The following is a 68,154-nucleotide window of genomic DNA, read 5'->3' as shown; positions in this document are numbered from 1 at the left end:
GAAAACAACTTGCGTTTTCCTGGCAGAAGTGGTTCAGTTATGTTGTCTAGAAGGGAAAAGGGAAGGGGACGGAGGGAAGAATTTAGCAGAAAATCATAATTAAGTGAAATGTAACTTTACAACAGAGTAAGCAGTATAAACGTTGACATCTGTAGAGTGACTGTTTGAAGCTGTATTTAAGCTATGGTTCTAGTTTCTTAAATTCCAGCAAGTTTAATTTTAAAGATGATGTGTTTGTCACAAGTTCTCTTCTTCCCTCTTGGTTGTCTGGGAGGCGTCAGAGTGAGCACCGGGGTGCGTGGTGTATTGCAGGATACACATTCTCTAGCCGCCCGCCCATCGCCCCTCGGAGAGCTGCTACGGGGGCGGGGCAGGGGGCGGGGCACGCACATTTGGTGTTGGCCCCCTTAGCCTGTGACCTCAGCGCCCGGAATGCAGTCCTTTCAGTTTTTGGGCAGCTGCCATGCTTTCAGGGTGTGTTCCATAAATGTGCGCACTCAGGACTTCAGTAACATCCAGGTAGCTGGGTTTCGTTTTTAGTATTTCTCAGCTAAAATTAGTTGGTTTTGGTTTGAAACAACATTTTTTATAGAAATATTTGCATAGTCTCCACTCTGTGTGCACACACAACATAATGTGTACATGGTTGAAATCATCACTTGTTTTGTTGCAGGACGGTCAATGTTTCTGTTCCAAAGAAAACCAGGAACAACGGGACGCTGTATGCCTACGTCTTTGTCCATCACGCCGGCATCCTGCCCTGGCACGACGGGAAGCAGGTGCACCTGGTGAGCCCGCTGACCACCTACATGGTCCCCAAACCGGAAGAGGTCAACCTGCTCACTGGGGAATCTGCTGCACAGGTGAGTGGTGCCGGCTGAAGGAAACCTGCTGACCCCCTTGTAGTTCACACACACGTGTCTGCACGTACAGTTTGCATCTGGCGCTAGACTGCTGGGAAGTGAAGCGATCAGGTGTTATTGTCACATACATTTTCAGCTCAGTAACTTCTCATGGGTTTGCAGATAAATTTATGTCAAATTAGTGACGTGCAGTTTAAGTAGTTCAGTGATTTTTGTTTTTTATTTTTTCTGGCTGTTCCGTGTGGCATGTGGGATCTTAGTTCCCCAACCAGGGGTCGAACCTGTGCCCCTTGTAGTGGAAGCGTGGAGTCTTAACCACTGGATCGCCAGGGAAGCCGTTCAATGACTTTCTTTACCCAGATTCCTTCTCAGGCCACAGGACCTCTCAGCCCCCAGGGAGCGTGTGTGCACCCCAGTGGGTCCAGGGCAGCCCCTTCTGCAGAGCTCAGCTGCAGTCAGAACTTAGAGTTGGGAGACACTGCACTGTGTGTAGGACAGGACAACGCTTGAATATTTATTCTAAGGATATAACTCAAAATTATGAAAAAGGTGTGAGTGCAAATTGTATCTTGTCCACCCGTAGAAAGCTGTACGTACAGGGAAAGGCTGGAGATCGCACACGCGGTCGTTACCGCAGTGGAGGGTGGGACGGACGGATCCTGGTATTCGGGTCCGCGTCGAATGCAAGGGGAGTCACCCATGCCAGGGGCGGCAGCTGTCTCGTGTGTGTCCTTGGAAAGACCCCTCACTTCTGTTTCCCTGGGGACCGCACGACGCTGCCTCATGGGCCTTTCTGGGGTGCCCGGCGGTGGTGTGAAGGGTGGAAGGAGTCTCTGGGAACTTACAGGTGCTGAATCAACGTTCGCTATCGCTACTCCTTGGAAGGCTGTTTTTAGTGTAACTGTTAGTGCTAAATTGTAGCTTTAGGGAGGAGATAAATATTAATAGAATGACACAGTTACAGAGCTTCTCAGATCTGAATTCAAGATTTCCTTGCCGGGCAGAGTTTGTTTCTGAGTTCAGTAGCTTTAGGCTTGTTCCCTAGACATGGACATGCCCTTTTCCAGACAGCAGGGTGGAGCTGGTTTAGAAGCGTCTCCCTTCAGCCTCCTTGCAGAGGGCGGGGCTCTCAGCTCCAGCACCTCCCGCAAATGTGCCGGAGGCTCGTCCTTCTCGGGATCCCTGCTCCGGACAAGGGCCCGAAACAGGAGGCAGTGAGATCCAGGACCCCATGGTGCGGAACAGCACACCCTTTGGCTTCTGTTGCGAGAAGGCAGCGCGGGTTTGAGAGTCGGGGAGCCGGCAGCCGTGGGTCCTCCCACGCTCCGCTGGCCCTGCTCACGGTTGTGCTCGTGGGCTGTGCCCAGATGCAAGTGCCAGCAGCTTGCTGCCTCAGACCCTGCCGGGCCCCTCCCGCCCCAGCCTTGGTCTTTTCCTGCTAAGTCAGTCCTTACGTGTAGCAGCAGATCGAGGCTGAGAAGAGGCCAACAAGTGCCCTGGACGAACCCGTGTCTCACTGGAGACCAAGGCTGACCCTGAACGTGATGGTGGATGACTTCGTCTTTGACGGGGCCTTCCTGCCCGCTGATGTGCATCGGTACATGAAGATGTAAGTGCTGTGGTCTGGCCGCTGAGCTGAGGCCCAGACAGTGGGAAGGCCACTGTAGTTCACGTTCACCTGCCCAGCTTTGCACATCGCTCATTCACTCCCTGAGCGGACAAGGGGTGACCCGGTGGGTGGGGGGTGGAGGGATCGTGGCCGGCCAGAACCCTAAAGCAGATGGGCCGTACCCACATTCCTGAGCCTTCTCTGTGACGAGGGGCCTGGGGTGCTTCCTGGAGCACCCCAGCCTGTCCCTCCTCCCTGGGGGTCTTGCTGATCACGGCTGCCGCCAGGATATGGAAGGGAAACGATGACGCGACAGGCAGTCATCTTGCCCTTTGCTCTTGGCAAAAGCTAGAAGGGAAAGTGGAGCGCCTTGATGAGACCCTATCCCTCTGCACCCTGCGCAGGAGGTTTTGTCCTGTCTGCGTCCTGTTAGCTCTGACTCGGTTACCTTTGCTTAAAAATGGATTGTTAGGTTGTTTTGTTCCCATCACTTGCTGTCGTAAGCATGACTGTTAAAATTGACTGACCTAGATGATCCCGTGTCTCTACACTTCAGGGAGCCCCCCTGTGAGATCACAGCCTGTCACTGGGTCGTCACATAGCACCTAGAAATGGCTCTGCTGAGAATTGTTTCCTTCTTCAGTTTCCAGTGGGTCCTGTGGTGGTGTCATGAGGTTTTGCCTTTTGTAAAACTAAAATCTAATTTCTGAACGCGTGATCCATTCACACGGTTGAGAGTGTGAAAGGCACAGAAGGGTCATGGGGTGAAAGCCAGACGTGGAGGGTAGTTGGGTACTGGCTTCTCACCGCGCCGCGGGCTGCCCCGTGTCGGCGCACACGCGGCCCCTCGCTTCCCCTCGCGTCCTGAGTGGTGTCCCACTGCACGCCTGGTCCCCACCTCCTCCTGGTGGCAGCTGTGCAGGGGACGAACGTAGCTCACGGCGCCCCTGCTGCCCTGGGGAGGCGTGTCCTGGGGCTCCTGCGACCAGAAGCCACTGAAGACGCGGGGGGGTGAGCCCTGCGAGGTAACCCAGCGTCTTGGGGCCGCCTTCAGTCCTGGGGGCCCGGGAGCTCGCTGCGGCCTTGAAACGGCTCCAATCCCCCAGGATCCAGCTGGGGAAGACGGTGCACTACCTGCCCATCCTGTTCATCGATCAGCTCAGCAGCCGGGTCAAGGACCTCACGGTGAGTAGCCAGGGCTCCGTCGGGCCTGTGCGCGGCTCGGCCGCTCGGGTGGGCCCCCAGCTCCTGCCCAGGAGGCGCCAGCGCCCGGGGCTGTGGTCGCGAGAGACACGCAGGGCCCGGGTGGTGGGCGGGAGGTCAGGGTGCCAGGGCTTCCTGTGGGAGGCGCCCTGCCGGGGCCGCGAGGACAGCTGGGGCCCCACAGGAGGAGAGGGCAGGGGAGACGTGGCCTTGGGTCCGGGCAGAGCAGCGCGCGTGGGGCGGGGCTGTCACGGCGCCCTCCCCGCAGGTCATCAACCGCTCCACCACCGAGCTGCCCCTCACCGTGTCCTACGACAAGATCTCACTGGGGCGGCTGCGCTTCTGGATCCACATGCAGGACGCCGTGTTCTCGCTGCAGCAGTTCGGTGAGGCCGCTGGGCGGGCGCCCCGGGTTCAGGGGGTCAGTCCAGCCCGGGAGCCCCGGAGCCCGGCTTCCATTCCGCCTGTGAGATCGTCCCCCTTGAAAGGGCACGTTTGGCCCGCGGAGCTCTTCCTGCTGATGAGGTGTAGCCCGGCCAGGGCTCTGGTGGGGGGTTGGCGTCGTCCGTTCACGCAGGGTCTGGTCTTTTGCAGGGTTTTCAGAGAAGGACGCTGACGAAGTGAAAGGGATTTTCGTCGACACCAACTTGTACTTCTTAGCGCTGACCTTCTTTGTGGCCGCGTTCCACGTGAGTGCTCCTGGCCCTCAGCAGGGCCTGCCCCCCGCCCCGCTCAGGAGAGGGTCTGCACCTCGGGCACTGACCAGCTGAAGGACCTGGGGCTTCGTCTGCTGCCTTTGGAAGCTGTTTTGAAAACAAATCCAAAACCAGTGATATCAACGAATGACTTTGCAAAATAAGCATTTCCTTGTGGGAGGTATGGCGCGGCAGTTCAGAGAATGACGCATCAGCCCTGCCGGCGGAATCCCTGTTAGACACGGCGGCTGGCGGCTGCCAGGGAAAGCCAGCCCGGGGGCGGGGGGCGGGGGCGAGGCCGCAAGGCACGGGCACCCAGCTGCAGCTGGTTCCCAGGGCCTGGGAACTGGCCGCCAGTGAAGCCAGATCTCGCCAGAGCTGTGCCGGGAGACACGGGTGTTACTGAGAGGCCGGCATCTGAGGTCGAGCCCGGGATCGTCTGCACAGCTTGAGGGGCGCATCACTGTCCTGTTTTCTTTCCAGCTGCTTTTTGATTTCCTAGCGTTTAAAAATGACATCAGTTTCTGGAAGAAAAAGAAGAGCATGATCGGAATGTCCACCAAAGCAGGTAGGCGCTCTCAGAACGTGCCCCCGTCCTCAGACCTCTCCCACCGCTGGCTGATGCAGGCAGGGGATAGAGCTCGTTTTGAAACCTACAGCTTGCGATCACCCGTGGCCAACATGGCTCTTGTTCGGGAGGGGCTTTTCGATCCCCTGTGGTAGCACCCCGGGAGGGTGCCGTCTCCGCAGTCGTGGCGAGCGTCACGGAAGCCTGGGACCGTGGAGGGCAGGTGACATGGATGCTGGTTCATAGTGCCCGTCTGTGTCGGCTCACAGTCTTGCTCGGTTCCCAAGCTGGGTCTCCAGCAAGAGACAGTTCTTTTCCTCCTGCGGAAGTGACACCCAAGTGGGTGGTCTGGGATGCTGGGGCGGCCCCCGAGTCCAGAGTCCATGTCTCGGGGTTTTCTGTCGTGACCTCTGGCTTCCTTGGAGGGGCGGGTCCCCCACTGAGCCCTCCTGCCCCCTCCCCTGGCCTTTTCAGCCTGTGGCATGAGCGGGGCTTGTGGGTCCCGGGGCCTGAGCTCCTGGCGGGGAGCACCCTACAGGGAGTGTTTCCACGGCTGTGGCATCTCCTAAAGCACAACCCGAAAGGACAAAGTGCAGCTTTTAAAGGACAGATGCAGGCTCCACAGGGCCAGTGTGAAAGCAGGAAAGCCTGAGATTAGAGTGCAGGATCCCTGTCAGGAACCAGTTTTCTTAGCACACCTCGTGTGCCTTTTGTGTCTGTAAGTGTAACTTACGCATGTTCACCTGCTGAGGTTGCCTTCTGTTGGGTCCGTAGCCTTTTGTAATCATTTCGCATTTCCCGTCGCCGCCTGTGGTCCGCAGGTCCTTTTTAGTGGACAAAGGGGCAGAAGCGGTTAGGGTGCTGGTGCGTGGGGGGGCCGTTCCCCAGGCCTCAGCACAGCCCGTTTCTCCCCAGTGCTCTGGCGCTGCTTCAGCACCGTGGTCATCTTCCTGTTCCTGCTGGACGAGCGGACGAGCCTGCTGGTGCTGGTTCCTGCGGGCATCGGAGCTGCCATCGAGGTGAGCTGCCCGCTGGGGCGCTGGTCGGAGCGCCGTGCCTGTGGTTCCGGGGCCCAAGCGCTCGGCGCGGTCGGGACCCGCGTCACTGCCGAAGGAGTGGCCACCGGCGCTGCAGCAGGGCGAGGGCGCGGCTTCTCGGGCGGAGCTGCCGACGCCTCCGCGTTTCTCGTGGCCCAGAAGCTTCAGCTTGTCCCCTCCGTCCGTGGGATGTGTTGACCCGGTGGCTGAAGCCTGTGCAGCTCTCGCTGCGCTGGATGCCGTGCGAAGCAGAACGTGTGATGCAGGGGCAGTGGAGGGGCGGCAGGCCTCTGGCACCACCCTGACCGGGACCCTCAGCTGTGGTCGTATTCCAGGGCCCCCGCCAGTGGGCACTGGCTCACACGGCTGTCGGGTTGGGGGCTGCGCTGGCACCGCCTATCAAGGAAGTGCTGGCGGCAACCCCCCTTATGGGCACCAGTCACCATGCGGAACCGACCTCACGGCCGTGGTGCCGGTCCCACCTTAAGGAGGGTCCTGGAGAGACCCAGCCACAGCAGGGCGTGGGGCTTGGGGTCCCCCGGGGAGCAGAAAGAAGGTGCCAGGGTGAATCTGGGGACAGGCGGGGTGGGGCATCAGTGCAGGTGGGCTGGGCGGGGGGACGGCCCGACCGGCGCCACCTCGGTGGTCCCAGGGAGGGGGTCGGGTCCACGTAGGCGCACAGGCTGGGTGGGTGTGGGCAGGAGACTGGGGGCCGTCCCGGGGTGTCCCCGCCGGCAAGGCGAGGAACAGCGGGGAGCTGAAGGGTCGGGCTGGGCTGGGGCGCGCGGGGCCTGAGCGGCCGGTGCCCTGGTCAGTGGCCGTCCGAGGAGCGGGTCCTGGCTTTTTCCTGGTCCTGGAGCCTGAAGTGTGGACTTTTCAACTTCTCAGCTGTGGAAAGTGAAAAAGGCCTTGAAGATGACCGTCACCTGGAGAGGCCTCAGGCCCGCATTTCAGGTAGGGACCCAACCACACCCTCCCGGGGATCCGTCACTTCCTCCGGCCTCTCCCAGCCCACCTTCTTCGTGTTTCGGCCGGTCTGCTCGTGCAGGCTGACTGCTGATGTGTTTCCTAGCTGCGTCCCGGTGAGATGCAGGTCACCGTGAGGGCAGGTGATCGTCACGTGGTCACATTGCTGACCTTCCGACCCCAAGAGCAGCTTGTCACCTGCAGACCAGCAGGGAGATGCAGGGGCGTCTCGGGGCGAGTGGGCGGGTCACCGCACCTCTGCAGCTCTCCCCACGAGCCTCCGGGGCTCTGATGCACCCGGGGTCCCCAGCCGTGGACCCAGCACCGAGCACACTGAGCAGCACCTCCGCCTCCGTGAGCAGACAGGATGCTGGTCGGCCAGGCTCAGGGCTGGTACCCCCCACTCCCGCGGGGTGTGATGCCACCACACGACAGCACAGCCCCTCGCTTCCCAAAGAGCTGCCCTTTGGTGTGGAGTCTCCTGGGCAGATTCGGGCGGGGGCCTGGGCGTCAGTGTGAGCTGCATGGTCGGGCAGCTCGCTCTGCTTTCCGGGCCTTGGGATTTATGACACTCCAGGTTTCCAGGTCAAGGGCAGGTCACTTGGAGACGGGACGCAGCTTCTCTTGATCTAAGTCAGCCCAGTGAATCCACTTTGATTTAAGAGCAGTGTCTTCACTGCAAAACTCAGTGGAACTGGGAGCAGGAAGCAGCGCGGGGAGGGCCGCCCAGGCTCACGGGCTGCTTCCGCCTCGCGTCCCACACACTGTGGCTCGCGGGCTGGGGCCATCGGGTCCGCTGCACCCCCGGCTCTGAAGCGGGGGCGCTGCCACGCCTGGGCTGAGGGTTCCCGCCTCTCAGCCTGCAGCCCTGTCCCTCCTTCCGTGGTAGCCGAGCTGAGCCCAGATGCCTCCCCGGCCCGCAACTTAACGTGGTTGTATTGAATTTCGTTGCAGTTTGGCACTTACAGTGAATCTGAAAGGAAAACGGAGGAGTATGACACTCAGGTGAGCGGTGATCCGGGGCGTGCATGCCTACCTGGAGGTGGTGTCCTGGCTGTGACCGTCCCCATGGAGAAGCTGTGTCCTGGAGCCAAGACCCCCAGGGAGCCTGCCTGCCTGCCTGGGGTTTCTGACCCAGGAGGGAGGCCGGGGGCTCCTGTGTTTCCCAGCCCCTGCGGGCGCCCGTGCTGCGTCCTGTACCACCGGGAGATGTCTTATTCCCGGTGGGCAGCTGTGGGACTGCGAGCTGAGCCTCTGTCCCTGAGACGTGGTGACCCCACAGGCTCTGCGTCCTAGGCCATCGGACTCCCCCTGCCGAGGGGAGCCGTGGTTTTCAGTTTGATTTAATACATGTTTCCCAAGCAGGGATGATTTTATTTTCTGGTTTAATGGGCATCGACTGCATCCCAGTTTTTATTGGGTTTTTGACAAAGTTCAAGTCAGAATTAAGGGTGATAACGCTGCGTTGGTTGGAAGGCAGCCCTGCACCCGGGGTTCTGGGAGCGTTTCTGCAGGGTTCTTTCCGAGACATTTAGTCATTTCTCTGCCATGCGTCGGTCTGTCAGTTTGGCTGTTTTTCACGGGCCGGTATTGTTGCTGTTCTCTCTGCTGTGCGGTCTTCATGGTGGACGTTCTGTGGGGTTTGCACAAATGCCCACTGACACGCGTCCTCCACACAAACTAGCTTCGCTGCCCTAAACGTCCTGGGTGTTTTCCCCTTTTTGTTTATGGGTTCCATCAAGAAAGTTTCCGCAGGTTTGATGGTGGACTCTCACTGGACGTTTTCTGTTCCCCGTAGGCCATGAAGTACTTGTCGTATCTCCTTTACCCTCTATGCATCGGGGGCGCCGTCTATTCTCTGCTGAATGTCAGATATAAGAGGTAGGACGTCACCTTTGCTACTCTTCAGCCGGAGACCACGGTCACTGACTGGGCCAGCAGCGGGGCTGGCACTGGGACGCCCCTTGGCCGCAGTCCTGGGCCTGCCCGCCGCTGCTGGCTCTGCGCGGCCCTCTCTGGTCCTCGCGGGGTCGGGGACGCTCACGGGAGCCGGCCTCGGGCTGGAACACACTGCCCGGAGCCAGAGGGGCCGAGGCATCCACAGGCCTCCATGGTTTCCCATCTCACTGGAAGTCGTGAAGGAAAGTCCGTAGGTGCCGAGTCTCTGTCCTCACCTCGGTGAGGGCTCCGGGGAAGCCGCTCCCCGTGCAGGTCGCCCCCGGCCAGCCCACAGGGTCCTGGGGCTGGAGAGCAGCGCCCAGCCCTGGTGCTGGCGCTGCAGAGCGTGAGGGCGTGTGTGGGGCTTGGCGGTTAGCAGAGACGAGCGCCGGGGCCCACGGCCTCCGCCATCACCCGCCCCTCCCTTCCAGCTGGTACTCCTGGTTGGTCAGCAGCTTCGTCAACGGTGAGTCCTGGTCTCCCGTCTCAGAGACACAGCGTTTACGGCGGGTCACTTTGTCCCGCTGCTGTGGGGCCCGGAGTGGTGAGAGGTCCCTGCCAGGCCCCGCCCTGCCCTGCCCCATGTTCTCCTCACTGGGCCCTGTGTTGCCTGCTGGGCCTGCGGGACTGGCCATGGGCGGTGTGCTCTCCATGGAATGGCTGGGTGTGGGCAGTGAACCCCTGTCTTAGGGCACGCCGGAGCCCCGGCCCCCAGCCCTGTGTCCTGGGAGCATTGCCCACCCACTAGGCTCGTCCTGACCGCGGGCCTCCGCGTTCCCCGGGTGTAGGCAGGGGGGCCGTCTCACAGCCCCGCGGGCGGAAGGTGGGGGGTTCAGCCCAGGACCGTGCTGTCGGGCGTGGGGGGTCAGGTGGTCCTGAAGCCTGGGGGGCGGCCGCAGGCCCGAGCGCGGCCCGTCTCCACGCGCGTCCGTCTCCTCAGGTGTCTACGCCTTTGGCTTCCTCTTCATGTTGCCCCAGCTCTTCGTGAACTACAAGGTAAGACGCGTCCCCGCGTCCCTGCACCGCCCCCCTGCGTCTCTGTGCCGCGCCCCGCGTCCCTGTGCCGCCCCTGACATGCTCCGTCTCCCTGTCCGCAGATGAAGTCGGTGGCTCACCTGCCCTGGAAGGCCTTCACCTACAAGGTCAGTGCCTCGCCTGCACAGGGCCCTCAGGGACTTGCCGTCAGGCTGGGCCATGCATCAGGCGGCCCTTCTGTGGAAGAGCGTCAGGGGCTCCTTTAGACACAGGGTGCCCTGCGGCGACTCTGAAAGGCCAAGCTTGCCTGTCACAGCGGCACCAGGTGTTCTCCGAGTTAGAGCCGTGCTGCTTCTCGCCAACGTGAATCAAAGAGCAGGCAGATGCCCTTGACCCGGTGGCCAGGGTCTAGGGTGCTGGGTCCGTGTCCACCCAGACGGCGCGTCCAGTTTCCTGGGGCCGGGCTGGCCGGGGGCTGTCTTGGTGCATCATGGCCTGTCCCACACACACAGGCGGGGACCACGCAGCCCTCCGGTGCTGTTGGCTGTGAACTAGCGCGAGCGGCATTGGGGTGGGGGAATGATTAGAACATCCTTCTGTCTTCGAAACCGGTTGGCCGTTCTCGGGCAGGCCGGCACCGTGATAGCCAGGCTCCCAGGTGGTGCTCCTGGGTCCCACGTGCGGAGAGCAGGTGGGACGCTGGGCCTTGGGGTCTGTGCAAGGGGGGTACCCTGGGCGTCAGCCCCCCCGCCCCCCCAGCTGGCTCCTGCTTCGTGGGGTGGCCCTGAGGTCACTGGGCGGCGCGAGTGCAGGGACGTGACCGCGTGCCTGGGTGGTCCGGGTCCCACGGCCTCGCCCGCCCGCAGGCCTTCAACACATTCATCGACGACGTGTTCGCCTTCGTCATCACCATGCCCACCTCCCACCGGCTGGCCTGCTTCAGGGACGACGTGGTGTTCCTCGTGTACCTTTACCAGCGATGGTGAGTGCCGGCCGGAGGCGCTCCTGCCCCAGTGGACTCGCTCGGGCCGCAGACCCGCGCCTGGTCCTGCGGGGAGAGATTGGCGGGTGGTGCCTGGCGCCTGGGTGCCGGAGCGCTGCTTTCTGTCTGATTTGATCGCCCCTCGAGCACACGGCTCTCCTGCGGCGTGAGGGTCGCTCGCAGCTGCTGTTTAGCGGAGCCTGACGGAGGAGCTGCCTCAGCCCCTGTGCTGCACAGCGGGGGCCCGGGGTCAGGTCCCCTGTGGACGTGTCCCAGCCCTGCCTCTCCTTGGGCATCACTGTCCTCGTCCTCTCATCGGCCTCGAGAGCAGACCTCTGGCCTGACCATCACAAGAACGTCGGGAGGGCACGAGGCAAACCCACACGCACATCTCCCGTGGTGAACCGACCGTCCGGGTCTTGGCCGTCGAGCACCCAGGACACGCGCACGCGTCTGTCCAAACCAGGTGGCGTGACGCACACGTGGTCTCGTTGCAGGCTTTATCCCGTGGATAAGAGCAGAGTGAACGAGTTCGGGGAGTCCTACGAGGGGAATCCCCAGCGGAAACCCCACGCAGAATGAGCCCGACCCTGGCTGCTCACAGCCTCGCGGAGGCTTTGGTGGAACTTCCTGACATCACGCCCCCTGCGTTGCCAAAGCCCCGAATGTCCCTCAGGTCCCCGGGTCCCGTCACGCTGTGTCCGACGGGAGCTGGCAACACTGCCGCTGCTGCTCGCGTGGACGTCTGTCCGGTCACCACGGCTGCAGGAGCGTCCGGTGCTGGCGGGGGCTGCACTGTCACTGCCCTGCCCCCACCCGGGGGAGCTCGTCTCGGGGTCCGTGAACAGTCCTTGAGGGGATATCAGACATCTCTTTGAATCCATTCCGTGCAGACTCTGGGATCAAATGGCTTTTCTCCTTTTTGTTTAAAATTTGACTATTTTAAGGCTTAATGTATGTATGTTTCTATTTTAAAATAAATTTCTCTGGCTGTAACACTGTTTTTGATCTGGTATAATATGTAAGGTTTCAGATGCTGGCATTGACCCCATTCCCAGAAATGAACGTGTGATGTGGTTTTTCTCTATGTTTGTTAAAAGGAGCCAATTTAAAGAATCTCTCGGGCCAGGACTGTTCTTAAAATGCCTGCGTCTGGTATTGAAGCCTAAGTCCTCGCAGTCCTGAGGGGTCAGGTGGATGGGGTTTTGTTAGAGAAACGCCCTGGGTAGCGCAGAGGGAGAAACGGGGCAGGAAGGCGTCTTCGCTGACGGGACAGGGAAGGGCGAGATCTGGAGGGTGACGGAGTCGAGTCACGATCAGTGAGGTTAGCTCCGCGGAGCCAGTCCTCACCGTGTGTGGGCACACGAGCACACACGGGAGGCGTGTACGTACGTCAGCGTCTCGGCCCCTGTGCCTGGCTCTGAATCCAGTCGTCCGTCCTCATCGATGGGGTCATTCCTCGGTGATGTCTACACTGGCAGCCTGTGGCCTCCAGAAGTTCATCAAAGGGCCCCTCCCTGGGCAGAACATGGAGCCGAGGCGGCTGGGCACTGGCTGGTGTCTGGAGGCGGCTCTTGGTCAGGGCTGTGTGTCCTTCCCACGAGTCCTCGCAAAGCCAGACTGAGAACTGCATCCAGAGGTCAGCGGCCAGCATGCACCACCCATGTTTTAGAAGAGAAGCTGCTGGCTTAGAATTCTTTACCCACTGAAGGTATGTCTCAGGATACATTTTAAAGTGGGATTTACAGACATCCAAAAGCTGGAAGAATTCATCACAGCAAATCTCTGTGAGAAGTGACAGGGAGTTCTTCCATCAGGGATGAGGGCAGCAGGTACAAATCTGATCTGCACAAAGTAGGGGAAACCCCGGAAACAGCAACCACGTGGGCAAGTGCCGACTTACTTTCTTATTTAAATGATCTAAAAAATAACAAACCACTTAAAGCTAAAACAATAACACTGTTTCGTGAGGTTCATGTCATGTAGCAGTAAAATGTATGACAGCACAAAGGCCCGCAGGGAGGTTCTTGCTCTGGGTGTGAAGATGTGACGGGACTCCAGGTGGGTGGAGGTGGGTTAGAGACAAGTGGCCTCTGAAACAAAACAGCCAATAAGGAAAACAGAGACACTCAGCGCAGGAGAAGGCAGGGCAATGTGGAAAGGAGCGAGAACAGTTGGATGCGTTGAAACCAGTAGCAAAACTACACTTAAACCCAGCTTGTTAATAATCACATTAAATGTAAATGGTTTAGACACCCCAACTAAAAGGCAGAGATTACCAGACCAAATAAAAAAGCAGGACCCAAGAACACAGACAGGTTAAAATCAAACACTGAGAGAAGGTCCACCATGTTAACATCAGGAAAAGTATATTTTAGAGAAATAATATCACCAAGAAATAAAGTCTTTTCATAAAAATAAAGGTATCAGTTCATCAAAAGGACAAAACAATCCTAAGTGTTTATGTACCCAATAACAGAGCTTGAGAATATATTAAGCAAAAATGTTTAGAAATGCAAGGAGAAATAGTGGAGTCCACAGTTATAAGAGATTTCAATGCCATCTCAGTAATTGATAGAACAAGTATTAGGAAATCTCTGTAAGAACAGAGGAGACTTGAACACTTTCACTCTACGTGACCTATTTACAGACACTCCACCCAACTTCAGAAGTGTACACATTCTTCTCAAGAGCATACAGAGCATTTACCAGAAAGAATATTCTGGGCCATAAAACCAGCCTAAACAACATTTAAAATGCTTCAAGTCATACAAATTATGTTCTTTAGCCCCAGTAGAATTAAGTCAGAAATCAATAACAGAAAGATCTGGGAAAATCTCCAAATATTTGGAAATTAAATATCACCACTTTGAAATAAGCCATGAATCAAAGAAGAAACCAAAAGGGAAATAAGAAAGTATTTTGAAGTGAATGAAAATGAAAACACGAAATATCCACATTTGCCGTACTTGATGGGGAGATGGAAGCCCAGCTGAAGCCATGCATAAGAGGGGTTTAGGGCACTAAAAACCTGTAGCAGGAAAAGGTTTCCACAACCTCAGCTTCCACCTCAGGAAACTAAGAGCAGATTAAACCCAAAGGAAGTAGGAGAACATAACATGTATCAGAGCAGAAATCAGTGACACAGGAAAAAGACGATACTGGGACTTCCCCGGCGGTCCAGTGGTTAAGACTTCGCCTTCCAATGCAGGGGGTGCGGGCTCGATCCCTGGTCAGGGATCTAAGATCCCACACGCCTCAGGGCCAAACAATCAAAACATAAAACAGAAGCAATATTGTAACAAATCCAATAAAGACTTTTAAAATGGTCCACATCAAAAAAAATCTTTAGGAAAAGACAATACGGAATATTAATGAGCTCGAAATCTTGTCCTTTGAGAAGATCAATAAAATGAATAAACCTCCAGCCAGACTAATTAGGAGGAAAAGAGGGAAAACGCAATCACAGCATCAGTTATGAGGGAGGTCACATCACCAGATTCTACACATGTTTAAAGAATAGTAAAGAATATCGGGGCAGCTTTGTGCCGATACAGCCAAAAACATGGACAAATGGACAAATCCCTGGAGAGACCCAAACCACCCAAGCTCTCACAGGAAGAAACCTGAAGAGCCCTGTCTCTTCTGAAAATTCAATTTGAAGTTAAACCTTTCCCACAAAGAACCTTAGAACGAGAAGGCTCCTCGGCGCGTCCACCTGACATTTAGGGAAGAAGTGGTGCCAGTGCTATGGTCTTCCAGAAGTCTGAGCAGGATGGGACGCCCCCCGACGCCCAAGCAGCATCACCGCACATCCAGGCCAGACAGGCCTCGCGGGAAGAACGTTTCAGGACGTTTCACTCTGAGCCCACCTCAGGGCCGCTCCCGCGGGGTCCTGGCCGTTTCTCCCCGAGCCTCACGAGTGAAGCCTCCTCCCCTCACATGTGCTCCCATTCCCTGGCCCACGTCTCTTAGACCAGACCTTCCTTCCTGCAGCACATCCTTTAGGAATCCGGCTGCTGGTAAGACCCTTCCAGGTTTCTTCTGCACACAGGGCTTCACTTCACCCTTATCCTGAAAGGTGCTCCCGGTGGATGGCGGTGCTTCTCCCGCTGCCTGCAGTCTTTGCAGAGCCGCTGTGGCCTCTCCCGTCTGAGTCCGCGATGCTCCACCACGTGTGGCATCCTTGCCGTCTCCCTTTCCACGTGTGATGCACTGATTCCAACAGCGTGCTCGAGTCTACCATCGACAGTGGGAGAGCCTCGGCCACTTTTCCCAGAAGCGCCTCCTCCACACGTTTCTTCTCTGCTGAGATCTGTTCTGTCCACCCTCCTTGCTGTCAGCCCCCTTGCTCCTCTGTGCCGAAGGCAGTGTTGTTTCCAGAGAGATCTGTGTTTCCACGGTGCTAATTTTCTCGACTTTGGTACTTAGTTCATTTACTGAATTGTTCATTATTCAGTCATCTGTATGGTTCCGGACGTTCTATTTGATTTTAATTTTACTTATTAAACCTCCTGGTCTGTCTGAAGGGTCTTCTCCTCTGCCTGCTTTCCCACCTCTGGGTTTGGATAGAGGTCGGGTCGGCACTGGGGGTGAATGTCCTCCGGTGGCTGCGGAGTCTGCAGGCCTGATCCTGCTGCTTTGCTTTTGTTGGGGTCCATCTGCCCTCACTCACGGTCCTCCTGTGTGTCCAGGGGTTTTTGGTTCTGAGCTCATATTTGGTTAAGACTGATCTGTGGGAATTCTGAGGCCAAATGTATGGGTGATTCCTTCCAGGAAGCATTAGAGCTCGTGTCCCGTCTGCCAGGTCCCGGGCTCTGTGGGCAGAAACACCTTGAGACTCTCCGAGGCCCTGTGAGCCCAGGGTCCAGGGTGACGCGTCTGGGTTTTATTCCAGGAGCCGTGGAAGGCTCTGGTGGCTGTGATACGCTCTCACTCGGGCTTTTCTGAGATCATTCTGGTGCTTCCTGGAGCGTGGCTGGTGGCCTGGAAGGAGCTAGAACCCAGCCACCCCCTGCCTACACCCCCTCCCCCCCCGAGCTGCACCACTGGCCCCCCCGAGCTGCACCACTGCCCTGCATCCTGACCGGGGGCTCGGTGTGTCTGTGGGGAAGACCCTGCCCACTCCTCTCAGCGAAGCTCGGACCCTGGCCCCTTTTCTCCCACTCCCCCCTCGCTCTTGTGACGGGCGGGGCAGAGTGACCCCATGGCTCACTGCTTCTCAGTGACCCTGGTGAGGACCCCCTCCGCTGCAGGGCTTTGTAGACGCCCCCCGCCCCGGCCCTGGGCCGTGCCCACTGGGGAACTGGGACACGGCTGGGCCGGGAGCGATTAAAGGGCTTAATTCTGTAAGTAAATTCCACCATTCAGCATCCAAGTGGGTAATTTTATCTTACCGCTTCCTTAAATTTAATCAGATAACTTTCAAGCGTGCAGAAAGCCCAAGGTGTGTGTATAACAGGAGCTGAACTGTGTTTGCCAAAGTGCGAGGACAAAATGCCCCATGTAGAAGGATTTTTAGTCCTAAGCACTTTTTATTGGTTTTCATGAGGTGGTTTAAGGTGTGAGAGAAAGTACACAAAGGCGTGGAAGCGGGTCAGACGGATCTGAGGCCAAGCTGCCGCCGGCGGAGATCAAAGGCCTCGTCCACTGAGAAACCGGGGAAAGAGGATTGTATTCCCCGGAGTCGCCCTCCAGGCAGGCAGTGAGCCTGTGGGCTGTGTCCCTGGGTCCCCCACCCAACTTGCTGCCTCTTCTCCTGGCTACGCTGTGTCGCCCCAGCGCCAGCTGGCTGTGCAGCGGGACACCGTCCTGGCTTTGCCCCACGGTCTTGGGGGCTCTCAGGAAGCCGCCACGCGGACCTGCAGGGCGGGATGAGGACACCTGCCCACCTCCTCCGGGGCCGCTAGGAGCTGCTGTGTGGGAAGTCGCTGTGTAAAGTGCCACGAAAACGAAGACCGTTCTTCATGTTATTTATCTTTACCTCTAAGAATTAAACAACCGTTCCAGTAAACTTGAAGCAGGACAAACCTCCACAAAATAGGGGCATAAAAACACCCACTGCATGAGTCGGCTCCCGGAGACCCACCCAGGCGCCTGACCCATGAACCCCATGAGATAATAAAATGGTGGCTCTGAGCCCGCACGTTGGAACAACGGGATCCTTGGATTCAGAGAACCTGGGAGACGGGACGGAGGCCAAGGTCCTGGAGGGCAGCCCTCCACCCAGGGTGGCTCAGGGCAGGACGGCTGCCGCCTCCTGCCCGCATGGTCCCTGCCGCCAGGACCGTCCTCCTCACCATCTGCTCCGTCCCCTTCCCAGCGGGCCCCTTGGCTCTCCCTCCAGTGTCCAGAGGAGGTCCGGCCCCCCTGGCCCTCTGCTTCTCCAGAAAACACCTCCTAAATGCCGGTCCCTAAAGCTGCCTCGGCGATGTCCCCCCGCCCCCCGGCCCCTTGGTGTCCAGCAGGAAGGACAGCGCCCTGCCCGTCATTTGTCTTCTCTGTTCCCTGAGCCAGACTCACCTCGGCCCACGCGCAGCCCTGCTGTGGCATCAGCGCCCCCTCCCGGGTGTCTCCAGCGCTGCTGGAGTCCAGGCCTCTCAGGACCCGTCTGTCCCTGCGGGAAAAATCAGCGACACCACCAAGTGCAGGCGAGGGACCTCTCATATGGCACTGGTTGGGATGCAAAACAGAAAACTAGACATACACTTAGGACGTGACCCAGCAACCGGACCCCTGGGCGTTTGTCCCCGAGCGAGGAAAAGTCATGTAACTGTGTACATTACGTACAACAAACACCCTGTCTGCAGTCACTCATGGCAGCTGTATTTGTAATGGTTCCAAAGTGGGAAAAACCCAAATGCCCCTCAGCAGGCCGCGTGGTTACATTAGCTGCCCATCCAGGCCTGGAACGCTGCTCCAGGATCAAAGGGGAAGACGACTGCCACACACAGGAATTATGCCGAGTGGAAAAGCCCCCGTGGGGTGACATGTAATATGGTTCCATTTATGTAAGTGTCTTGAAAGGCCACGGCTCAGCACAGAGTAGGCAAGTGGTCACCAGGGGTCACGGTGTCCGTGTGTGCGTGTAGGGGGAACTCGGGGGCCCAGCCCGGAGGTGGCGGGCCACTTCTGTATCCTGATGGCAGTGCTGGGCACGCGAGTCTACACAGGTGACAAAATGACACCGACTTCTACCCACACGCTGCACCGGGGTCAGTGTCCCGGTCCTGGCTTGGTGTCCACTGCGTCACAGGGGATTAGCCACCAGGGGCGCTGGGAGAGGAGCCCAGAGGCGGAGCCGCTGCCCTTGACCAGCTGCACGCTCTGCTGCATTGAGTGTCGCGGGCAGAAGGATGGCTCAAGGATGCCCCTTCCTAGGGGCTTTGAGGCCGGACCCAGCCCTGGACTAGCTGGACCCTGAGTCAGTCGCAGGCTCCTTGTCAGGGTCAGGGAGGGGGACGCAGCCACAGAGGCAGAGGTTGGGGTCAGAGAGTTTGGTGGGTCCGCAGGCCACCCTCCTCTCTCTCCCTCTCTCTCTCTCTCTCTCTCTCTCTCCCTCTCTCCCCCACCCCCCTCCCTCTTCCTCTCTCCCTGCCTCTCTCTCTCCCTCTCTCCCTGCCTCTCTCTCTCCATCCCCCACCCTCCTCTCTCTCCCTCTCTCCCTCTCTTCCTCTCCCCCTGTTCTTCTCTCTCTCCCTCTCTCCCCCACCCTCCTCTCTCTCCCTCTCTCCCCCACCCCCCTCTCTCTCCCTCTCTCTCTCTCTCTCCCTCTCTCCCCCACCCCCCTCTCTCTCCCTCTCTCCCTCTCTCTCTCTCCCCTCCCAGAATCTGGTCCTCAGGGCCCAGCACTGGGCTTGGGGCTGCGCTGCTGGCCTGCTTTGTTTTTACCCCGCTGTGTTCAGAAGTCTGCATGTGTCCCTACATTGCACTGCATCTGTTTCAGCCGCCAACCTCCTCAGCTGAGACCCTTTTGGGTCCTGGTGGTGCCGTCCCACGTCTTGGCTGCAGATCCAAGGGTGCCTGGGTCGGGGGACGGGCACGTGCATCAGGTGTGCCAGCCCGTGGGCATCGGGTGGTGCCAGACCCATCACTGTGGCCTGTCCCCCTCCCTGGGCTGCCCTCCAGAGCCGGCCCCCCTGCGCCCGTGGGGCTGCGGTGTCCCGAGGCCAGTGGCAGCGAACACAGGAAGCAGCCGCTGCCCCTCGGACAGCCCTGCTCAGGAACCGATGGCTTAATCGTTTATTTCAACACTGGCCAGGGCTCCAGTCACGCCCACTGGTTGGAGTCTCTGGGGCTCTCTTTCCTCCCGTTGCTGGGCTTCTCCCTCTCACGCCTTGCGGTGACTCCTCGCAGACGGGGGGCGATGGTCCACTGCCAGCCCTGCAGGCCCCCCACCAGCTCTCCAGGAGCAACCCCGCTGCCCAATCACTGCACACGCTGTAGGACACCTCAGTCGGGCTACTGTGTAAGTGGGGGGCGGGGGGGCCTGTTTGCCCCCTTCAGTGACAAACGACACGGCAGTATTTGGCTCCTGGCACGGAATCCACTGTTTAGAAATTTCCGGGTATGAAGTGTGAAACCCATCCACTACCTTCCAGACGTTCTAGAATCGGATTTTGCTGTATTTTGTCATAAGCCAACAATATGAAATTTTTTCTGGGAACATCTTCATGTTTTATGGCGCAGTGACTTAAGACAACCCCTAGATTTCCAGAGACAGATTAACCGCGCGTGTAATAGTGCACAGGGTATTCGGGAGATGAACGATTTCCATTCTCTCTAGGAAAAGTTTCCTCACTTCAACATGGTATTATTCATACTGCTTCTGTTTCTTCTTTTAAAAAAAATTGTTTTCCATGCTGGTTTCTCCAGTTTCTAGTTGTTGGAAAAGAACAAATTCCCCAAAGCCACCCCAAATCCTCTACTGGCAGAAACAAGCAAGTCTCAGAGACCTTGCGGCGCTCACGCAGTGGACTTCCAGGAGAGCCACCCTTAGTCCCGAGGGTTACGAGCCAGGCAAACCAGAGCAAGCGGGATGAATGTGAGACGGCGTCGTCGACGGAGGGGTAGCGGAAGCCTGTTTACACCATGAAGACAAGCAATTTCTGACCACGCTTCTTAACGTTGTGAAAGGTTAACATTTGTTCAGCCGCTTAGTGTTTGCCAAACTCAGGAGCATCATCCCCGCAAGCCTCCCAAGACCCAGAAGCTTCCCATTTCTTACGACTCAACCTTGAACAATCTGCAGCATCTGGCTTTGGGTGGAATGTCATTAGGGTGACTGCTCTGAATTGTCTGGCTCACATGACCAGCCGTTGTTGTCAGAACGGTGCCCCAGGCCTGGGGAGGGTCTGCAGCTGGGCTGGAAGGCGGGGCTCCTGCTCTCCCTAGGGCTGCGAGCCTGGGGGCAGGCCCTTGACCTGTCCAGCCTCACCTTCCTCCTGGTGCTTGTGGAGGGAACGGCAACTCTGGGTATGGAGGGAGGCCATGGGCAGGTGCCAGGAGCCTGCAGGTGGTGCCCCAGGGAGCCTACGGCTCCACTTCTCCCCCTCCTTTGCCCAACCCATCAGGTGGGTGATTAATAGGGAACTGATTTGAGGATTTTTGTTTTTGGTGGGGATCACAGAAGAACTCAAAAAGAGAAACTACAGCCTGGGGTCAGGGAGACCAAGCCAGTGGGGGAAGTGCCGCTGTTGCCGGCTGACCACTGCCCGCCGCCCGCTGCCGGCTGACCACTGCCCACCGCCGGAGCCGGGAAAGAGCTCCAGGAGCCCCACCGCGTGCCGGTCCAGGTTCAGGGTGCGCCTGCTGCCTTGGTTTCCCCAGGCCCGCCGGGCAGGGGCGGTGGTCCATTCTCTTCTTTGCACATCATTACACATTCGCTGCCATGAGCCCCTGCTGGACCCCAAAGCATCCCTCACTGCCCGGTCACGGCCCACGTGAGAAAGTAACACACCAGCAGGACCCGCTCCGCGGGGGCGCAGAATGCACCGGGTCCCCCAGGGACCCCACGTTATGGCCCCCTCCCTCGGTACCATAGAGCCTCTCCTCTGTGCGACCCTCGCAAGACCCCTGCGCCCTGGGAGGGGTCACGGCGTGTGGGTGGGGACACTGCCCGGAGCAGCTGCGCTGTCGGAGCAGGTTCTCGTGGCACCTGGGCGCAAACACCTCTGGGGCCACACCCGCGGCCCGCAGGGTGAACCAAGGGCGGGGCGGCGGGGCTCCCGCGACCCCGCCCCTTCCTCCTCCCGACCCCGCCCCTTCCTCCGCGCGGACCACCCTGGCTCCAACGATGCCGCGCGCGCCCAGGTGCCGGTCGGTGCGCGCCCTGCTGCGGGACCGCTACCGGCAGGTCCTGCCGCTGGCCACCTTCGTGCGGCGCCTGGGGCCCGAGGACCGGCGGCTCGTGCGGCGCGGGGACCCGGTGGCCTTCCGCGCGCTCGTGGCCCAGTGCCTGGTGTGCGTGCCCTGGGATGCGCAGCCGCCCCCTGCCGCCCCGTCCTTCCGCCAGGTGGGCTGCCTCCGGGGACTCCGGTCGGGCCCGCCGCGGCGGTGGTGGAGGGGGTGGGGAAGGACGTACCTGCGTCCCCAGCGACTCAGGAGCCCTCCCCGGCAGGTGTCCTGCCTGAAGGAGCTGGTGGCCAGGGTCGTGCAGAGGCTCTGTGAGCGCGGCGCGAGGAACGTGCTGGCCTTCGGCTTCGCGCTGCTGGACGGGGCCCGCGGCGGGCCGCCCGTGGCCTTCACGACCAGCGTGCGCAGCTACCTGCCCAACACGGTGACGGACACGCTGCGCGGCAGCGGCGCGTGGGGGCTGCTGCTGCGCCGCGTGGGCGATGACGTGCTCACCCACCTGCTGGCGCGCTGCGCACTCTACCTGCTGGTGCCCCCCAGCTGCGCCTACCAGGTGTGCGGGCCGCCGCTCTATGACCTCTGCACCGCCGCCGCGGCGCGGCCCACGCGAATCGCGGGCGGAACCCGGATTGGCCTCGGACTCACGCGCCAGGCCGGGAATGGCGGCGACGGGGAGGCGGGGGGACCCCGGGAGCTGCCGGCCAAGGGCGCGAGGCGGCGTCGGGGCGGCGCGGGGGGCCGTCCGCCTCCAGCGAAGAAGCCCAGGCATGGCCTGGAGCCCGAGCAGGGTACCGAAGGGCAGGCGCCCGGGACCCACCTGGGCAGGGCGCCTGGGCGGAGCGACAGCGACCCCCGCGTGATGACACCCACCAGAGCCGCTGCGGAAGCCAAGTCTCGGGAGGGCAACGTGCCCAGGACCCGTTGCCCCTTCCCGCTGGGGGGCGGCGAGAGGGGTGTTCGCTCCCCATCCCGGCGGCCGTCACATCCCCAGGGCGAGCCCGGTCCCGGACCGTGGGCTGAGACCAAGCAGTTCCTCTACTGCTCGGGTAGCAGAGAACGGCTGCGCCGCTCCTTCCTGCTCTGCTGCCTGCCTCCCAGCCTGGCGGGGGCCCAGAGACTCGTGGAGGCCATCTTTCTGGGCTCTAAGCCCCGGCCACCAGGGGTTCCCCGCAGGATGCGCCGCCTGCCCGCGCGCTACTGGCGGATGAGGCCCCTGTTTCGGGAGCTGCTTGAGAACCACGCGCGGTGCCCCTACGGCGCACTCCTCAGGGCGCACTGCCCACTGCCGGCCTCCGCCACCCCGGCGGGGCCAGGCGATCAGGAGAGCCCTGGAGTGGGCGCCCGCCCCGGGGGGAGGCCGGCCGCTACCCCCGAGGGGGACGAGGGCTCGCGCCGCCTGGTCCAGCTGCTGCGCCAGCACAGCAGCCCCTGGCAGGTGTACGGCCTCCTGCGGGCCTGCCTTCGCCGGCTGGTGCCCGCCGGCCTCTGGGGCTCCCGGCACAACCAGCGCCGCTTCTTGAGGAACGTGAAGAAGCTCCTCTCTCTGGGGAAGCACGGCAAGCTCTCGCCGCAGGAGCTGACCTGGAAGATGAAGGTGCAGGACTGCGCCTGGCTGCGCGGGAGCCCAGGTGAGGAACCCGACCTCAGGACCTCGAGTGCGGCAGGGCCTTCTCCGTACCTCGCTCGGGGGGGCAGGGGGCTCCTTGGTGGCTGTCGGGTGGCTCCCTCTGAGTTCTCTGCCTCTGTCCCCCTCTCCCATCCGGTTTGCATAAATCTCCCGACGTGTTCACGGGCTCAGGCAGGTTCTGGGCGCCGGGGAGGGGCGGTGAGCGGGCGGGACACGTGGTCTAGGGCTGCACCAACAGACGGGGGTCAACAGGAGGTCCTGTGAGCGTGTCTGCGGGTCATTCATAACCCTTTTTGATGTCAAGGTTTATCGCCTTGGCGTGGTGCCCCGCTGATAGAAATGGGGGCTGGGCCCAGAACCCCGTTTATGGGGTTGGGAGGTGAGGCTCCTGGGTCCCCCGCTGGATCTGGTCAGCCCACACGCGGATCCGGATGTGAGTTCTAATTGTGCCTCCGCTAGGCTGGGGCCAGGCAGGCGGGAAAGTGAAAAGACCGTGTCCTTGAACAAGGCCCCAGCGTCACCAGGGGTCAAAGGGGAGCATCAGGACGCCGTCCGGTGTCTCCAGGCAGTGGGCAGCCGCGGTGGGTGCTGGCAGGATTTTTTCTGTGAAGCTGAGCCTGTGGTGTCCCTCCCACTGTGGTGTTCTGGGTTTGATATTGGGCTTCCTCCGGCCCAGCCACTGTCAGCCCCGCCTCGGTCAGCACCCTCCGTGGCAGGGCGGAGCCAGGAGTGAAAGGCCCAGCACCCTCCCTGCTCTCCCTGTGTTTGACCACCCCACGCTCCTGAGATGGTCAGGACTTCTAGAAAGAAGTCGTCTGTGAGAGCCAGGTTTGCCCCCCGCCTCTCCCGTGCGTGTGACAGTCCCCGGGGTGGGGTCCCCGAAGATCGCGACTGTGGTGGCCTCAGGTGCAGCCGGGGCACGCCCTTTCTGGCTCCCCAAGAGACCCAGGGGCAGGTGACGCGGACAGTCAGGGTGACCTTCAGTAACTTGGTTTAAAAAAATTTTTTTTAATTGTGGGGACGTAACATGAGACCTACCCTCTTAAACAACGCTGAAGTGGACAGCGCGGTATTGCGCAGTGTACTCTCGGTGTCCTACAGCAGATCTCCAGAAACTTTGCATCTGGCGTGACGTTTACACCCCCTGACCAGCAGCTCCCTGCACGTGGGACGCCGTGGATGAGTCTCCAGGAGGCGGGCTCAGGAGACCAGGCCCTCACCTGACGCCTCTGTGCTCGTGGGGCCCCAGCCCGCTTTGTGGAAGGAGGATCTGAGTTCTGTGCTCTGGCCCCGATTTCAGATGGGTCCCCGTGCCCCTCTCGAGCTGCAGGCACTGAGGAGGTGGTGTTTTCCCAGGCAACTGGGCCCCAGTCCCTGGACCTCCTGGAACCTTGCTCACCTGAGCTGTGCCCCTGGCCATTTGCTCCTTTCCATGGCCTCGGCCACGCCTTCTGCCCGCTGGCTGAATGAATGCTGCTCTGAGCCGCGGCTGTCCGGCTCTCCGAGGTCACCTCTTCCACCCTCTCCTGCCGGAATGCTGCCCCTTCCTCCGTGCCGGCCAGGCACTCCGTCCACAGCACAGGCCATTGTCCTGCCTGCCATGCTGCCCACTGATCCCTGTCAGCTCCCTGATCCCCAGCCCCGGAGGCCAGACAACTGGGCTGTCCACATCTGGAGCCACGTGTCACTAGAGACATCACCAGAAGGATTCCTGCTCGCTGCCTTAGCCTCTGGTTGGCCCGTCCTGTCCGCCTACATCCGACCACGGTTGCTTTTCCTGAGCTGCGGGTGGGAGCGCTCCCCGCTCCCGCCCCTGAGCCCCGTGGACCTGAGGCGTGGCTCTGACGTCTCAGCGGCGCGTCGGCCTCTCTTCATTTCCCCACCTCTCTCCTCCTCAGTCAGCTGCCGCCCCTCCGACTCCCTCCCGGGCTGTGCGGTTCCCCAGCCCCGCAGTAGCTGCCCCGTGTTTATATCAGCCGCTTTTCGGTGTTCTCTGTTACTACTGCGATTTCTCCATTGATCTTGGAGTTATTTTGGACGATTACTTTTTATTTTCCGAATGTGTGGCAGTTTTAAATTGCCTTTTACTGTTGATTTCTGACTCAGCCATGTGCGGGTCCGTAGGACCGCGGTGGCCTGGAGCCCGTGGAGACTGGCTTGGTCTCGTGTGTGGCGTTTGCCTAATGGTTCCCGTGTGTTTGCAGGCCGGGCTTGGTGCTGTGGTCACCATGTCAGGTGCCATGCAAAACATGTGTCCTTCCAGATGCTGTGATGCTGAGGGTACACGGCCCCAGGGGGTGGGTGTGTCCTTTCCTTCTTGCCCCCGATGATCTGAACGATGGGTGTGTTAGCTGCAGGCACATTTTAGACTTAATCTTCCTCATGAATGCTTAGTGGCTCTTTTTACCATAAAGTGTGTTTACCTGCTTTCCCGTTGGTTAGTACTTCCCGCTTGTGTCGTTTTTCATTATTTTTTATCTTCAACCTGTTCATGTCCTATGAGGATACGGGGTTTAAGTGTCTTAACAACAGCACTGAGCTGATGTGTTTTGTTTTGTTTTGTTTTGTTTGCGGTACGTGGGCCTCTCACTGTTGTGGCCTCTCCCGTTGCGGAGCACAGGCTCCGGACGCGCAGGCTCAGCGGCCATGGCTCACAGGCCTAGCCGCTCCGCGGCACGTGGGATCTTCCCGGACCGGGGCACGAACCCGTGTCCCCTGCATCGGCAGGCGGATTCTCAACCGCTGTGCCACCAGGGAAGCCCTGAGCTGACGTTTTACGTTTATTTTCAATCCATTCTGACAGTCTTTACCACTTACCTGGAGTAATTTTTTTTCATTTTCTGTGATGATAGGCGAGTGTGGATGCATTTTTTCACCTTGCAATTTGTCTCCCTCTTCCGTGTTGTTATTCCTTGTTTCCTGATGTGCATATTCTCACGTGCATGTGCGTGCGTTGGTTTTGCTTCCAGCGTTAGCTTTGTATTCTCCACTTACTCTCTCTGGGTGGTTGGTTACCTTGGGAACCGTGTAAGGGACTTGCGTGTTGGAACCGGATCACACTTGAGCTGTTCCCTCCACTAACCCAGTTGTGTCCCAAGTTAGATGCTGCTGGTACTGTTTCTACAGTCGATGTTTATGTAGCTTCATCCCCCCTTCTCTTCTCCTTGCTCACCATTCATTGTCCTGCCCCAGAGCTGCCTCTGGGGCCCCTTTTTTCTCCTCTGTGTTTCTTTCATGCCAGTTACGGGTGGTAAAGCCCTGGCTCTGTCTGCACTGAGGCCCCCCTGGCAGCCTGGTGATGGCTCTCGAGATGCACCTCTGCTGGAGATGTGTCCGAGTGCACAGAATAAAATGCAGAGGACCGCAGGGGAGAGCGCTCACCTTGGCCCGTGGCTGGGTCCGGAGCCCCACGGCGTGTGGCCGCGTCTGCTCGCCCGCGGCGTTCAGCCTGGAAAACTCCAGGCATTTCTGGCTCTTGCCACCCAGGCGCGAGGCCTGAGACTGCACACCAGCCTCAACCACCCGTCCCCCGTGTGGAGAGCAGTGTCTGCTTCCTCCAGCCTGTGTGTAAAGGGGACAGATGTTCCACGTCATCACTGCCCAGTAGAAACATAACGTGAGCTACGTACAACATTTCAGGTTTTCCGTAGCCCCAATAAGAAAGTAAAGAAGGAAAGGTGAAACTAACTTAAAGACATTTTTTATCAAAGCCCAGTGATCCAACATCATCACCTTAACGTGCAATGGGGGAAGCGTCGTTGCTGAGATACCCGCGTTCTCCTCTGCCCGAGGCTCCGAGTCACGGCACGTGGGCCGCATGTGCAGCCGTCCAGGCCCGAGGGGCCACTCAGGCAGCACGTGGGGTGAGCACCGGCCTCTCTCCTCCCAGGGGCTCGCTGCATCCCGGCTGCCGAGCACCGTCTGCGCGAGGCCGTCCTGGCCAGGTTCCTGTGCTGGCTGATGGGTGCGTACGTGGTCGAGCTGCTCAAGGCATTCTTCTATGTCACGGAGACCACGTTCCAGAAGAACCGGCTCTTCTTCTTCCGGAAGCGCGTCTGGAGCCAGCTACAGAGCGTCGGCATCAGGTACGGCCATCGGGAGCCACAGCCTCTCCCTGCCCCGGGCTCCTCCCCCAGCTCCCCCAGGGACCCCGCCCTCGTCACGGACTCCTGCAAGCCCCTTCTTAGCTGAAAGCCGGGGGCTTGGGCTGGATGGTCTGTGGGGTCTAGGAGTCTGTCTGGACTGAAACAGTATGGGCGGGCTGCTTACTTCCCCCTGGCACGTGGGCCTGGTGCTGTTTAATCCGCACGGAACAGATAGGATGACACGAGATGACAAACCCGCCTATTTGACGCCATGCAGTGGGGCGCGTCTGGGGCAGAGGCGTTGCCGTGAAGCAGGCCTCCTCGGGGCTGAATGGCCGTGGGGTGGCCATGAGATTTGTCTCAGTTGCTCACTGACTGTCTTATGTCTTTTTTTTTTTTTTTTTTGCGGTACGCGGGCCTCTCACTGTTGTGGCCTCTCCCGTTGCGGAGCACAGGCTCCGGACGCGCAGGCTCTGCGGCCATGGCTCACGGGCCCAGCCGCTCCGCGGCATGTGGGATCTTCCCGGACCGGGGCACGAACCCGTGTCCCCTGCATTGGCAGGTGGACTCTTAACCACTGCACCACCAGGGAAGCCCTGTCTTATGTCCATTTTGAAAGACTGGGCAGGTGTCAGCTGGATTGGGATCCAGCCAGGATGGATGGGGTGACAGCCCGAAAGACACGGGCTGGGCCTGGCCGAGGCACCCAGTGTGAGGGCTCAGCTGTGCATTTGCGCCAGAGCCGTGCCCTGCGTTACGTCTGTGGAGGGAGCCGGGCCGGGGTCCCTGAGTGCACGTGCTGGGGCCCATGTCCTCCTGTGTCTGGTGCGGGAGGCTCTGGACGCCTTTATCGTGGTCTTGAGTGAAGGCGCCCCATTTAAGTATTTCACGCTATGTGATCCAAAGCGGCTGTTTAGGCTCTCCTTGTGGGGCCCATGGGGCCCAACCCCTGCCTGGTGGGTGTTTGAATCCCATGATGGGCTGTGCTTGGAACCACGCTTCACTCCTGGGGCCACCAGCCCAGGGAGCATCCTCACCCCAGCGGTCAGGAGGCAGGGGCCACCCGGGCCCTTCCCTGTGGGTGGTTTTGGGGTAAAGGCTGAAGGTCATAGGTAACAAGGAGCTGGCAGGCCCATAGGGAGACAATTCTGTTCTTCAGGGGGCTACGCCGAGCACTCCCTGCCCATTCTGTGTAGAGGAGGGTGGGCTCTCTGGCCCACGGGTCCTGGCCTGCACCAGCCAGGGCTCTGTCCACCGGGAACCGGGTGTCCTGGCCCTGCCAAGGAGAGGCCTCCAGCAGATGCCCGGCCACCCCGCAAGTCTGGGGTGCTGGGCATGGGTTCTGCCGACTTCATGGGCGCCGGTGGCTGCCATGCTTGCCCGCCCCGGCTTCCCACGGGCACCTCTGTTTCAGACAACACTTAGAGCGCGTGCAGCTCCGAGAACTATCCGAGGCAGAGGTCAGGCGACGCCAGGAGGCCAAGCCGGCTCTGCCGACGTCCAGGCTCCGCTTCGTCCCCAAGCCCAGCGGGCTGCGGCCCATCGTGAACATGGGCGACGCCGTGGGAGCCGGGAAGCCGCACAGAGACAGGAAGGTCACCGCTTGTGCCGCTTTTAGGCAAAGTGCATTTGAACCCCAGGCCTGGTGGGTGTAGTCAGAGTCTCGGGGGGCCGGCAGCCCCAGTGAGGCCGTGGAATGGTGGGGTGCCATGGATGGGGGTTCCTGGGCCCAGAGAAGGAGCTCCTGGGAAGGCCAGTCCTGTGAGGTGCTGGATGGGCTCCAGGAACCCCCTGCGCCCCTGGCCCCTGGAATCCTCCGGGGCAGAGGGGCCACGCGATAGCTGTCACCAGCCTGCCAGGGTCCCGAGGACCCCCGGAGGACGTCACCCCCGTGGTTAGCGCCCCCGTGACTGCTCTCCCCGCCACAGCACCCCTGCCTCACCAGCAGCTCTGACCCCTTCCATGCGCCTCCCTGTAGGACTTGGGGGTGATTCGGGGGTGATTCCACCGTTAGTGAGAAAGAGAAGCTGTCGCGCTGCTGATGGGGGTTTGGTCCATGAGCGAAGACAAAGTGCTCGCCCAGTGGGCTGGGGTCCCCCAGGAGGTGGTGCCCCCCTCTCCGCTGGGGCTGGGGTCCCCCAGGAGGCTGCCCCCCTCTCCGCTGGGTGGGGGGACCGGGTAAGTGGAGGGGACCAAGGGTGTAGCTAGTTGCATTTTTCCACACGTGGTGTCCGTGATCCCAGGACGGGTCCCTGGGGAGACCCTGGGGTCTGGGGTGGGCGTGGGGGGGGCAGCCCTTCTGCGGTCGGAGGGAGGCGGGGTAGGCGGGGATGGCAGCGGCGGCGGCACAGAGCGGGGGCCTGGCTCTCGTCCCTGGGGGCCGTCTGACCCCACATCCCCTTGGTCTGGGGCCCCTCTGGTGACACTGGCCGTCCTGGGCTGGGCCTGCAGGTCCAGCATCTTACCTCCCAGGTCAAGACCCTGTTTGCTGTGCTGAACTACGAGCGGCTGAGGCGCCCCGGCCTCCTGGGGGCCTCCGTGCTGGGCATGGACGACATTTACAGGGCCTGGCAGGCCTTTGTGCTGCCCCTGCGGGCCCGGGGCCCGGTGCCCCCACTCTACTTCGTCAAGGTGGGCGCCCGATTCCCACCCCCCGGCCCTGCAGGTGACCCCTCGCATCAGGTCCCCGCCGGTGTGGGGAGTGGCCAGCCTTTTGCAGTCCCATGTTTGCCGGAACGAGTCACCCCTTGGTGGAGCCACGTCCATGTCCCACAGATTCTCCTGTGAGCGGGAGGGCAGGGGACCCCGTCTCCATTTGGGGATGTCTGGCTCCCAGAGGCAGAGGCTTTGTGCCTTCCCCTCTGGAGTGGACTCCGTGACTGCACCCCAACTCCACGGGAGCTCCTGCCCTCGGGATCCCCTTCAGGGAAGGAAACACCTGCTCAGACCCCAGCGCCGGGTGCCCTGGTACCCTGGTCATCCGCCAGGGGCCTCCTAGTCACCAGCTTGCAGCTCAGAGAGAGGGGCGAAGACCCGCCCTGAGGGTGCTTAGAGTCCGGGGGAAGTGGGTATCTCAGCGAGAGGCCCGTCGGGGGCGGGCGTGGGGGACGGGGACGGGACAGTGTGAGGGGGGTGCAGGGTCTCCACAGTCCCCTGGTGTTACGATTCACCCCAGGGTTTGCTGACCGCAGGTCAGAACCAGCAGGACCGGGAACTCGGGGCCCGGGTGAGCGCATCCTCAGGCACTTCGGTTCCCACGTAGGTGGACGTGGCGGGGGCGTATGACGCGCTCCCCCAGGACAGGCTGGCGGAGGTGATAGCCAACGTGATCCGGCCCCATGAGAACTCGTACTGCGTGCGCCAGTATGCCGTGGTCCAGAGGACTGCCCGCGGACACGTGCGGAAGTCCTTCAAGAGACACGTAAGCCCCACCGGGGGTGTATTCGGTGCTGGGGAGCGCGCTCTGCGGGAGGCGTGCGTTGGGTGGAGGGGGCGTGGTCTGCGGGGGGCGCGGTCTATGGGAGGCGCATGCGCCGTGGTGGTGGTGGTGATGGTGATGGTGATGGTGATGGTGGGCGTGCGCGGCGGGCCCTCCTTCCCCACCCCCGCGCGCATGCGCACGCGCGGTCGTCGTGCTCACTCCTGGTGTTCCCGTCGGGTCCTGTCCTCCCGCTGCCCCTTCACAGCCGCGCGGCCCCGACTGCACACCGGGCTGAGCAGAGGGGAGGGACCCTGGTGGCAGCAGAGCCACGCGTGTTTCCGTGGTGTCCCAGCGGCCACGCAGCAGGGCCGCGTGTGCTCCATGGGAGGGGAGGTGCCACCGGGCGCCTCGCCCTGGACTCCTGGGCCGCGCTGCTGTCCGTGTGTGCGCAGTGGGGCGAGGGTGGAAGGGCAGCCCCTCGCCGCAGCCTCCGGCACAAGCAGGGCCGGGAGGGGACAAGGGCATTCGGTTGACCCCGGGCTGGAAGGGGACAAGGGCATTCGGTTGACCTCGAGGCCATCAGGGTGGGGGGTTTCCTAGCGCTTGTCGGGAAGGCTTTTGGACCACCTCCCCACCCCACCCCGGCTGAAACAGCGTGTGTACTGGAGGCGGGGGGGGGGTGAGTTCCCCCAGAAGTTCTTGGAAAAGGCACGTGTGAAGACCTCAGCACAAGGCGCTGGTGAGCATGGTTTGCGAGTCCTGAGTGTGCAACGCAGGGATCTTGGGTTTGTGGACAGGGATGGAGTCTCCTCCGCTTCACAGTCCAGAACAGCAGCGCCCGTGGGACTCCCTCCCACCCCCGGGAGCCCACCTCTCCTACCCCGAGCACGGCGACGTGCTCGCCTGTCTCTAACTCCGTAATGTGAAATCAGGGAAACTCTGCCCTCCTATCCGGTTTCCGCCGCGTCTGGGGTCCAGCCGCCCAGAGCAGCCTCTCCGTGTTCCGTCCGAACAAAGCCCTCGTCGCCGTGGGCGGATTCCAGGCTTGTGTAGTTTTAGGAGACATTGCCCCAGAGGTTCCAGCGCGGCTGCAGGCGCTGCAGGGGGCCCTGGCGGCGGTATGGGTGGTACCGAAAGACCAGGGCTGCAGCTTGCAGCCTGGCCGCCCGGTGGGGCAGCGCAGTCCTGTCTGTGGGACTCGGTCTGGGGAGATCCGGTTCTGGGCACCTTGTGTACCGGTCACGTGGTTGTGTCCTCTCATGGGGCGCCCATCCCATCTCCCTGGTGCTGCCAGGCTGTCTCCTTGGCCGTCCATCTTAGGGGATCTTCCCACGTTCTGGGGACAAGTCCTTGGGCCACTGTGGGCTCCCAGGCGCCTTCTCGGCCTGTCTCGCCTTTTCTTTTGCGAGTGGAGTCTCCACAGACAGATGCTTTTGTTTTGATGGATCCAGCTTATCCGCAGTTTGGGGCTGAAGCCGTGTTGTGCTTGAGCAGCCTAACTGCCCGGCTACCTGACCGTAATGCTCCTTTAGAATGTTTCTCGTTAGAGCTGTGGCGTTCAGTCCAGGGTCTGTTGTGAGTTCATTTTTGCGCTGCTGCTTTAACGTGTTCCGTCTGCTCGAATCTGGGCATTTATAGACCCGTCTTCTGGTTCACTCGCCTACTCTTTTCTGTCCCTGATTTTACACCCATTTATGAAATTCTTAATTTTAGCCAGCCTATTTTTCAGTTTTAGAAATCCCCGTGAATTTTCTCACAGATTCTAGGACTCTGGTTACATCCTCCATCTTTATTTTGTTAGCAGTGTTATCTTGAGTGATTTTAAAATTCCAGAAACTCCATATCAGCTCGCCTGCAGGCAGGTTTCTGTCGTGTCTGTTTCTGCTGATTTGTGGGTGGTTTTGGTCACACAGGCCTGTTCTATAGCTTTTGGAATTTTTTCCCGGTGTGCCAGACTTTGTAAATAGGGATTTTAACGTAAGGGTTTTGCGAGCTTTCCTCCAGAGTGGATGGTATTTTCCTGGCAGTGGTGGAACCGTGACCTTAGTCCTGCTGGGGTTCATTCTAGACAGTGTGGTGCCTGGTCTCCCTCACTTGGCCCTTCCCCAGTGTGGTCCCCTCGGAGGGGCTGGACTCCCTCAGACCCACTCGGCATGGCTCTGGGGGCGCCTGCTGCTGAGGGTGCTTTCTCTGCAGCCCCTCCCCCGGGAACTGCCCCTCAGTCCCAGCTGCTTCGTGGCTCTGAACCCCAACATCTTCAGCCTCACAGCCCCCACTTTCTGCTCGAGCTCCACCTCCCACGGTGGATACAGGCCTTGGGGAGAAGTCGGGGTGAAGGTGGGATGCACCCCGAGGGCTGAGACCCCAGCCCACCTGCGTCCTGCCTCCCCAGTGTCCCCAGGTGGCTGTGCTCTGCATCTCATCCCTGGTCGTAGCGGCCCCGGCGGGGGCACCACAAAAGCTGTAGGGCGGGGCCTCTCAGGCTCTGTTCCCCGTTCTGAGTGTGCCCTTGCTATCGGGACTTGGGGAGGGGGGCGTCCACCCGCGTCACCCCGTCTTCTCGGCCAGCAGGTGTCCACCTTCACGGACCTCCAGCCTTACATGAGACAGTTCGTGGAGCACCTGCAGGCAACGGGCTCGCTGAGGGACGCCGTGGTCATCGAGCAGGTCAGTGTGGGCACTTGCTCACTGCTGGGTCCGGGGCAGCTGTGGACACCCTCTGTGGCTGGCAGAGACTTGCACCGCCTTAGGCCATGTTTTCCCTCTTTCTGGGCCTCACGCACCCTCTGCCGCCTGCCCGCGGCTCTGCTGAGATTTGCTGTACATCTTCGCTCTCAGTTTCGGTCTCGAGGTCACACGAAGGCAAGTCCCCTTCCTCTAGGAGGACAGAGGGGGTTTGCCCCGTAGACCCGCCTCGAGCTAGCCCATCAAGTGACCTGTTTTCTTGTGTGAGCAGAGTGTCCCCAAGCCAGGTTTGCCAGCAATGAGTCGGCCCTCGCGGTTCCTGTGCTTTGTGCACAATAGTCTCGGAGCGACCCTGCCACGATGTGAGGCTCCCAGACACCAGACGCCTTCCTTTGGGTCCGGGGCCCCCACCGCGAGCCGTCCGGCTGGCCCGCTGGCTCGCCCAGGGCGGCATCCACGCTGGTGAACGCCTGCCTGTCTTCGCAGAGCTGCTCCCTGAACGAGGCCGGCGACAGCCTCTTCAAGCTCTTCCTACGCCTGGTCCACAACCACGTGGTCAGGATCGGGGGCAGGTGAGTCCGGGCCCCCCAGCTCCCCCTCACCAGCCCCCGGACAGGCACTGCGGCCGTGCGGCCGGGTGACGGAGCAAGACCCCCATGGCTGTGGGAAGTGACGGCATTCAGAAGCCGGCAGATAATTCTCTTAACGTGTGTGGAGCCAAACCGGCCTGGGCGAGTGCCTGAGCGAGACCCCGTGTGTGACCGAGTAGTGCAGTGGCCCTGGGGCTTCGGGCTCACGGCCGCAGCCGTCACAGGTCGGCCTGGACCGTGGGGCCTCCTCGGAGGTCCTTAACCGTGGGCCACGCTCAGGAAACCTTCTAGTTAAATGTGTTTTCATTGTTGTTATATTCTCAGTAATTACAGCACTTACTGAAAGATAATCACGTTAAAATATAAAAAAAACACGTACACCCTGGGGAGGCACACGTGCCAACTGCACAACAGGGCGAGTTTTGACAAAGGGAACACGTCTGCACGTGCATGTAAATGGCACCAGGTGGGAAGAGGACTTTCTCCACGGGAAAGGCCACGCCTGTGGCCCCTGTCTCCTCCCCAGGGGCACCACCACCCGCTGTGACCTTCGTGGAGAGGGGTCGTGCCACGTGTGACCGAGGCATGGCAGGGCCTCGCAGGGGAGCATGACAAATCTTGATTCATGTTCCCCCAGGCGTGTGTGGCGTGGGCACACGTGTCCATGTATGTCTGTGCTCCACGTCTGTGCATGTGTTTACGACATGAGCGTGAGGCCCACCATGGCTGGCCCACCTTCTAACCACATCCTGCCCCCCAGGTCGTACGTCCAGTGTCAGGGGGTCCCCCAGGGCTCCATTCTGTCCACCCTGCTCTGCAGCTTCTGCTACGGAGACATGGAGAACGAGCTCTTCCCCGGAATCCAGCGGGATGGGTATGGACCCCTCTGTGTTGGCGGATGTTGCCTTGCTTGGGGCCTGTTTGTATTTTTGGTCCTGGATGTAGACGGGGCCTCACCCTTTCTTCTCATAATGGCGCACAGGAGGTGGTCAGCAGGCCTCCGGCGGGGAGTAAACGTGGCTTTCTGCGTGGCTGGGGCTTCGGACCAGCGCCAAGCTCGTGTGCTTCCGGCCCAATCGTGGGGCCCCTGCTCGGCATCCCCAGCTGGAGCCGAATCCCACAGAAACCAAAGTCTTTGGTTAGATTCTTTGGAGAAGGTCACTTTATCCGTGTCCACGTGAACGCAGACGTTAAATTTTTCAGCGTTGGCTCCCGTGGGAGGACGTTGCCTGTGGGTGTAAAGCAGTATGTTCAGGGTCTCCCCTCATCTCGGGGTCAATCCGTGTCCAGGGTGCTCCTGCGCTTCGTCGACGACTTCCTGCTGGTCACCCCTCACCTGACACAAGCCAGAGCCTTTCTCAGGTAAGGGCCCCCACGTGTGTGTCTCTGCAGGCGCATTTTGGCCCACGTACGACGGTGGGACCTGTGTGCGAACGCCCGTGCCCCCCCGCCACATCTCCGCGTCCCTGGAGAGTGTCATGCGGCGCGGCCCCGCGGCTCTGAGAGCCCAGAGCGCCGTCGCTTCCTCCTGTCGCTGGCGTGGCCGTCAGGACGCAGGTGCCGCCGCAGGAGCTCAGGCAGCAGGACCGGGTCCGCAGAGGCTCCTTGGAGGTTCCGCACCCGTGATGCGCTGGTGGCGGACGGGGCAGAGGCTGTGCGCTGCGCACCACGGGGGACGGAAGAGAAAAAGGCCTGCACGGCTCACCTGCGGCTTCCCCGCGGAGAACGTTTGTGAGAGCGGGGAATTCAGACGTGTCAAGAAGGAGGGGTTACCAGGCGTGGGGATCGCATGGGTTTGGTGCCCAAAGCAAACCTGGCACCTGGGACCCTTTGGGCTGCGGCTGCAGTGCCCCATCCATCCCGGGAGTCTGAGGGCTTGTTTCAAAGCGTGGTTTTCCAAGGGAGAAGAAATTTCAAAACTGAGCCCTCAAGGCGTCCCCACCTGACACTTTGGTCACTTTGGTCGCTGGGCTGCCTTTGGAGAAACCCACCTGGACAGCACCCGCGTATCCTGTGTCTGCCTGCGGTATACCCCAGGCTTGAAGCCTGTAGAGTCAGCCCGCTGTGATGCTCTAGGGCTCCCTGTGGCAGCCCCAGCACAGGACACTGCAAATGTAAACCTGTCAGTTAAATCCAGTGGTGCCTGCGGGTCCGCGTGGGCACCGGCCACAGTTGGAGAGCTCAGTGGCCACACGTGTCCAGTGGCCACCGGAGGGGACAGCGCAGAGGTCGTTGCCTCCGTCACGGGAAGTTCTGGGAGCGGTGCTGCTCTGTGGTCCTTGGGCTGCGCCCGGAGGTAGCTCTGAGCGTGTCCGTCGGGTCCCACCAGGGGGCGCAGCAGACAGGCAGACGTCCAGGAGACTTGCCGCAAGGAGCTGGCTCGCGTGATGGTGGGGCTGGCCGGGCAGGTGCTGGGGCTGCAGTCTGTGGGCGACCCCCACAGTCAGGACACCCCCTTTTGGCGCTCAGGGCCCTTCCCCGATGGGTGAGCCCACCCGACTCCGCGAAGTGGCCTCCTTTAAAGCCGGCTGGTTGCAGGTGTCAGCCCCACCTACAGACCCCCTAGTCTTACGCAGACTCGAGTGTGCACACCTGGGGACCGCAGCCTTGCCAGGTGGACACATCGGCTGGCCGTCACAGAGAGGACCCGTCCCTTGGACTCTGCCTGCCCTGCGAGCCCCGTGTCTCCCGGGTCCCAGCTGCCTCGTCAGCTCAGTCGCCCACCTGTCTTACCTGGAGGGCCATCCCGGCGGGCCCTCGTCCTTCAGGACCGGCCCTTGGGGCTTCTGTGCTCCCCTCCCCCGCTGCCTGCCTCTGCCCTTGCTGGCCTGTCCACCCTGGCCTCTAATCGCTGGCAGTTGTTTGCCCAGAAGCCTGGAGGCCAGAGCAGGGCTGTGTCCGGCCTTCCTCGCGGGCCCGTGGTCCCAGCCCTCCAGTCCCCGCCCGCCTCGCTGGGCTGTTAGGTGACGTTGACCCATGCCTCCGAGACCTGCGGGTGGCATCCCCTCTGCCCGGTGGCTGACGTGGCCCCCCTGATGCAGGACCCTGGTCCACGGCGTGCCCGAGTATGGCTGCCTGGCGAACCTGCAGAAGACGGTGGTGAACTTCCCCGTGGAGGACGGTGGCCTGGGCGGCACGGCCCCCCTGCAGCTGCCGGCGCACTGCCTGTTCCCCTGGTGCGGCTTGCTGCTGGACACCCGCACCCTGGAGGTGCGCTGCGACCACTCCAGGTGAGCACCGCCGCTGCGCAGCTCCATGCATCCTCCCGCATGGCAGGGCCCGAAGCCCCAGGGGGTCAGAGGCCAGCGGTGGGCACTAGGGGATGGACCCTTTGGGGGAGCCGTTTTCTGGGCGCTTTTTGGTTTTTTGGTTTTTTTGGCTGCGTCGGGTCTTGGTTGCGGCACGCGGGATCTTCGTTGAGGCACGCGGGATCTTTTGTTGCGGCGTGCACACTTCTCTAGTTGTGGCATACGGGCTTCAGGGCACGTGGGCTCCGTAGTTTGCAGCATGCGGGCTCTCTCGTCGAGGCGTGCGAGCTCAGTAGTTGTGGCACATGGGCTTAGTTGCCCCGCAGCATGTGGGATCTTAGTTCCCCAACCAGGGATCGAACCCGCGTCCCCTGCATTGGAAGGCAGATTCTTTACCACTGGACCACCAGGGAAGTCCCTTCGGGGCATTTTTTTTTTTTTTTTTTTTTTGCGGTACGCGGGCCTCTCACTGCTGCGGCCTCTCCCGTTGCGGAGCACAGGCTCCGGACGCGCAGGCTCAGCGGCCATGGCTCATGGGCCCGGCCGCTCCGTGGCATGTGGGATCTTCCCGGACCGGGGCACGAGCCCATGTCCCCTGCATTGGCAGGCGGACTCTCAACCACTGCGCCACCAGGGAAGCCCCCTTCTGGGCATTTTTGATAAAAGGAAATCGCGTGGCAGACGCGGGGGCACCACGTGTTCCTCCGGGAAGCGTGTGGATCTGAACCAGAGCTTCCAGGACCTGCCCGACAAGGGTCCCCGTGGTCTCACTGGGCGCCAGGATTCGTGGTCACCTCTGGCCCATCGGGGAGCAGGGCTGCCGTGCGTGTGGCCTGCTCTGTTCACAGTGTCGTGGGTCCCTGCCTCGGTCGGCTCAGGCTGCCGCAAGAAACACCACGGACATTTCCGTTCTCTTGGTCCTGGAGGCTGGAAGCTGAGGTTCAGGGGTCGCAGGCTGTTCTCTCCTGGGGCCTCTCCTGTGTGTGCGTGTGGGCGCGTCTGCTCCCCGAGGCCTCACACGGTCACCCTCTGTGTTCAGCACCTCAGTGTCTCTTCTTGGGACACCAGTCCCATGGGATTAGGACCCCACCTTTATGATTCCATTTTGCCTTAATCACCGTCTTAAAGGCCTTATCCCCAGACGGTCTCGGGGGTCAGGGCTTCAACCTGTGAGTTTGGGGGATGCAGTTCGACCCCTGAGAGCCCGTCCCCCCACCTCCCCCACACTGAGCCTGAGAGCACGCAGCCCAACCTCAGGCTCTGTGCAGACAGAGGGCCTCGCGATGCACGTGGACGCAGGAACCTGTGCTCTTTCATGAATGAAAAGCTCAGGTGTCAAGACGGTGGCGGATGGGCGTGCCCGTCCTGCGCTGGTACTCGGTTCCGCTGGGGCCCTCAGGGCTGCACTAGGTCCTCCTTCTGGGCTCTCCCGGGAAGACACAGGTGCAGGCACTTTCCAGGCGCAGGTCCACGCGTCCGTCTGCTGCTCCCCCCGCCCCCTCTCACGGCCGGGCACCGACCACACCGGTCAGTCGTGAACTGTCCACCAGGTTGTCCGGCTCCCCGTGAAGCCATGACCATTTGGGGGGCAGGCGCCCGTTCCGGCCCAGCGCAGCGGATGGGCTGGACGTGTGTGGTCGGAGTGTGAAGTGGACACACGTGTTTCCTGGAACCCCACGCTGTCTCGCAGTTACGCCGGGACCTCGATCAGAGCGAGTCTCACCTTCAACCAGGGCTTCCAGGCTGGGAGGAACATGCGGCGCAAACTCCTGGCGGTCTTGCGGCTGAAGTGCCATGGGCTCTTCCTGGACCTGCAGGTGTGCGGGCTGCCCATGGGCGGCTGGGGCTGCAGAGCGCAGAGGGCAGCTGGCATCACCGAGGGCTTGTGCGTGCTTCGTAGATCCTGGGGGGTTGTGTGTGTTTGTACTTGTGTGCGGGCACGTGCACGTGTGTGGAAGCCAGGCATCACATACGTGTGCACCCTCATGTGTACGTGTGTGTGAACGAGTGTGTGCCTGCGAGTACGTGCAGGTGGGTAGCGTGTGTGGGTATGCGTGCCTGTGCATGTGCCTGTGTGTGCAGGTGTGCACTGTGTGGGTGAGTGTGCGTGTGTGGTCCAGGGCCCCCAGCCCTCACCCTGCCACGTGGCTGCCCCGCCATCTTCACCCGGGCCCCTCCTCACAGGCTGTAGGGCCCAGGACCGCTGTGGCCTCAGCGCTGGAGCCGCGGGGCCCAGGCCATCGTCCAGCCAGGCTGGGCTCTCCCCCTTGTCCTCCCCGCAGGCCTGACTCCACCGCAGCTGCTGAGGGGCCCCAGTGAGGACCTGGCGGGTTTCACGGGAGAGACTGATGGATTCTTACCGAGATGGTCCTTTTTCTCTTTCTGTTTGATGGGGCAATAAAGCAAAAGACAAACTCAAACACCAGAGGTATCGCCAACGTTTCTTTTTCCTTATGACTCCAGGTGAACAGTCTTGAGACAGTTTTCACAAATGTTTACAAGATATTCCTGCTGCAGGCCTACAGGTGGGTCCACGGGTGGCCGCCCCACGAGGGAGGTGACGGCCTCGCCCTGGGGAGCGCGCTGCCCCCGGGTCCGTGAGGAAGCAGCGTCTGCGTCTCAGCGGCAGACACCGCCTCTCCGCAGAGCCCTCGTCAGCTCTGGAGGTGCTGCTCCCGGGCACCAGATGGTGCTGGGAGGCCAGAGCGGCCCGGGGTGGCCCGAGTCCCTGCGGCGGGAGGGGCTGGCGGGAGGAGGGTAGCCGCGGGGCGGGGCGGATAGGAGAGCAGAGGGCCGGTCAGTGCACAGGAGCGTCTGTGGTCCCGAACCCTCAGGTGCACCCAGAAGGGACGGCGGGATGCAGCTCCCGGTCAGTCCAGCCACTCTTCCAGAATGTTCCCTGCCCTTGGGTGGCTCTGCGGCCCCCCTCCGAGAACCAGGGCCGGGCAGGTGACCGTGGAGTCCGCTGCTTGTCCATCCTGGGGAGGTGGACCCCATCCTTCATTAACCGTGCCGGCTGGCCTCGGGGACCCAGAGCCAGGCTCGCCGCCCGTGGTCTCCAGGGAGCCCTGCCCCGGCAGCCTGGGGAGGCTGGGCCCTGACAGAGCTGACATCCCCAGGTTCCACGCGTGCGTGCTGCAGCTCCCGTTTAACCAGCCAGTCGGGAGGAACCCCTCGTTTTTCCTCCGGGTCATCTCTGACACCTCGTCCCACTGCCACGCCCTCCTGAGAGCCAGGAACGCAGGTGTGCGCAGGCGACCAGGGCAGGGCTGGCGGGCCGAGGGGTCGCCCGGGGCGCTGGGCATCGGGGTCACCCCCATGCACTCCGTCCTGTGCCCGTCCCGGGTCCCTTGTGCCCCGCGGCCAGTGCAGCACCTGCCCCTCCAGCAGCCACAGCAGAGACGGGGCGTCGGGGCACCTTTAACTTGCCAGCAGCCCGCCGCCCTCCGCCCCGTGACTGCAGAGTGACGTGGCGCTGGGGGCCGGCTGGTGGCCCTCCTCCCCTGGGGCTCTGGGCGCTTCTGTCAGGCCAGGCCAGGGTCCGCAGGAGGCCCTGGGACACCCCTGCCCACCTCAGGGAGGAGCCAGTGAGGGGCACCCATGTCAGCCGCGCGCCCGCCCGCTTTGGGTTCACTACCCCTTGGCTTGGTCCCCCCCGGGGCGTCCCCACCTGAACGCTCCCGCTGGAGTCCCTGTGTCTGCACCTCTGGCCTTGTCCTGGGCGTTTCTGATCTGTCTGAGGTTCAGGCTGTGCGTGTCTCTGAGGTCCTGGGTGTAACAGACTTGGCTCTTCGTCACGCCTGTTTGTGGAGGTTTCTTGGAGAAGTTGAAGAAAACGTCTCAGTTTTCAGAATTCCTTGGTGCTCATGTCGGGGTGGCCCCTGAAATGAAGTGGCCGGTCTCCCCCCCCACCGCCCCCAAGACCCCACTCATGCCATCAGCCTGGAGGGACCCCCAGCAGGAGGGCAACGTCTGGGGCCCCTGGTATCCCCGGGGAGGAACACTGGGGCGGGGCCAGCGGGGCCTCAGCCTCTCCTCGTGTCCCCCAGGGATGTCACTGGGGGCCAAGGGTGCCTCCGGCCTGTTTCCTTCCGAGGCCGCGCAGTGGCTCTGCCTGCACGCCTTTCTGCTCAAGCTGGCTCGTCACCGTGTCACCTACAGCTGTCTTTTGGGGGCACTGCGGACAGGTAGGCGTGGGTGGAGTGCCAGGTGCCCCTTTGTGAGGTGCAGGCCCTGCCCTCCGGTGTTGGGGCCCCTCCGTGTCTGAGGGGCAGATGGGCAGGTCTCGGAGCCCCCAGGTGAGGGGTGCGGGTGCCCCGGGGGTTACAGGCCCCCTCCCTCATCCAGGGGCCTGGCGTGACCACCCGGGTCTCGCCACCTCTCCAACGCCCCCAGGTCCTCGTCCTCCGTGTCCCCTGCAGCCCCCCACCTGCGTGTCCTTCCTCGCACCCCCGACCCAGGTCCCCCTCGGGCCTCTGCCTGACGGTCCCCGTGCTCCCGGCAGGGGTGGGGTGCTTGCCCCCTCCTGAGGTGCCCACCCCAAGCCTGTCTGCACACAGGGTGCTTGGCGGTGTAAGTGCCTGCTGCTCTCAGCAGTGCCCCGGGCCCTGGGGAAGGGCGGTCTCTGGTTTCTCTGGGGCGTGGGTGGGGGGTTTGGTGGTCTGACTTCAGTCACTGCCTTGCAGCCAGAGCCCGACTGGGCCGGCGGCTCCCGAGGGCCACTCTGGCCGCCCTGGAAGCAGCAGCCGACCCGGCCCTGACCGCAGACTTTAAGACCATCTTGGACTGACGGCCAGCCCTGCTCACAGCCTGGGCTGGGCTCTGGGGCCCTGTGGGAGGGGGCCAGCTCCCCGGCGAGGCCTGCACCCTCCCCCGAGACCCCGGGAGGGGTCAGCCCCCAAGGCCTCAGGGAAGCAGGGCCCAGGCGCTGTGGCCTTCCCGTGACGGGGTCCGTTCTCCAGCTGCTGACCACGGGGAAGAGGCAGGTGGGGGAGCCGGGCATCGGGCGTCAGGCGTCTGGACGGGGCGGGGGGCCCTTTGTCACTCCCTTCCCCTCGCTGCAGGGGCTGCCCCGGTCTGGAGTGATGGCACATGTGTCCCCGAGGGCGCGGGGCAGCACGTGGGGCTGACCTGTGCAGTCAGTGCCCGGCTCAGCCGTTCACACCCACCTCGGGAGCAGTGCCTGCCCCGGGCGCCTCTGCCGGCTGCGTCCACGGTTCACACCCCGTGGTGCTTTCCGCAGAAGCGAAGGGCCCAATCAGCTGTTTGAGGCCCGGTTCCACCCGGCCCCGCCCCTGCTTCTGACCCCACCTGTCCTTAAGCTCTGCACCCGCCCGCACCCCCATCTCTGGACCCTCCCCGCTGGTCCCCTCTCAGCACATGGCCCGGGTCGTCCTGATTGCACTCCTGCACCGCCTCCTACCCCCTGCCCTGTCACCCCAGTGAAAGGAGCCTTTGCTGATTGTTTTCACAGCTTACAGCTGTTTTCTCAGGGTTTGTATTAAAACACGTACTAGCGAGTGCTGCGTTCTGTAATTATAAACACGTGCGCCTGTTGGGGTGCGAGATCCACGTGGGTCCTCGGCCTGGCGGGGGTCGGACGGGGGTTCCTGGGGTGGGGATGTGGAGGGAGGGGCGGGTGGCTCAGAGAGGGCTCTCCCACGGGACCCGGCCCAGCACCCCCCACTGCCTGCAGCCAGCTCTGGCCGAACTCCGTGGACACGTGGGGGAGGACGGGCAGGAAGGTTCTGAGGTCCAGGACGTCAGGATTCCTCCTGAGCAAGTTTCTCCTCTGCCCGTTACCTTCTCAGGGGACCGTGGGATTCTCCTCTTCCCAGAGGGCTCTGTGGCGTGGGCAGCGAGGGCCACGCACACGGGGGTCCGAGTCCGGCCCCATCCCTCCCCCAGAGTGCTTCTCTGCTCACCTGTCCCCGTGTGCGGGACCTGGGCAGGTGGACGTGCTCAGGCAGGTAGTCCCTGGCTGTCCACCCCGCCTGCCCCCTCTGTCATCTGGGTGACGTGCGTGCTGACCGCTGTGGGGCTCCTTTGGTCACATGCTGTGACATCCACTTAGCTGGACTCAGGCAGAGCGCCTGGGGTGGAGAGGACAGGCCTGGGAACAGGGCCTCCCGGAAATGGGGGGCTCTTCAGAGGGGAGCTGCTTGGGTCCCCGAGGATAAGATCTCTACGGGGGTCTTCCTCACGCACGGGGGCCTCCCTGCACTGCCGGGGCATATGGGGCTCTGCTCAGGGTCAAGGATCGTGCTTCGGGGGGCCGTGTGGAGGACCCGGGGAGAATGGTGGTCAGCCCCTGACCGGGCTGTGGCCAAGTGCCCCAGAGCTTGTCCAGGGAGCCTGGGGGCTTGGAGGCAAGGGGCAGATTTCAACCTGGGCTCGCTGGTGGGGGGTTGAACCACACAGATGCCGCCCCTGGTCCCCTGGGGGGGTGGACCACAGGGATGCCACCCACACACACAGACACGTTTCCGGCCCAGCAGGTCTGGGAATATGAATCAAAACTATTTCCAGGTGGTGGTGGTGCTGCTGGGGGGCAGGGAAGCTGGAGGCTGGTCTTGGGGCTGTCTTCCACGCAGTGACCCCCCGGGATGGAGCTGACGGGGGCTGGCTGGGTCCAGCGTCAGGGTCAGGGCTCAGGAGGTGGGTAAGGGCGAGGTTGCGGGGACACGGCTCAGCCGACACCAAGAGGGACTGAGGTGCCGGGGGGCTTTGTGAGAGCAGGCCCTCCTCGCAGCAGCCCGTCAGAGTCCCTCTGTGTCCCTGGTCGGGTCCCCGCCTCCGCGCCCAGCCCGGCCTCCGGTCCCTGTGAGGCGCCTCCACCCGGAGAAGCCATCGCCCGGGCCTGCGCTGCTTCGTCTGCGCTGAGGCTGTGCCCTTCAGAGCCCTGCAGGGCACACAGAGCAGGAGGGGCAGCTCGGGGTGACCTGGGGGTCGGCTGTCTGCCCTGTGCCCGGGGACGACACGGAGGCTGGAAAGCAGCATTTTGATGACCTTGAGCAGTTCCCAAGGCTTCCTTCCAGGATGTCCCTGATGGGTCCACATGACGTGGCAGGTGCCGTCGAGTGTACCTTGGATGGCGTCGGTGCTGACGCAGCCCAGATCAGCTGAGCGTGAGTGCAGGGCGCCTGCCGGGGTTTATGGCTGTTGCCTGTTTACTGCCACTGCTGCAGCGTCCGAGGGGCCGAGCATTTATGATGGACCCAAGTCCACAAGCGCATCATAAGTGAGCAGTGCGGGACTGACCCCGCCCACCTGCTGCCGGCCTGGCGGTGCCCCTGCTGGGAAGGACTGACCTGCTGCCCAAAGCGGAGAGTGCTCCATGCAGGGGGAGGTGACCTGGACCCCACAGCTGCACCCCACTGACCCGCCACCGGCCACCACAGGCTCCCAGCGCCCCTGGACCTGTTTCCGGCATTTCCAGAAACAGGTCAGTCATTGCTCAGTTTCCTGACCTCTACATGCCTGGAACCTTGTTTGTCTACTAAATGCAATTTGTCCCAGTTTTACTCAAAGTCACTTGTATTTTTTTTTTGTGTGTGTGGTACGTGGGCCTCTCACTGTTGTGGCCTCTCCCATTGCGGAGCACAGGCTCCAGACGCGCAGGCTCAGTGGCCATGGCTCATGGGCCCAGCCGCTCCGCGGCACGTGGGATCCTCCCGGACTGGGGCACGAACCCGTGTCCCCTGCATCGGCAGGCGGACTCAACCACTGAGCCACCAGGGAAGCCCAGTCACTTGTATTTTTACTAAAGTGTAAAACTCTTGGAAAGGACGTATGCTCTGGTCAGGCTCAAGTGAGTAAGACCTCACTCTGATTTATCTATTTTTTAAAATCACCATGCAGACTACCAAGTCTCCTCAGGGTGAAACATGAAAATAATAAAATTCTTAGAAGCAAAGAAAAAACGTCTAGTTTCTTGGGCTTCCCTAGGTCTGAACTGCAGGTGAAGGAGCCTCTGACTCACGTGCCCCGAGATGTGTGCGCAGCCAGAGAAGCCAAGGTGAGCAAGGCACGAGGGGCAGGAGTGAAAGCAGGGCACAGACGAGGCCCGGGGGGCCCTCGGCCCCACGGCTCCGCTCCCCCCACCGCCACAGCCCTGGTGTGTGCTGGCGCCCAGCCGTGGGACACTCACCTATGAACAGAGCGCTTCCCACACCTGGCAGCTCAGAGTCCCCCAGGCGCCGGTGGGAGAATAATGACCCCCAAAGATGCCACATCCTAACCCCAGGATCCACATCACTGGACGTGGCAAAGGGGCATTACAGGTGCAGGTGGAGTTTGTAACTAATCAGCTAACCTGAAGGCGGGACGTGATCCCGGATCCCCTGGGCGGAACCACTGGAAGCCCAGGGCCCCTGAACGTGGAGGAGGGAGGCTGAAGAAGACTCACGGCTGTGTTGGCTTTTTGATGGGGGAAGGGGCCACGAGTCATAGAGTGTGGCACGGAGTGGGCAACATGCGGGCCCCGGGCTCCCTGTGCAGCTTAGGGCTCACTTTGGGGGCACTCTTGGGTTAACCCCGCTTTAATACCCAGCTCCTCTTAGGTGGGCGGTAGCGCACGTGCTTCTGTTTCCTGGGGTCTGGGCTGCCGAGGGCCCCCTCACGCATGCCTGGCCTCACCTGGTCCTTGTCAGCTGGGGTTGGTTCAGCACCATGGACAGCGTTTGCCCAGCCTGGGACTGGAGCTTAGCGGGAAGTGTTCCCAGCACGACACCAAGGCCACACATGGTCTCCTTGAGTGAGGCCGTGGGGCTGGGGGTGGAAGCAAGCCCGTGTATCCAGTGCCCAGCGCCTTAGAGCTGACCTCTGGCTGTCGGAGGAGGGCCAGAGCAGAGGAGGGCGGGTGGAGGTGAGTGGGCTCAAGAATGGGCGGGTCTTGGCTGAAGGAAGGGCCGGGCGGGCATGAGTGAGGGTGGCCTTCCCCTGGAGACAGTCGAAACCCGCGTGATAATCGGCCTTTTTGCTCATTCCTTTGACTGAGAAAGTCTCAGAAGAATAAAAGGCAGTGCTTCTGAGCCAAGCCTGGGAAGAGCCGGCCTCCCCGCTGGCTTTCTCGCCGCAGCTCCCTGGCCTTTGAGAGCAGGATGGGCCATGCTTCTGTGACAATTCTCTGCATTGGGCAGCCCGAGCATCGGTCGAGACGGACCCACACCCCCGAGATTCCCCATCACGTGCAGCCACACCAGACCCTCCCCATGACCCCAGGGCTCTAGGTAAAGAAAGGGGCTTCTATGGGGCGGGGCCTCGTGGCAGAGAACGCAGTCTGCTTTTCCTTGGAGGCCGGCCCTGCCTGCAGGTTCCCAAATTCGCGTGGCACGAGACCCCTCGGCTGTGGGGTGTGGCTGGGCCTTCCCAGATGTCCCCCTACCGCTGGCCTGGCTGTTGGCACCCCAGTTGTTTGCCCATGGAATCGCCGGGCACAGTGCCTGGCTACCCGCCGCAGGGCCCAGGAGGCAGACAGTGGGCTGCCCCCCATCTGGGGAAGTGCGTGGACTGCGATGTCGGAGCTGGACTGTGCCGTGAGCTGGTCTGGAGGGCGCGACGGTGTCGGGAAAGACGACCATGGGCCTCGAGTCGGGCGAGTGTGTGCCGGCGTGGTCACGCTCTGGCACAGGCAGGGTCCTCCCTGCCCCCCGCCCTGCCCTTGGCCAGTCCCCCCGGCCCTGCAGCTTCGGACGCCTGTCCTGCCGCATGTCCTGCCACTTCTGTCTGCGCCGGGTGAGCAGCGGGGCCAGCGTGACCACCAGGACCCTCAGTTCAGGCCGGAAGGACAGGAGCACACAGGTGGCCCGCACCCAGCCCGGGCGGGGCTTCTCCTGCCCCGAGGGGAACTGAGCTGCAGGGCACAAGGCCCCGAGGTGGGCATTGGGCAGGGGACAGGTCCCCCCCACCTCCACTCCCGGACGGAGCAAGGCGGACGCTCAACCACAGGGGCCATGAGTTGTGTGGGGCAGCTTCACCCCATCTCTTCCCGAGACGAAGCACCCAGGGTGGGTGGATGGAAAAGGCACACGGCCAGGGGCCGCTCCCCGGGCCAGTGGGGACTCAGGCAGCTGAAGCTCCGGGGCTTGGCTGAACCTCTCGTAGGGTTTTGGATCTGAGAGACAGGCCTGGGATCTGGGGCGTCGGGTTCTGGAGAGAGCCACTCCGCACACCCCTAGGGGCCGCGGGGCCTCGGGGCTGCCTTGGCCTGATCCGCTGGGCATCGTCAGACCCTATGCTCCCTCCATAAGGGGGGCAGCACCGCCACCCGAGCTGAGGCTCTGTGGCGAATCTAACAGGACCACAGTCACGAGAAGCTCTTTGAGAAAGATGGCACCATTCCTCCTGTGCCTGCCTGGTCCTCTGGGGCAGCTCCTTTCTGGGGAGAATTTGGAAGCAGCTGCTTCAACACTCCAGGTAAGGGGCAGCTCTGAGCCACCAAACGGCCGGCAGTTTGGCGGGACCCATGCGGCTCAGAGCACAGCCTGGGGCCAAGAGCTGGCTCGAGTCGGGGCCACGCGCCCACGCTCGGACCGGCTCAGTGGCGGTTTCTAGTCTGGGACCCGGCTGGGCGTTTGCAGAGCCCGTCCCCACGGCACTGGGGAAGTGTGGCTTGAAGCCACGTCCCTGTGGGAGGAGCTTCAGGGACCCGTGAAGTCGCCGGAGTCTGGAAACTGCTCCTGTGCTTCCGCCACTGACTGAGGCCCTTGCCCAAGGTCACCGGGGCTGCTGGAATCGGCACCGTTGCCCCAGGGGACATCGGGGATCTGGGGTCTCAGAGCAAAAGCAGCCCACGTGGCCCTTAGGGCACGAATGTCCACTGTGAGGTTCCCTGGGCCCCGAAAGGCACCAGGGAAGGGCCGGGCCAGGTCTGAGGTGGCCCTAGTGCTCCCGGCCCCCCACCCAAAGACCTACGTGATGGGGGTTCCAGGCCCTGTAGCCCGGGGGTGAGCTGGCCAGGAGGGCAACGTAGGCCACAAAGCTGGTCAACAGCAGCAGGGGGCTGACAGCCTTCCAGGTCACCTGCCAGTAGAGGCCTGGCCGCTGCCCGGTCATCCACGCTATGTCGCACAGAACCTGCCACAGAGACACTCAGATCCGCCACGGGCTCAGATCCCCCAGCCGCTCAACCAGTAGCCTTTGTCCTGCCACAAAGATGTAGCCCATGGGGCTGCCCCACCTCCACTCTGACCTTTGCCCCGCATCTTCCTGAGTGGCCCCCGGACCAGGCAAACTTCTGGGGTCCTGATGAGGACTCAACCCCCAGGTCAATGTGTGGGGAAGGCCAGAGGGGCAGGTCAGCCTGGCCCAGGGAACAGCAGGACCTGTGGATTCGGCCTTGGGGGCAGGGAACTCCGGCTCTGTGAGGGGTAGGGAACCCTCCGCTGGCCCGCTGTGGGAGGGAAGGTGGCACCTGACCCGGGCCCCCAGGATGGAGACAGAGGCCCGGGATGTGCAGCTGCCACTGCAGACCCAGGAGAAGGTATCAGCCACCCAGGAGCCGACCCTCCTGGGGCCCCTCCCCTTCCTGTTCCCCACCCCCCAGGCCACTCCTCCCGGCTCCTGAGGGTCCCCTTCTGAGACCCACAACCCGTTGAGTCCAGGGGCTCACTGTTCCCCCCTCATCACCACGGACCACTGCCTCTTACTCCGGTCTCTCGAGGCGGATAGCATCCCTCCGGGGACAAGCCCACTGTCCCAGTGCCCACAGAGCAACATGGAGGCCCTGGCATTTGGGGCCTCTCAGGATCTCCTAGTATACAAGGTCAGGGGGCACAACCTCCAGGGTCATCTGGGCAGGGCTACGGTCAGGGTGACAGGTGTGAGTCCAGGCGTGAGTGACCATGAGAGTGACAGATATGAGTGCAGGTGTGAGTGACAGGTGGGCCGCAGGCCCGGGCCAGGTGTGGATGGGCAGGACCAGTGTGGGGCCTCCTCAGAGGCCTCCAGGACGGTGGGGCTTGGAACCCTGGGCAGGGCCTCCCGGTGCCCTAGTGTCCACCTGTCCTTGGACTTTAGGAGTCCCCCCGCGTGGCTGGGGACTGGTCGTTTTGTCACTAGCGTCCCCACAGCCCGGCGGGTGGGTCCCAGGGGTGCATCTGTGGACGGGTTTGTTTGGGGAGGGAACTCAGGTGGTCCGTGTCATCCTGTAGCCGTCCAGGAGACCGGCTGCCCGATGCCCACACGTGTGTACTTGGGGACGCTTGGAGCGGAGGGGCGGGACCCCTGGACGCTGACTCACCGTTTCATCCCATAAACATAAATGACACCAACCACCTCGGAGAACGCAAAGAGGATCAGGCCCGGGGAAGCGACGTAGCGGTCAAAACTCTCGAGCCAGTAGTTTCCCGACCGCAGCGTGGAGCAGGTGGCCGAGAGGACGCCGAGCAGGCAAGCCAGCCCTGGACCCAACCCCATGCTCAGGCGTCTCCCCTTGTCCACTGCCCCCATCATGTCCCCCTGCACCTACGGAGCTGGAGGGCGTGCTCGGCTGGGGTGGCCGCCGTGGGCCGTGGGGGGCGGCGTCCCCTGCCCCCATCCTCCCTGACCCTCGGCTCCCCTGTGATGATCCTTGAGGCGCTGAGTCAGAGCTGCGGGGTCAGGGCCCTCCAGCCCTCGTGGAGGCGGGGCGTCTGGACGTCGGGCAGTGTGGACAGAGGGTAGGGGCAGCAGAGCAGTGGGGACAGGCCCTGCAGGGGGGCCTGGCTGGCCACTCACCGGTCAGGGCCTCCTCGGGGACCCATCTGGGCATGACCCTCAAGTCCAGGAGTGGTGTGATGACGCTTTCCGTGTTCCTGAACATGGATGTCAAGCCCAGGCTGAACAGCATCCGAAGAAGAGCGCGGCCCAGACGGGGGCCCCCGGCACGTGGAGGGCGGCCTCCGTGAAGACGAAGGCCAGGCCTGTGTCCGAGGCGCTCTGCAACGCAGCGCACGGTGGGCCCTCACATCCACACCGGGGCACGCATGTGCACCAACACGCCCACACAGGAACACGCGTGTGCACCAACACTCTGCTGAGTCAGGCTGCGGCAGCCCTGTCCGGGCTGTGTTATGACAAAGTACAGGTGCACCTCCAAAGGGAGGGGACTTGTACCCCTAAATCCCCTGCATCAGGTGCCGTGGGGCCTGGGGGCCTTGGGCTCAGGAGCCCATCCGACCGCTGTCCCGAAGACCTGCCCCCTGACTGCCCCCAGCCTGCTGTCCCCGTCCCCGCATCAGCTGGCCCCGTGCGTGGCTCCTCCAGACACAGCCTGGCTCCGTGGCTATGCTCAGGGCCCTCTCCCTGGGCTCTGGGCACCCACAACTCCCACTCGGGTCAACCTGGATCTCCGCCTGCTGGGCAGGGCCCGTTGGACCTTCTGCGTTGAGGCCGTGGGGTTTTCTAGGAGCTCAGAGAAGCAGGGCACAGGGTCAGCCCCGAGCCCTTCACTGCTGACCCCGGCTCAACGCCTGCAGCCACCTGCAGCCTAGCCACAGCCCCTGGGGTACCTTATCCAGGAAATCCTCCAGGCAGCAGGCCTCCAGGGGGAGCCGCCACCGCTCGGGCTGGGTGGAGTCAAGGTGCGCGAGGGCAGCCGCGTAGTCCTCCCTGGAGCTGCTCTCGTCGGGGAGATGGAAGGCGTTGACGTGGCAGAGGATGTCTCTGCAGGGTGGCAGGTGGGGTGAGCAGATGCCCTGGGGGCAGGCACTGGGGGGCCCGGCCTCGTGCACACACGGGGGACAGAGGCTGCAGCTTCGGGTCCCGGGTACAAGTGGGCCTGCGGCTCCCTGCCTCCCCGACTCGAGGGCCCGATGGCCCTGGGGGTGGCGCTCCTAAAGCTGCTACGGTGGGGCTGCGGGGGGCAGCTCTCCTCGCGCTTCCATGTCTGTCTCAGGGCTTGAGGGTCAGACTCCGCGGGGCTTCCACGTTTGCAAATTCTCCTGCTCGCTAGAAGGAACTTGTCACCTTGCATCCAGTCCCCACACCATCCCGAGGGTATTTGCAGACGTGTCCAGAGTGGCTGACGCGCCCGTTCCCGCCAGACCCCCGGGACGCTCTGCCCTCTCATCCGCGGAGCTGTAGACAAGCCTCTCCCAGGCTGGCTGAGGCCGCGGTTTTCGCATTTTTGTGCTTTTTGTCGGTGATTTTGCTGTTTAAGTGCTGTCCAGTTTCCCAGATGCAGCAAAAAGACGGGGATGCCGCCTGAGGTACGGCCGTGGGCAGGAGCCCAGTGGTGATGGGTCAACAATTTTGTTCGCTGCGCATCTCGGTGGAGCGGCTGGAAGAGCTGCTGTCCTGCGGGGGTGACACTGCTCGCCGCTCGGCCGTGGCCACTGCAACCTCTCCGGAACGTTCCAAGAGGCGCGTTTGCTCAGCAGTGCCTGGAGCGCCTGGCGGCTGCCCTTAAGCATCCCCCCACGCTCTGCTGACACGGCCATCGTTCCGCTGGCCGTCCGGGGCCGTGGGGACGTTTAGCAGCGCCCAGAGGGCAGGCTTGTGCAGCTCTGATGGGCTCTCACCCGTAAACCATGTCTGGAGGCCACCAGGCCATCCGTCTAACGTGGTAACTTCAAGGGTGGGGGCATCCTAACAGCATCAGCTCCCGGGGCTGTTGTGACAAACAACCTCAGCCTGGGGGGTCTTAAAATAACAGGGATTCGGGCTTCCCTGGTGGCGCAGTGGTTGGGAGTCCACCTGCCGATGCAGGGGACGCAGGTTCGTGCCACGGTCCGGGAAGGTCCCACATGCCTCGGAGCGGCTAGGCCCGTGAGCCATGGCTGCTGAGCCTGCGCATCCGGAGCCTGTGCTCTGCTGTGGGAGAGGCCACAACAGTGAGAGGCCCGCATACCGCAAAAAATATATAATAAAAAATAACAAGGATTCATCCTTTCCCAGCTCTGCAGCCAGCCGTCCAAGATCAAGGTGTGGGCAGGACCGCGCTCCCTCCGGAGGCTACAGGAGAGGGTCCTTCCTGCCTCTTCTAGCCCCTGGGGCCCAGGTGTCCCCAGGCTTGTGGCCACGTCCCGCCAGCCTCTGCCTCTGTGGTCACCCGGCCTGCTCCTCCGTGTCTGTGTGTCCCCCTTCTGTCTCTTATCAGAACACCAGCCATTGGATTAGGGACCCACCCTGTCCAGGACAACCTCACCTTAACCAGTCATCCCTGCAAGGACCCTGCTTCCGGGTCAGGTCCCATCCCAGGTTCTGGGTGGACCCTCCACCCCACTGCTCTGGGGAAACAGAAGGTCATCTTGGGGATCCCCACGTGGGGGCCGAGCTCGGGGCCGCCTCACCCCAGAGCCCAAGGGCACCGTTCTCACCCGTCCAGTCAGCGCCCGTGGTCGCTGGCCGCCTTGACCCCAGGACAGAGAAGACAGTGATGGACGCACAGAGGGAGGTCATGCCGTTGACCAGGGCGATGGTCACCGCGTCCCTCTTACAGTTGTTCCTGGGTGGACACACATGTCATCAGGGCCCCCGGGGACCTGCCTGTGCTTCACCTGGAACACGGTTCGCTGCTGTGCTCTGAGGACATCTCAGACACCTCCCCGCCGACACCCTCCCGGGGGTCCGGTTCCCACTCACCCAGTGGTCCCCACCCCCTCTCCTGCACCCCACCCCCGCCTGTCCCCACGGACAACCACCTGGAGGTAAGTTTAAGGGCATCACTGCTGGCACCGTGTGGCTTATGACCTGCGGTCGTGCCTGGTGCCACGGCCAGTCCGTCCCATAAAGAGGCGTGGGCCTGGCATCTATTTTAAGTAACAAGGAGGTGGACACAGGCGGTATTTCTGCTTTTATGGCCCCATGCGTCACACACAGGCAGCCCCCGGTTATGGCCTTGTTCCAGGGTTTGATGACCGAGGTTCTCTTCCTGCAGCCGCTCTGGAACTTGCTGGAAGCTGCACCAGAGGGCCCCAACCTCCCAGCCCTTGGGGGATGACTCAGTAATTGCCAGATCTTGACAGTCTGTCCTTATCAGAAGCTCACACCAGATCACCCTCCGTCCCCGGCAGGAGGTCACGGCAAAGAAGTGCTTGGTGTGTCTCTCTGAAGCCTGGCTCCCTGTCCCCAGCCCGACCCTACCTGGGCGGGTAGTAACCTGCAAAAGTGATGTGTCCTCCGAAGGCCAGGGACAGAGAAAAGAATATCTGTGTGTTGCATCCAGCCACACCCGGGGGCGCTGCAGGACCTGCAACTGCAAGCAGATAGGGGTCTGAGATGAGCAGACAAGCTGCCCTGGCCCAGTGCCTCCTGTTCTGGAATGTTCCCAGCATCCCTGGACGAATCCCACGAGCAGTGCCACCTGCTCAGGCCCCAAGAAAAGTTGGGGACCGCACGTGAGGAGCAGTTGACATGGCCGACTCCAGCTGCCTGCTTGTGACGTGTAATGGCGCCCCGGGTCCCATCCACACAAGACGTGTGGCCCTGAGCGCTGGGGGCACAGCCCTCTCGGGGCTGGGAGTCGAGGCTGAGCAGCTCGGACTCAGGTGTTTGTTCTGCTCCCCCTCAGGCCCGGGGTTCTGAGGACTTGAGGGCCAGGTGGGGCCCCGTGCACACAGTGCCTGATGCTGCGGCTGCTAGACCGGGCAAACCTCCGCCTGCTTGCATCCCAGGGGCCTGTCCCTCCCCCGGGGAAGGGCTCTGCCTGGGAGGCTGCGGGGTGAGCTGTGCAGCCCCTGGGGTCCCGGGGATGCTGGGGCCCCGGAGACTGTGGAATGGCCCAGTGGTCCTCGCCTGGTGGGGCTGCACTGCTGCACCTCAGAGGTGTGGGGCCTGGGACCCCAGGGGTGGGACGTGCGGGTCCCCAGCCGGCCTCCCCCCTGAACCCCCATTTCATCGGGGTCTCCACGTTCCAGACCGAGTCCTCCTGTGCTCCCTCCCCACCGAACCTGACCCCTGGGACCCCAGGCTGCCCCTCCTTGTGACCACGTCTCTGCTCCCACAGCCAGGGGTTGGGACGAGCTGGGCTGGGCAGGGGCCCCAGCTCGCGTGCTTCCAGAGGCTGCACCCCGGGGGTCTTGGATTCGGGACCCACTTACGTCGGGCATGAATAGGTAGGTCCGTCCTTCGGTCGCCCCAGGCAGGGTGAGTCCTCTGATGAGGAAAACTGAGAGAAGCAGGTAGGGGAACAAGGCCATGAAATAAATTGCCTGAGAAAGGCCGGCTGTTAGTCTTTGCAGTGTGTCTGTTCCGCGTGCACCCCTGAGAGGGGTGGGTGTACCGAGATGCTTGGGTCCACCGCCACGTCACCTGTGGGACCCGGGAGGGGATGGTGGGGTGTGAGCGCCAGTCAAGCTTGCAGCGTTTGGGGCTCCCCGGAAACCCATACGTGGACTCCGCTGAGGAGGGCGACGGGCTCCCCAGGGCGGGCAGACTCCCCCCTCGTCCACAGTCAGGCCCCTCTTCCTTCCACCCTGAGGCCCCCAACTGGCCGCTTCTCAGGGTCCATGGGGCCACACACCTGCCCACACCTCCCACAGGAGGACCAGCCCCCAGTTCTTTCAGGGTTGGGGAGGGGTCTGCACACACGGCAACTGCGAAAAATAAATCTGCAAGTGAAAGCCCTTCCCTCCTAACCCCCAGCCCCCAGTGTAGACACCGGGGAACTACCCAGTGCATCTTCAGGGACTTTCATGGCAGGATTATTCGGGGCTTCTGGCTGGCTTGTTGTGACTGATGTGGCTGCTTCCAAAATTCCAGTCCCCCAAGCTTGGAGCCCCTCACGCGAGGGTAATCACCACCCTCACACGGTAACCGAGAAAAAGCACAGGCACACGTGCACACTCGGACCTGCAGACCTCCATAACCATGGATGGGAGACCTGGTAGAAAAAGCACAAGCACACATGCACCCTCGGACCTGCAGACCTCCATAACCACGGATCGGGAGACCTGGTAGAAATGCATGGGATTTCGTCACAGTCATTTAAAGGACAGACATATAAAACTGGACTTATCCAAGCCCAGAAGGAAGAGAGGGTGGGAAGCCCTGTGCTAGGTGCAATTTGAAAGGCAGGCTTGGGGGCTTAGGCTCAGCCTCCCCTGGTCCTTATTGCATGGAGACCAGGTAACTATCAATATGTTTTTTCTCATTGTCTAAGTCTCTTTAAAAGATAATCCGTTTGAAACAAAAATGCTGAGAATGTAGGGGTTTCCTGGCAGTCTAGTGGTTAGACTTGGCACTTTGGTCAGGGAACTAAGATCCCACAAGCCGTGGAGTGCAGCCAAAAAAAAAAAAATGCTGAGAATGCACTTGGTGTTTATAACACATTGCAAGTCCAATGTATGACAACAGCATGGACACTGTGGGGAGGGAGGGTGATGCTGAGAGCTTCCTGTGTACAGTGCTGCAGCATTGCTTGGAGACAGACCATGATGCTACAACCCCTAATTCAACTACCAAGTTGCTACTAATAAGCAAAGCACATAGAGTCGGATCAAGAAATACTCAGCAAAAGAGTGAAACAGGAACAAAGAACAGAGGGGACGAGCAGAAAAGAAGTACAAGATGACGAGCTAAACCAAACCGGATCAATAAGCACATTATATGTAAATGGTCTAAACACCCCAGATAAAAAAGGCAGGGGGGCTTCCCTGGTGGCGCAGTGGTTAAGAATCCACCTGCCAATGCAGGGGACACGGGTTTGAGCCCTGGTCCGGGAAGATCCCACATGCCGCGGAGCAACTAAGCCCGTGCGCCACAACGACTGAGCCTGTGTGCCGCAACTACTCAAGCCCGCGCACCTAGAGCCTGTGCTCCGCAACAAGAGAAGCCACCGCAATGAGAGGCCCACGCGCCGCAAGGAAGAGTAGCCCCCGCTCGCCACAACTAGAGAAAGCCCACGCGCAGCAATGAAGAACCAATGCAGCCAATAAAATAAGATAAAAAAAGGCAGGGATTGTCGGACTGGATAAAAAAACAAGACCAACTCTATGCTGTCTACAAGAATCACACCTCAAACAAAACGGCCCAAAGAGGTGAAAAGAAAACAATTGGAAAAAGCGCACTGTATTAGTTTAGTCAGCGAAGGCTGGAGCATCTCCTCTAACATCCCAGTGCACTCGGAGCAGACTATTGCCCAGCTGCAGAGCTTCACCTCATGGTGACAAAGGCATCAGTTCTCCGGGGACACGTGACAGTGCTGATGCTGTGCCCCTCCTCGCCGAGCCTCTGAACCCCGGAGGCCGGCAATGATGGAAATGGGGAGGGCTCCTCTGGGGCTGGTGGGAGCGGCGTCTGGCCTGTGGGCTCTCACCTTCCCGGGGGTCTCAATGCCTCTGATGACACACAGGTACACCGTGGCCCAGGAGGCCATTAAGCAGACCGGCAGCCACCACTGGACAGAGCCACCGTCACTGATGTCGGCCGTGATGTTCAGTGTCTGCCGGTACCGGGGGTGGCTCACAGCGCTGCCGTCCCGGCATTCCTGCACAAAGCCTGGAACCAGCCCGTGCAGTCATGGGCTGGCCATAGACTGCAGGTGACCTGGGCACACAGGGCAGGACCACGGCCACCCTGAGTGAGGGACAGGGAGGCTGACTGCCAGTGGCCTCTGTGGCCGACATGGAGGGCCTCCCAGCCCAGACCCTTGGTCTGAGCCCCCAGGGTCAGCCTTGTCCAGTGCGTGCCAAGCACAAGTTTCTCTCAGCCAGAGGCAGGAAGGGAAAGAGGTCAACCCAGCTTTACGAGCGAACTTGAAAACCATGACTGTTTCCCGCATCTGGGAAGTGTCCCCAGATGACGCCCTTGGCTGGCGTCTCCACCTAAAGCCTGAGTTCAGGGAGCGCAGCAGCCTGTCCCTCACCTTCCTGTCACCGGGCACACGAGCGGCTGCGAGGGCCTGGGCGCTCCTCAGTGAAGGAGCAAGGCTTCCGGGGCCCTGGGGCCCGCAGTGGACAGGCGACAGCAGGGGTGACAAGCCCCAGTGTCCAGCTGCCGGCCGAGGCTGGGCTTCCTGCCCGAGAGCAGTGCCCGTGAGGTTGAGGTCCGGCGGGCAGGCGCTCCAGGGCAGCGGGTTGGGAGGAGCTGGGGAGGTGCCACAGCACCCAGGCCAGGACCGGGTCGCAGTGCCTGCTGACCAGGACAGATGTGATGAAGCCGCCGAGCCCTGCGGGCACCAGCCACGGTCAGCGTCCCCCTCCTGGCTGCCCCGTTGCAGACCATCCTCAAGCACATCCCACACTTCTGCTCCCTACGTCGCCCCAAAGGGCTCCCACTGTCTGCCCGCTGGCCTGCATCTGGCTGCGTCCGCCCGCAAGCAACCCGCCATCTTCCCGGCCATGTGGTGCTCTCTGGCTGGGCCACGTTTGGCTCTCCACCAGCCTCAGGCTGCTTCCAGGTGGGGCTTTCCGATGGCCTGCAGCCGCCAGGTGTGTCACAGGCCTGGACGGTGATGCTTGGGTCCCGTACTGCAGCACCCACCTCAGGGGCACACGGGGAGCTGGGTCTGCCCTCTGCCTGGTCTCCCCTGGTGCATGAGCTCCTGGGATAAGCAGGCTCGGCGCTCTGCATGCATGAGCTGGGTGACACAGGACAGCCTGCTGCTGCGCCGAGGCTGGCCCGCCGCCTCTGCCACCGCACCCAGCATCCAAGTCCTCCCACAGGGATGCCACTGCCCAGGCCCCTGCATCTTTACATCAGGGCACCTCCCGTGTCTGCAGGTTCAAAACCACTGGATATGCACTGGAGTGATGATCAAACACCCATGAAACACGTATGGCACACGTAAATGCCGCCCACCCCCGCCCCGCTGCCCCCAGCAGCTGCGGGCAGGGATCAGAGAGAGGTGCGTACCCTCTCCATCCAGGTAGGGCGAGATGGCCATCCACACCCTGATGCTGCCCCTGCGCAGGCGCTGGCCAATGGCGAGCTCGATGTGGAAGCGGGCTGCCCTTGAAGGCCGTCAGTGAGGTAGGGGATGAGGAAGGCACCTGAAAAGACGCTGCGGTCAGCCAGCGGCGCCGTCTGCCTGGCCAGGCCTCGGGCCGGAGGACGACACAGGGGTGAGGGAGAAGTGCTCGTGGCCGCCCAAGGGGAGGATAGGGGACCCCCATGTCAGGGGGTTGCCATTGTTTTAAATGACTTGGTGTTACCCCACCATCTGGTGCTTTATTGGTGGTTTTCATCCATGGACAGGCTGCGTTGTTCTCCCTGAGGCCCTGTGACCCCTGGTTCCGGGGCTCCTGAGTCGGGGAGCTGGTCGGCTCATGTGGAGCCTCGGGTAGGAGACACCCCAGACGGTCTCCCAAGCTTCGCCCTGAGTTGGAGCAGGAACCTGTCTCTCCAACCCTTCACCCCAGTCCAGATGCTGGGAGGTGGACCCAGCGGCGGCGGGAGAGGGCGCCGAGGCCCCCAGGACGGAGCACGTACTGACCGACGCCAGAGCCCGAGGGAAGGACAGGCAGAGATGGCGGCGGCCCTTCTGCGCCGCGAGCCCCCGTGGACAAAGTGGGTGCCTCTAGGTGGCAGGTCCCGGCCTCCCCGAACCCACAGACCTGCCAGGCCTGCTGGGGAGACCCCGGTTCCCCGCTGGATGCTCCCACGCTGGCGGGAGGGCCACTAACTCCCCAGCACTGAGTCGGCGATGTCGGCGTCTCACCTGAGGGCCCTTCCCTCTGGGTCCCCGCCAGCCGCGTGCTTTGGACCAGCATGTGTGGGCACCTCGATGCTCCAGGACCGCCGGGAGCTGCCCCCAGCCCCGCACAGGTCCAGGTGACCCCGCGGAGCAGCTCAGCGTTGGCTCCTGGCCAACGAGGTCGGTCGGCGGCGTCCTCCCCACACTGTCTGCAGGAAGCTCGGATTCAGCTTCCAAGAACCACTTGCACGCACCACAGGCCCCTGTTCTGCACCAGCACAGCCTCCGTCTGGCTTTTCGCGTCACAATCCAGGGTTTGGAGGCTGAGCTGGGGCCCTGGAGGGAACAGGCGGCCACGGAGCCCTCAGCCCACGTGGGCCTCTGACAGGACTCCAGGGCCAGCACTTGGGGCAAACAGTGCTTATTGGTGCCTTCTACGTAGCAGCCAAAAGGCCAAGCCGCATTAAAGGGGAGAGTTAAATTCTGGAGGCACTCAGCCTCGGTGGAGGCGCTGGATGCCCCAGGGATGGGAGGGCATCTGTGGGCTGGGACTCGGAGCTAGAGGGGTGTGGACAAAACCAGGGTCACCCAGGGAGCCCCTGGGGGGAGGGGCCGGCCACAGGGCCGGGGCCCAGGGCACAGACGGAGGGGCCCTCTTCCCTGCCCGCCCCGTCTCCATCCTGCACTGTGGGGTCTCCTGCTGGCGGGCCTCCCAGCCACCCTCAGGCCTCGGGACGCACAGCTGCAGCGTGGCGAGGACCGACATGGAATGGCCACACGGGCAGGGACTGAGTCCTAGGTATGTGATTCACCGTCTAGGAAGGGCTGTAGCCTCCAGGCTAACCAGACCTTGGCCCCCTTCCCCCTCCCCCCTGCTCTGAGGGGAAAACCCCGGTCAGACGGGCCCAGGTGGGGGCCTTAGGGGCGGCTGAGGTCAGCATGACTGGGTCCACCCAAAGGAAATATCCAGGGAGGGCAAGGGTTCTCCTGTGGCTGAGTCGCCACGCTGGGGGAGAAGAGAACCAGAGGCATTTCTGTGACCACGTGGTGGGCAGCGTCCACCCTGTGCGTCAGGTGCATTTCAACCCCAACGGGACTGCCGTGGGGACAGGAACTCAGGTCACAAACCAGGCTGGGGCGCTGGGGGCAGGGCTCAGAGGGCTCCACGTCCAGCGTGGGCACCTGCCTCCCTCAAGTCACACAGTAAGTTCATTTCTGCTGGATCTGAAGGAGGGAGGAGAGTTGGTCCACCATCGGGTGGACCTCAGCGCAGGGTTCACATGATCCGTGATGCTGGGATGAAGCAAGACCAGCACATTTGGTCCTCATCCCGAAAAGAAATGCATTTCGGAGCTCAGAGCTCCGAAAACCCTCAGCCTTTCGCGGGTGATGGGAGAGAGAAGCAGCATCTGCCGTCTGTGATAAGCCCTTAAACCTTACCTGGGCTCATGCCAATGAGGTCTAACTCCTGGAGGATGGAGCTGGTGGCCAGAGGCCCTGACCACGCCCACCAGGGAGACCGAGTTAATCACCAGTCAGTGGCCAGTGGTTCCATCAAAAACCCTGCCTGGCGGGGCTTCTGGGTGGGTGACACTCAAGGCACAGGAGGGTTGCCCCTGGGGAGGGCGGGGTCTCCGTGCCCCTCCCTGTGCCTCGCCCGTCACGTCTCTTCCATATGGCGGTTCTGAGTTGTATGCTTTATAATAAACCTGTAAACCTAAGTGTTTTCCTGAGTCCTGGGAGCCATTCTAGCAAATTATTGAGCCTTAGGAGGGGTCGTGGGACCCCTTGAATTCGTAGCCAAGTTGGACAGAAGCTGTAGGTGACTTGGGGACCCGCTACTCCAGATTGGCATCTGAGGGGGGCATCTTGTGGGTGAGCCCTTGGCCTGTGGGGTCAGGCGGTGTCAGGGTGGGGTTAGGTCGTGGGGCACCCAGTTGGTGTCCACTGAGAACCGGAGACCCGGTCGGTGTGGGGAAAACCTCACACATTTGGTGCCACAGCCCTGAGAGCAGGAGGGGCACCAAAGAGCAGGTGACACGGAGCACGCAGCCCCATCGGGGGACCCGCTGTGCACGGCTGGGGAGACCAAAGAGCTGGTGACACGGAGCACACAGCCCCATCGGGGGACCCGCTGTGCACGGCTGGGGGCACCAAAGAGCTGGCGACACGGAGCACGCAGCCCCGTCGGGGGACCCGCTGTGCACGGCTGGGGGAACCAAAGAGCTGGTGACACGGAGCACGCAGCCCCGTCGGGGGACCCGCTGTGCACGGCTGGGGGGACCAAAGAGCTGGTGACACGGAGCACGCAGCCCCGTCGGGGGGCCCGCTGTGCACAGCAGCCCACTGGCGGATCTCGGAGAGCCCCACCCTCACCCTGCGCTCCACCAGACCTCGCAGGAAAGGGGTTCCCAGGCCCCCGACTCTGGCAGCTCTGAACAGTGAGTAAGGTTGTGGGCAGTGAAACGTTTGCAGACGTCAGATCCCCAGCGTACGGAGCGTCGCCGAGGCCCTGACCTGACGCCAAGGGCACCGAGAGGCCCCCGAGAGCCCCAGGTCGGGTCTGCCGCCTGTGCTTCTGCACTTCCCGAGGGGCCCTCGTCAGAGAGGCGCTGGCCAGGAGACCCGGGGCCCAGGTGCCCGCCCGACCCCAAACCGCGGGGGCTCCGGCACCTCCGGGGCAGCTGTTGCAGGGGTGCCTGCACTTTCAAACTTCCCCACATGCCCTGTATCTGCTCACAATCAGGAAACAAAGACTTTATAAATAGGCAGCGTCCTTATGGCCAGGAAGCTCGGCAGGCGGTGCTCACATGGGGTCTGCTTGCCCACCGTCCACTGCCCCCTATCTCGCGCGGAGGGCTGGCTGTCCACCCTTGAAAGGACAAGGATGCCTCCCCGACCAGAAGACGTGGCGTGAGTTGTCACCAGCTCAGCCTTTCCCGTCTCCTGGGCCCTGAAAGAGACACTCCCCAAATTTTCCACCAGAGACCAACTCAGGCGGGCAGGTCTGCAGGTGCCGGGGAGCCGCCGGTCTCGCACGGGCAGAGGAGCCTCAGTTCAGAACCCACGAGAGGACGAGCCGGCCTGAGAAACCCCCGCCCTGCACCTGGGGACAAAACGGGCCATGTCCGCCCCCGAAGGCAGTGGTCCGGCCAGCCTGTGGCCTCATGTCCCCAAGAGCAAGCGTGACACAGGAGAAGGCCATCGAGCGAGAAGCACCCCAGGCTGAGCCGCTCCGGCTCCAGCCCACGGGCTTCGGTGCTGGGAGCCTGAGCAAACCCCTGTGCTCGCGGTCTGGGGTGCTTCCAGCAAGGCCGCAGCACCTGCAGAGGGGGCCTGGGTGCCCTGACCACTGCAAAGCCCAGACGGGCAGCCTAGTGAGCAGCACCGCCAACCTGAGGCCACTGGGCCTCAGAGGGACAAATCCCCCGGGGGCAGCAGGTCCCTAATACCGTGGAGGCTGCGGATGGGGACAGATGTGGAGGGTGCGCGGCTCACCCCCCACCCCCGTAGGTCTGGCACAGGTACAGGGACCTCCAGAGGTTGCCGAGGCCCATGGCAAACCCGACAAGCTCAGGAGGCACTGGAGCTCGTTGCCCGACTTGGGCCACTCATCTCCACCAGCATCCACAGGTGGGTCCGGCTCCAGAGTGCCCGCCATGCCCACCACCAGCTCCTGGCCGCAGCCCGGGACCTCCACTGGGGATGGGAAGCCGCAAGCCGTCTCCCCTTCAGGTGTGATTTTTCATGATTTAAATGAAAACCAGTGGAGCCGGTTAATTGGTAACAACCCCCCGCCCGCCACAGCTGCGTGCCCCTGCCCCCCGCTGGCTCTCGCCCGATGCCAACAGCCTGCAGCTGCTGCTACCATCAACACGAGAACCTCAAGGATTCCAAGGCTGGGGCACATTTAGTTGTTTTTATAAAATTTTACTTTTAATTAACTTCGTGAGATAATTGCAGACTTACACGTTGTCGTGAGGAATAGTACCAAGTGCCCACGAACCCAGGCCCCCAGTGGAGACATCCTGCAAACATCTCGCCAACGTCACAGCGGACATGTCCATCCCCGAGGGTCCCTCTGTCCCCTGTGTGGCCGCACCCCTGGCGGCCTGCATCTGCTCTGCGTCGCTATAGATTTGTCATCTCGAGCACATTGTATAAACCGTGTGACCCTGGGGCTGGCCTCAGTCTCTGGAGACCCACCAGGCGGGGTGTAGTACAGCCATGGGGCTCCATGTCCACTGCGCACTGACCGGGTGGGGCTGTGAGGAATAGCTGAGATGAACATCTGCACACGGCTTTGTGTGGATGTGGGGCAAATGCCCAGGCAGGACTGCCGGGCCTGGGGCCGTGTTTATTTTTAAGCCACATTTATTTTCCAAAGAGATTTCCAAACTTCTCAAATTGTCTGAATGTGAACTTTCCCTCTGGTTTCCAGTGTTCCTCTCCTGAGGATGCCCAGGTAAGTTCCAGAGGATCAGCCCTCCCCTCTGCATCCGCTGGCACCCCGGTGCCCAGGAATCCATGCCGGGTGTGAGCCCACCATTAGCCACAGGGGTCGTGGAGGGAGTGGGGGCCTGGATCCTCAGGGGGCTCCCTTGGGTGGGAGGGTGACACCAGGGCACAGGGGAGAGGGCTTGGCCAGGCTGGGGGGACACATGAGCCCTCGTCTTACCTCGGAGCACCTCCTGCCTGCGGGCTGGAGAGGTAGTGAGCTGTCACGGTGGATTCAGCCTAAGCCTCCCACCGGGGGCTCCCTGGACACGTTCCCGCCTGACCCAGCAGACACTTCCACTAGGACAGGCCAGGGCCCTACATCCATAATCTCATGTTTCCTGGACGCTAGTCTTGCAGCCGGGCAGCAGGATGCCAAACTTGGGGGTCCCGGCAATGCAGGCCCCAGGGGACACATTGTTTAGAGATCCCTTTCTGGGTGAGAGGAAAAAGTGAGAAAAGGGAGAATCAGAGAAGATGGAAAGCAGTGGGGGGAGGGGGAGGGGAGGCTGAAGATGGGAAAGGGGAGGGCAGGCCCAGCCTCGAGTTACCCACACAGGCCTTCCCCTCCGTGCTTCCTGCTCCCTTTATTCCCTGTCCCCCCACAGTGACCTGGCCAGCAGCTCCCATATCCTGAGGTCAAGGCGCACCCACCCCTGCACTCCACCTGGCGTCTTGGGTAACGGGGGCTCCGTGGGCGCAGCAGAGCCGCAGTCCGGCCCCGTCCCTTCAAGGCTGGGGCTCCGCTGCTTGCGTGTCCTCTGCATTTAGACAACATTTAGGCCAAGAGTGTGAAAGGGAGTGATTTATTCAGACAGATACACGCGATGCCCACAAAGCCCGAATTTCTAACAATTTGCGAAATGTGAAGTCTGAAAGAAGCCCTCACCAAGCCACAGAGAGACGGACGGGCCAGCCCCGCCCAGGTCACGCCTGGGAGCGTGTCCCCCTCCATGCCCCGGGGCGGGAGGTAGGGGCGTGTGTCCACGGGGTCCGCAGCAGAGCTGTCCCAGAGGAGGGTCGGGACGCTCTGGGGAGCAGGGAGGTGGGGTCCTGCAGAAGCTGGTGGGGCGTCTCCAAGTGGGAGGGACATGGCGCCGGGACCCACTCCCACTAGGGTCTCCCATCCTGCACAGAGAATCCTCAGAAGGTCCAGTTTAACTTAAACTTCCAGATTTTTCATGGAAAGTGGAGGTGACCAGTTCTTGGAAACAAACACCCAAGTGCCACGTGACCTGGGCTGAGAATGGGTGTCGCATCCCGTCCCTGACTGGGAGAGAGGTGCTGACGCCTTCTCTGAGCGACACCCGGTGGACGGCCCTCCGGGCCCTCGCGGCTCCTGCCGTTGCTCGGGACGCGTGGACCGTCCTCCACCTCGGCGGCCAAGGCTGAGTTAGTTACCCTGTAACTCGTCTTTTCCAACACCTGGCTAAATATTCATGCAGTTACTGTCCTCTCAAGAAAACACGAAGTGGGGTTTTCTGCCCTAAATCGCCCAAGCTGAGTTTTATTAACTATTCGTCTGTTCATGGCGGCCAGATGTAGTGATTAAGTGGGTCAGCCTTCACGACGCCGGACTGTGGCCAAGACTCGGGGGCTCTTCACAGCCGGCAGGTGGGCAGGGCCCCACAGGACTCTGCCAGGTTCTCGCAAGCTCGCTGGCCTCTTCTGGACAGGCCTTGAGAAGGGCACTCCTAGCCACGAGGTAAAAGCCCCGACCTCACCGCGGGAGTCCCGAGCTTAGGAGGTGACAGAGAGGGGAATGGGCGGGGGGCAACGAGATTATGTTCCTAGGGGCCGAGATGAGCAGGACACGCCCAGCAGGCGCACCCCGCTGCAGCTCTGACTCTCCCTGGGAGTGCGGGCAGGGCGGGGGGACCACCAGTCTGCTCCTGGGCCGCTGGCCTCACCTGGCAAGCATGTGTGTTGCAGGGCAACATGCATGTGTACACACATAGCCATAGGCGTGCATGTGTACACACAGACACACAGCTGTGCATACACATACATATGCACATATGCACGAATACACGTGTGCATGGTGCATAGACGCACGCACGTGCACACACACATGTGTGAGTACATTCATGCGCCGACTCACGTATACACCTGCTCACACATACGTGTACAAGCACACATACACACGCATGGGCATACACACTCACACGTATGTATACCCGCACCGGGAGGGTCCCTCCTGTCCCCTTTTGTGCACACATGCTTACATATACCCACACACGCACACATACATTTGCACATGTATATACACTCACCCATACACACATACCTATGTAGGCACACACCCACACACTGTGTACACACTTTTATACTTGTACACTCGCAATGTACACATACACACTCACACGTACACACTCACACAGCATCCACGCATATGCAAACACTCTTGTGCACGTATGTATATACACTCACACACATGCACACATGTGTACATAGGCACACACTCGTGCCCATGTACACACGCTCCCCTGCAGGCACACTCACAGAACACACACACACACTCGTGCACACACCCACGCTCACACATGCACACACGTGCAGCCCACCCTCTCCTCTGACACCACCCCCCATGCCGGGGGCTGGGCCACTCAGGACTTCAGGTCCCCGTTCACCGAGACCGTGGACAGCGCGCCAACCAGCCCCTGCTGGTCCCCTGCCCTCTGGAAGCGGTTCCTGATGAACCTGTAGATGGCGAGGCCAGGGATGGCAAGGCAGGGCACCCCAGCCACGACGACCACCACGCCGTACACCCAGTTCGGGTACTTGGATTTCTGGGATTTGGGAAATTCCTCCTGGGGAGAGAGTGACCTCAGGGTGAGCAGACAAGGCAGCGGGGTCTCCCTCGGGGCGAAGTGCCCTCTACCCCCCGTGACTTCCTCCTGGCCTCCAGGCCGAAGGGAGGGAGGGCCCGGCCCCCAGTCCCACCCCGAGGCCCAGGGCTCACGTAGGCCGGGTTCCAGACGCTGTAGATCAGCTCCTCATTGACACTGATCACGAAGAAGAACAGGAAGATGGTCAGCATGAGCAGGGGGCTCACCACTCTCCACGTGACCTGCCAGAAGATGTTGGGCTTGTGGCCGATCATAAACTCGATGTCCCTGTTGAACCTGGAAGCAGAGGCCGAGGGGGCTGTCACCGGCGCACACTGAGAGGCCTTTAATCCCAAGAAGGCAGAGGGCGGGCAGCCTCTCCACTCCCAGACAGACGGTCCCAGTCCTGCGATGCCGCACCCTGACCCGTCACATCCTTCTGGGCAAAGATGCGCCTCCCCTAGGAAGACCACCACGGGCACAGCAGAAGCCGATCTGGGGCCTCTGAGAACCCCCGCTGGCCCACGGTGCCACTGCCCAGCTGGACTCGTGGACTCTTGCCAGAGGTGTCATCCTGCTCAGGCTCCGGGCAGGCACTGATGCGAAGGAGGGGTCAGAACTTCTGCGGGTGGCGGAGGGAAGCCGTCGAAGCTCCTGCCTCAGCCTCCTTGGCATGGCAGCAGCCCTGACCCTGGGGAGCCTCGCCATCCCCCAGCCTGTGCCCAATGCCCTTCTGCACAGATGCATTTGTCGTCTGCAGAAATCAGAACAAAGTGGGCAGAACGTAAACGTGAGCCGCCCAGGGCCCGGCGAACCCAGAGGATGCTGCTGGAGAAGCGCAGGCGCCCAGGCCTTGTCCCCTGTGGGGCTCAGGAGCCCCGTGACCGGACTCTTCCGCTCGGCCCATCCTCCCCGAGGCAAGCGATACAGGGTAGCTGCCCGGAGCCAGTGTCTGGCTTCACCGGTCTTCCAGCTATTCACAGAGGGATGTGCTCTTTCAGACAGTTTCACACCTGCTGCAAGGCTGGCATCACACGTGCGGTGACATCCGTACCTTTCCATCCCCACGTTCCTCCCTGACATCTGCGGGTGCTACACACAGCAGGTCTCCCAAGCGCACCTCAGTCTCCCCACGGCGCCACCAGGCTGGTCCAAGTTGTGTTGCTGAGTGAGTCCCTGCACGTGTGTCCTTACACACGTGTGCTCTTGGTGGTGCAGGGAAGGGGTCCCAAGGTGGCCCCCTTTATGGGCTCGTGCAATTTAATGTTAATTGATTCCAGCAGATTATTTCTGGAGCTGTGGTGAGTCCAGCTCCTACTAAGAGCACAGGGACCATCTTCTGGGTCCCCACCGATCCCCGATGCCCTGAACGACTGGCCAAGGGATGGCTGACCGGGCCACACTTGTCTGCCTTTCTTTGCCTGAGAAGCCCTCCCCAGACCCCTGGGAGCAGCCCTGGCTGTGCAGCCCGAGCTGGAATAAAACACCCAGCTCCCTCCCCACAGGTGGGGTCCTGGGGAAGCCCCTCTACCCGCAGCAAACGGCCTGCCTGTGCCCCCACCCTGGCTTCTCTCACCCTCCCCGAGACTGTGCTATCTCCTTCCGCTGCTGCCAGTGCTTATCCTGGGGCCTGGGAGCATCTGGAAGCTGGAGGGGGTATGGTTTGCATCCATGCGGGACCCCTCTTCTCTCCCTGTCGCCCTCCCAGGGCCAGGCCCCTGCCTACACCATGCCGGGCCGGAAGGGAGATGCAGGCCTGGTCCTGTGTCTTCGCGGGCCGGCCACCCCTTGTCCCGCCCCGAACGTATCCCCTCATCCCATGATGGGAACCTCCCCTGGCCACTAGAGGTGGTCCTTCACTTTCCCTCCTACCTGTCCACACCGTACACGTAGACGACGGAGAACATCTCGAAGAAGGCAACGATGAGCAGGGGGATGGAGCCCGCGTACCTGTCCAGCAGAGACAGCCAGTACTGGCCGGAGTTCAGCGTGAAGATGAAGGCGAGGAGATACGTCCCCAGGCAGATGAGGCCTGTGGGGCACGGAGCAAGGCCATCGTCACCGGGGCAGGGCGGGCCGCTGGGGACACAGGCTCCACGTCCGCACCACGGCCAAGACCCCCCGGAGCCGATCCTCCCAGCTCTGCCCGCACGGCCCCGGCCCCAGTCCAGCCTACCTGTGAGCAGCTCCTTGGGCCAGTTTTTGGGGATGACCTTGAGGTCCTGCAGGGGCACCACCACACCCTCCATGTTCCCGAACATGGATGACAGGCCCAGACAGAAGAGCATGATGAAGAAGAGCACGGACCAGAGCGGGGCCACCGGCATCTTGGTGATGGCCTCGGTGAAGACGATGAAGGCCAGCCCAGTGCCCTCCACGCCCTGCAGGGTGGGGCAGGCGTGTCACCCAGGGCCTGCCTCTGAGGCAC

The 68,154-nt window shown here is 61.8% G+C and overlaps 3 protein-coding genes across 5 annotated transcripts in view; 2 read left to right on the top strand and 1 right to left on the bottom strand.

Moving 5' to 3' along the window:
• CLPTM1L (CLPTM1 like) overlaps window positions 1-11,834 on the top strand; it is a 12,978-nt gene extending 1,144 nt beyond the window's left edge. The window contains exons 3-17 of one of the 3 annotated variants that reach the window (XM_081230387.1): window positions 674-863; window positions 2,324-2,472; window positions 3,579-3,657; window positions 3,944-4,061; window positions 4,270-4,364; window positions 4,854-4,938; window positions 5,854-5,957; window positions 6,864-6,929; window positions 7,896-7,946; window positions 8,740-8,822; window positions 9,311-9,345; window positions 9,820-9,875; window positions 9,977-10,021; window positions 10,721-10,836; window positions 11,334-11,834. In XM_081230387.1, the coding sequence (XP_081086513.1) occupies window positions 674-863; window positions 2,324-2,472; window positions 3,579-3,657; window positions 3,944-4,061; window positions 4,270-4,364; window positions 4,854-4,938; window positions 5,854-5,957; window positions 6,864-6,929; window positions 7,896-7,946; window positions 8,740-8,822; window positions 9,311-9,345; window positions 9,820-9,875; window positions 9,977-10,021; window positions 10,721-10,836; window positions 11,334-11,418 (1,357 nt within the window). In that variant the 3' untranslated portion in view covers window positions 11,419-11,834. The remainder of the gene's footprint in view (window positions 1-673; window positions 864-2,323; window positions 2,473-3,578; window positions 3,658-3,943; window positions 4,062-4,269; window positions 4,365-4,853; window positions 4,939-5,853; window positions 5,958-6,863; window positions 6,930-7,895; window positions 7,947-8,739; window positions 8,823-9,310; window positions 9,346-9,819; window positions 9,876-9,976; window positions 10,022-10,720; window positions 10,837-11,333) is intronic. The other 2 variants (XM_081230388.1, XM_081230389.1) reach the window with 2 other exon arrangements.
• Window positions 11,835-21,130: 9,296 nt separating this feature from the next.
• On the top strand, window positions 21,131-41,634 carry TERT (telomerase reverse transcriptase; the record flags this gene model as incomplete). The annotated part of the gene is made up of 16 exons (XM_081230797.1): window positions 21,131-21,349; window positions 21,455-22,817; window positions 26,706-26,901; window positions 28,316-28,496; window positions 29,353-29,532; window positions 30,164-30,322; window positions 32,894-32,989; window positions 33,494-33,579; window positions 34,358-34,471; window positions 34,888-34,959; window positions 36,639-36,827; window positions 38,536-38,662; window positions 39,309-39,370; window positions 39,965-40,089; window positions 40,895-41,032; window positions 41,531-41,634. 16 exons carry the CDS (start codon window positions 21,131-21,133, stop codon window positions 41,632-41,634), a joined length of 3,411 nt encoding a protein of 1,136 aa, XP_081086923.1.
• Window positions 41,635-65,504: 23,870 nt separating this feature from the next.
• LOC308616641 (sodium-dependent neutral amino acid transporter B(0)AT1) overlaps window positions 65,505-68,154 on the bottom strand; it is a gene marked incomplete at both ends in the record, with an annotated part of 15,970 nt that continues 13,320 nt past the window's right edge. Inside the window, 4 exons of the mRNA XM_081232952.1 lie at window positions 65,505-65,708; window positions 65,861-66,023; window positions 67,599-67,758; window positions 67,903-68,107. Of these exons, the coding sequence (XP_081089078.1) occupies window positions 65,505-65,708; window positions 65,861-66,023; window positions 67,599-67,758; window positions 67,903-68,107 (732 nt within the window). The remainder of the gene's footprint in view (window positions 65,709-65,860; window positions 66,024-67,598; window positions 67,759-67,902; window positions 68,108-68,154) is intronic.

Source organism: Mesoplodon bidens, assembly GCF_964165515.1.
Source record: "Mesoplodon bidens genome assembly, chromosome: 4".
NCBI lineage: Eukaryota > Metazoa > Chordata > Mammalia > Artiodactyla > Ziphiidae > Mesoplodon > Mesoplodon bidens.
This window is presented reverse-complemented; position numbering and strand designations above follow the sequence as displayed.